General features: G+C 37.1%; 3 protein-coding genes across 3 annotated transcripts; all 3 read right to left on the bottom strand.

Annotated features, from left to right (window-relative positions):
• Positions 1–1,478: 1,478 nt before the first annotated feature.
• Positions 1,479–29,575, bottom strand: LOC129242743 (probable cytochrome P450 305a1). Its single transcript, XM_054879548.1, has 2 exons — positions 29,249–29,575; positions 1,479–2,969 (listed from the first exon to the last, which is right to left on the bottom strand). The coding sequence occupies exons 1-2, from the start codon at positions 29,340–29,342 to the stop codon at positions 1,564–1,566; spliced, it is 1,500 nt and encodes a 499-aa protein (XP_054735523.1). The 5' UTR covers positions 29,343–29,575; the 3' UTR covers positions 1,479–1,563.
• A 9,095-nt stretch (positions 29,576–38,670) lies between these two features.
• On the bottom strand, positions 38,671–41,826 carry LOC129240896 (protein cycle). Its single transcript, XM_054876965.1, has 5 exons — positions 41,302–41,826; positions 41,091–41,224; positions 39,739–40,053; positions 39,207–39,633; positions 38,671–39,150 (listed from the first exon to the last, which is right to left on the bottom strand). Exons 1-5 carry the CDS (start codon positions 41,367–41,369, stop codon positions 38,889–38,891), a joined length of 1,206 nt encoding a protein of 401 aa, XP_054732940.1. The 5' UTR covers positions 41,370–41,826; the 3' UTR covers positions 38,671–38,888.
• Positions 41,827–46,718: 4,892 nt separating this feature from the next.
• On the bottom strand, positions 46,719–52,614 carry LOC129240897 (acidic fibroblast growth factor intracellular-binding protein). The gene is made up of 8 exons (XM_054876966.1): positions 52,429–52,614; positions 52,152–52,350; positions 51,980–52,099; positions 51,798–51,905; positions 51,503–51,736; positions 51,351–51,419; positions 49,822–50,007; positions 46,719–46,904 (listed from the first exon to the last, which is right to left on the bottom strand). Exons 1-8 carry the CDS (start codon positions 52,511–52,513, stop codon positions 46,826–46,828), a joined length of 1,080 nt encoding a protein of 359 aa, XP_054732941.1. The 5' UTR covers positions 52,514–52,614; the 3' UTR covers positions 46,719–46,825.
• Positions 52,615–60,948: the final 8,334 nt, after the last annotated feature.

Here is a 60,948-nt window from a genome sequence, read left to right as displayed (position 1 = left end):
CCCCAGACTTTATAAGAGCCCCATAACGCATAAGGTCCTTCGAGGGCTCGAGAGAAATATGCTGCGGAAGATGTGAAAACCCTCAGGATGGAGATAAAGAGGTTAGGTAAAATCCGTGGACATTCGCGATGAGACTCTTGAGTCTAATATATAATATTGTACATAGGCTGAAAAGTCTTTTTTAGTTAGTACTAACCTTAGAAAGACAGCTGCTAAAATGTCATGACATTATATTCATTAGTTCGTGAGTTATTGTGCTAATAGTGACGCTACTTTTGTTATTTTAAAAACAATGGATCAAAATGAATTTCGACACAGTTTCTTGATGGGAAAAATATCGTTCAAGCGAAGCAACGATTTGAAAAGTGTTATGGCGGCTTCGCTCCATTACAAACAAGAATTAAACGATGGTTTGCGTGATCGTTTTGAATGATCGAAAAGTGAAGTTGCGTGAGTTCGCTCACATCGTAAAGATATCAAAAGAACCTATTGGCTTTATATTGCATGAGCTGGAAATCGGCTGGAAAGATTATTATGGGATGAACGTGTTGTAATATTCAGCGACTATCTTGAAAAGGGAAATCACATCAATAGTCAATATTGGAGCGAAATTGTAAAGAAACGTCCGTATATGACAAAGAAAAAACTTTTGTTTCATCAAGACAACTCACCGTGTCACAAGTCAATCAAAACAATGACAAAACTACATAAATTGAACTTCGAATTGCACAATACGAATTGCAGGTAATTCACAATACGATTTTATTGATCAACCCGCAAATTCATTTTTGAATTAAGCATGAGTTGCTCATTTTCATCCAAACTCGAGTGTTCTTTTACACGAATTTCCACACTCGCAAGTCTTGGAGGGACCTACAGTTTTATGCAGACGCCGAACGGCAGAAATTTTTATGCGAAGCTTTTTCATGGCAAAAATACACTCGGAGGCTTGCCAATGCCTGCCGAAGGGCGACCGCTTTTAGAAAAAATGTTTCATTATTGTAGGTGGCTCATGCACGGAGATTCGAACCTACGCAGTTCCGAATGGTACTCACCCATCAATTCATTCGGGTCTTACACCATGAGAATAGCTAATATACAAACCAGTTCCAGTTTTGAATGCATTTCATGCGTATCTGCCAGTGGTGGCAAACCAAGTGTTGGAAAGACCAAGTCGAGAACGGTTTGGCTACATTTGGTATTTCTAATTCTAGCTTCTAGCTTCAGTGAGCAATTCGCACGAGGAAGATATATGGACTGGTGCGCTTTTTTGCGGTTAATACGTGAATCAAGAAGAACAAGCAGAAGATAAAAAATATGGAATATAAAAGTCTACCATCATCCAAATAGCATATAAAGCTAAGCAACTCTAGAGTACTACACCTTTATTTTCCTACCCAAATAAACTTATATATTACAACTACACAGTGACTTTTATTCCCAGAACCTACTGCGTTTACATTATGTTTTATATATCTTGATCAATTCACAAAAACATTAAGCAAAAAAAAAATAAATTTAATCTCTCCTTTCTCCATACTCTGGAAATGGCTCCGTCGTCGCTCAACTTCGCTTTACAAATCGCACTTTATATGGCTTTGGCGTCAATGTAATTCCCGGTTGTAGCACTACAGACGGCAACGCTTCTTTGCACAGCTCTAACCGGAAAAACTGCACAATTTTTGTGAGGAATGCAAATAGGCACGCACGCGCCAAAGCATCGCCTGGGCAACGACGACGCCCCTGTCCGAATGGCATGAAGTACTCATCGCGGAATATTTCCCTCTCTTTGTCGATGAAACGTTCTGGTCTGAAGTTCTCCGGATCACCCCAATGTTCCTTATCCATGTGCACCGCACGCGAGCCGATTAATATCGTTGTATTTTTCGGTATATTATAACCGGCAAGAGTTGTGTTCTCTAAAGCTCGTCTGGGTCCGGTGATCGGAGTTATGTGAAAATAACGTTGCACTTCCATGATGAATGCATTCGTATAGGGAAAATACTCGCGATAACAAAGATTTGCAGGAATTTCACTTTTTTCTAAATTACCTACGATCTCCTCGTGAACGCGTCCTTGCACATCTGGATTCAGAGCGAGCATCATTAATGCTAAATCTGTGGTATTGCTGGTGGTTTGTGAGCCAGCTATGAATAAATCCAAAATGGTCATTATCAGTTGAGTTTCACTGAAAGTTGTATTTTCTGCGTCAGCGTTGCGTTCATTAATTTCACGTAAGTAAGCATAGATCAGATCACTCTCTTCATTCTGCGGCGTCATACTTTTTCGATGTTCATTAATGGCTTCCAAGAAAAACGCATGCATCTCTTGATTCAGTTGACAAATGAGATTGTAACCTGTCCAATTCGGTGCGAAATAACGTAGCCAAGGCATTTGTGTCAATACGCCGCCACACACGTCGAAAATTTTGGAACGCCGATTCAGCATATCGAGCAATTTCTTTAGACGCTTATCGTCGCGCTCTATGCCCTTGCCAGCCGTCAAAGTCCATAGAACATTTAGTACGCTAGGCGCCAGAAATGACCCTGGCCACACAGGCTCCGCTTGCAGATCTTCGATGTAACGCAGCAACACGGTAGCCTCCTTCTCGATGTACTGCTCCATTTCCGTGCGTCCAAAGCCGACATGACGCATCTGTCGCATAGCAAAAATGCGATGTTCCTGCCAAAGTTGGCCGTCGGTGCAGGTGATGCCCTTACGAGTGCCCATTGTACGCAGGCGCAGAAAGAAGTTATCTGGCCGCCCATCGTAAACTTCCTTAATGTGTACCTCGTGAACCAGGGGATAGGAGTGTGCAACAACGACGTACTCGCTGCCTAGCTTGAGGCCCAGCAGATTGCTGTTGTATTTTTTGCACCACTTTTCAAACACCAAATGTTGGCCACCACAGGCGCGTGCTTCTTTGCGCAACTGGAAGGTGTTGCCCATCCATGGCATAAAGTTGGGACCTGAAATGAGAGATAGGAATTGTTTTATTGTTTTTTTTTTGTTTTTAGTGGAGATGGGGGTAGTATAAAATGAATAAAAATATAAAAATAGTATAGTTCAGGCTTTATTGACATAATCGAGGTTAACCATTAAAATATTCAGTGGCTGAGCTGCAGGTTCCTTATTGAATCCAATATATTTCTATACCTTTCTATTTCGCAGGCAGAGCAATAAGTGTTATCATTGATTATCTGAGGAATCTATTTGTGCTCATTACCTCGTAAAGCTCTCTAGTTATATGTGGAAAACTCTTTTCTAGAGCACTTCTAGAGCACTATTTCAGTTGTTTTTCGAACAAAAAGCATTTACTTCACGACAAGTTTTCCGGAAGGAAAAACTATATGTGCGTATACCAAATATTTTATGTAAAGGAGTCAGTGGGTAAGTAGGCAGGTGAAATTGTTGAAGTGCAATTCTGGCACTCTCCAAGTAGCACTAAAGCGCCATTTTGATACAATTATGAGCCCTCCAATAGGCAGATATCTATAGCCAGCCAGAGCTGTTGATGTAATGGAGAAGGTTGATGGGATTTAGGTTGGCGTACTGTCCCAGACTGTGGTAGAAAGGAGCACACAGTGACCTTAATCGTCTACCTGCCAAACTCGGACATTTACAGAGAAAATGCTCAATAGTCTCCTTCTCTGAAAGGTCTCCACAATTTCGGCAATGAGGATGAAATTGTAACCCCAGCATTTCCGCGAGTGTGCCGATCGTCTAATCACCGTACTATTAAGGAAGCCACTACAGTATCGGTTGCAACAGCAAAGCGACGATTCCAATGATTCCGTTCTGGTAAGTCAATCGTTGAAAATATCGATAAAGTCATGAGCATCTTGGAGTCGGACCAGTATGTGAGCGCCTACTTCATTACCCATGAACGAATATAAGCCAGAAACCATCACAACATCACCATAGAAACTAATTCGTAGCGGGAGTCTATCCTGGGGAAAAATTCATGGCAAAATTATGGCCACGCCTTAGTTTTTTCAGTTTTGTACTGCATCTTTCTAAAAAATGTAGCGAAATTGCTTTTGAATCAAGTGTTGAAGTACTTCCTTGCCAAATTTTGTGGACGCTATAAAACTTGTCTCAAGAGAGGATTGTAAAACTGAGCTGGTCGAGTTTTTTTCCCCCAAAAGGGCTTTCTTATTCGCGAAATTATGAAATTGTTTTCAAAATGGAAAAAAGTTATCGAACAAACCTTGGCATATTTGATGAAAATCGCATAACCCCGTTTAATTTTTTCACTAATTTCATCGTCGAAATAAACCGACAAAGTAATTAGAAGTCTTCACTGGACCAATAGAAACCAGCAGTGGATTGTGATTATAAAGGCTATGTCCATCTGCAAGCACACACATCGGCTTGCTAACTGTCAATTTCAGATGAGCCCTTAATTTTTAGTATAAAAAACGGCGCACCACAAATCGGAGAAGAAGCTCGGTACTTGTATGTAAGTATGTATCAAGGGAGCGCAGCCCTCATAGAATGGGATGACTTTTGAGATATGGTGAGAGGAAGAATAGTGCTAGTAGGTTTTTATCTGGTCATATGATGTATGAGCCCACAAGTAAAAACAGCTAAAACTGATTAAAATGTTTCTTATTGTTTTCGATATATTTAGAACTAATATGTATTATAACTTAAAACGATCTTTACACAAAGGCACATTACTCTCCACGCAAATGTTTTTTATTCTTATTCGAATGAAAGAAGTGATCTCTTGAAAAAATTATAGCAGGCGCGAAAACCCTCGGTCGGTAAAAGCAATGGTCCCAAAAGCTTTTCAAAGCAAATTTTCAAATAATTAGTCGACAGAGCACTTTGAGCCCCGTTTGCATTTATCTACAAAACTGGAAAGTTGTTATTATTTTTTGTTGACGTTGATTTTGATGGATTCATCCAAGTCGATTTTTCAACCGAGTCAGGTTAAGCCTTTCTATACTTGGTCTTATTAACGCGAAGGAAGCTTCCCTCCTTCTTGGTCACTGATTGGATGGTGATATCACTTTTAATAGTAGAAGTGTCGGTGCGTCCCGCTTGGAATACCCCGAGCTGGAGTTCGTAGAATGCCCAAGCGCCTCCGAGATTGCGGCAGCTATAAAATTGCTGAAAAACAACAAAGCACAGAGGTAACCTTAATGAGTGCAAAAATTGGAGTGGTATAACCTTGCTTAGCATTGTAAACAAAATTATTGCCCAGATCATTTGTAGATTGCTAAGAGAGAGGCAAGGGGAAGCTGGCTTCAGAGCAAATCGTTCTTGCATTGGCCACATAAGTGCTCCCCCGAGCAGTCAATTGAACTCAGAGCGCTGTTATAGATTATATTTATCGATTTTCGTAAAGCATTTGATACGATTCACTGCAATTTGCAGCGATCTTGAAGGTAAGGGAGTCTCACAGAAATTTATCAATCTCCTGGGGGTACTATAGGAACATGTTTTCTTTGTCTGCCCTCGTTTCGAGCTGGAAAGAGTAGAATTGAGTGATAGGGTGGGGAAGCCAATAATGGTTAGCAACCTAGTAAATATCATGCTTGACTCAGAAGAACATTGGTCCGCTGTCAGCAACATGGCAAGGATAGTAATTACCAAGCTGCGTCGCAATGAACAACAGCGCAGATTGTTACGTAGAGGCAATAGGCCGCACCCCCTCCCGTGAAGTAGTACCTAGTAATACTTAACGGTTTTAGGAATCACCAAATTGCGTCACGCTGAACAGCAGCGCAGATTTTCATGAAGAGGCAATAGGCCGCTCCCCCTCCCGTGAAGTATTACCTAACGGTCGTCCCGCGGGAGGGAAACGGAGCTGGGGTGGGGTTTTTAGTGGGTGAGTCGAAAGACAAGTCTCACACTTCTCGGCTTTCAATGCTTTTTGCCACCTCCAAAAAAAAAAAAACAAAAAAAACTATAGGCTGACGCAGACTGCCGGATAATGCATGAACGGCGCCTGGGTGACAGGTTGAGGGTACTAACATGCGTATGTCAAGGCTGTGCTCTCTCGCCTCCATTATTTAACATAATAAAAAGCACTACGTCTGAAACTTGATATCTACCTGTTCAGTCATACTTACACGGATGTGGAATCTAAACTGCAAGCAGTGCAAGAAGTAGCAGCGAAATACGGCTTGAAGCTTAACATTTCAAAAATAAAGCGCGCTTACTACACGAAACCCGCGCAGTTTTTAATTGATGGAGACGAAGTTGAAGAATGTGCAATATACAAGGTGGCGCAAAATTAAGCATCCCATATTGAACTGAATAACTTTTTTTCTAAATAAAATAAAATGATTTTGAATAATAGAAATCTTTATGTTGACCTTTACGCACTGCATTGATTGTCTGTTTGTATACTGCAGCTGTATAGTTCACAAGTGTGAAATATGACTGACATACGACGCAAAATTACAAAATGTATAAATCTTCCATTAATAATAAATAAATAATTGGCGCGTACACTTCTGTTAGGTGTTTGGCCGAGCTCCTCCTCCTATTTGTGGTGTGCGTCTTGATGTTGTTCCACAAATGGAGGGACCTACAGTTTCAAGCCGATTCCGAACGGCAGATATTTTTATGAGGAGCTTTTTCATGGCAGAAATACACTCGGAGGTTTGCCATTGCCTGCCGAGGGGCGACCGCTATTAGAAAAATGTTTTTATTAATTTTGCTTTCACCGAGATTCGAACTAACGACCTCTCTGTGAATTCCGAATGGTAATCACGCACCAACCCATTCGGCTACGGCGGCCGCCGTTAATTAATGTGATTAATTTTGCGCCACCTTGTATATGCAATTTGGGAGGCATTAAGTCGGCATCAGCGGTTTAAGTGAAAACATCAAAAATGGAATCGGAAGTCTGCCGATCAACAATGAACACGTGCTGCTGAGAACAAAATTCATATTAACCTGTGCTAAGTATTAGCTATCTATGAACCGCCGAATTTGTTTTCGGAAATGCCAGATGTGAACTACATAAAACCACCCATATTGGGATTCTTAAATGTTTGTATTTAAAAATGACAAAAATCCTGCAAGCAGTGACTTACATACATAGAGAAAAATAAAATGACAACGTGATTACCACTAAATATTTAGTGACAGTGAAAATCTTTAGTCATAATTACCATTTTTAAGTACCATAACGCTGCTTCTTGAAGAATGAAAGGAAGACTATAAGAGCTGAAGCAGTATAAGGAAACGTTTTTAGAATAAATCTTAATTTTGAGTAGAACTACAGCGGTGCAATTTTTTTGTTTTTTGTTTTTTTTTACACTGTTATAGGGGGGAATACTCAAATGTCGCGGGCTACGCACATTCGACTATCGATTATTATTAGTTTTTTATGTTCCTACATTCGTCTCGAAGATATGGTGACGATTTTGTCAGTGAGAGGCATAAATGAGACAAGTGTTTCGCGTGTTCGGCGATTTTCTGCTATCGAAAAAAAATGGACCAGAGAAGTTGCATCGAATTTTGTGTAAAAAATGGAATTAAGTGCTCAAAAACACTTGAAGAGAGAAGGTCGAGAGATGTGAATCACGACGCTCGCTCTAGGCGCCCCAGCACATCAACAACCGATGAAGTGTTGAGAAAGTGAAGAAAATTGTTATGGCGAATTGTCAAATTACAATTATTTTTTACCAACAAACTAGTTGATAACTAATATTGAACATAAAATATAAATTAAAATGTATTTAGTTAAAAATCATTTTTCCTGAATATTTAGTGATAGTGAAAAAACTTGCATTATTACCAAACCTTTAGTTAGTCATTAATTTTTTAGTTAATTTTTTTTCACGACCACTAAAAGTTTATATATATTTATATTTTTAACCCTATATTGGCATTATATTTATATTTCGGGATTTGGCAACCCTGGTGTTGCAATCTGGCAACTGACAGCTGTATCGCAAAGTTTGACATTTTTTGGCTTTTACGTACTCAGAACGTTTTGAAATACCAGCGCTATTTGTGTTGTTTACAGTAACTTAAAAGATTCATCTCGGTCCAAAAATGGAATTAAATCGTGAACATTTTCGTGCGATTATTTTTTACAACTTTCGACGTGGATTAACTGAGCAACATTGCATGGATGAACTTAATTCATTTTTTGGCGATGAAGCTCCATCAAGGACCAGTGTTTATCGTGGTCGTAGTTCACTCCAAGACGAATTTCGTGAAGGTCGTCTAAAATCAGTTGTTGTTCCGAAAACCATTGATGCTGTGCGCGAACTGATATTGCAAGATCGTCATGTGACCTATCGTAAGATTGAGACAATCTTAGGCATTAGTGGGACCAGCATACATTCAATATTGCATAAGCATTTGACTGTCAAAAAAATTTGTTCGCGTTGGATCCCACACAATTTGTCAATCGCTCAAAAGAAGGCTCGTGTCGATTGGTCGAAGGAAATGCTCAAAAAATACGATCGCGGGATTTCGAAATACGTCTGTGACATCGTGACAGGTGATGAATCATGAATTTACGCGTATGAGCCCGAAAGTAAACAACAGTCGACTGTGTGGGTGTTTCAAGATGAGCCAAATCCAACAAAAGTTGTTCGCGCACGAAGCACTTCCAAGCAAATGGTCGCCTATTTTTTCGGAAAAACTGGACATGTCGCAACCGTACCACTAGAACAACGCAGAACAGCAAATTCTGAGTGGTACACAACCATTTGCTTGCCAGTTGTCTTCCAAGAAATTAGGAAAACCAATCGCCAAAGACGGATCACTCTTCACCAGGACAATGCGAGCTCTCACACATCGGCTCAAACAACTGCATTTTTGAGCACCCAAAACATCGAATTAATGGGCCATCCGCCGTATAGTCCTGACTTGGCACCGAATGACTTCTTTTTATTCCCGTACGTAAAAAACAAACTGAGAGGTCTACGTTTTTCGACACCTGAAGAAGCGGTTGTGGCATTCAGAACGCATGTTTTGGAGGTACCTCATTCAGAGTGGCAAAAGTGCTTCAACAATTGGTTCAAACGCATGCAAGAGTGTATAGATCTTCATGGAGAAAATTTTATAAGAAGAATAAAGTGATTTTCGATGATTAAAATTTGTTTTTGTTCTCTAATCCTGAAATATAAAAGGAATCCCTCGTATATATATGTATATATAATTGGCGCGTACACTCTTTTTGGATGTTTGGCCGAGCTCCTCCTCCTATTTGTGGCGTGCGTCTTGATGTTGTTCCACAAATGGAGGGACCTGCAGTTTTAAGCCGACTCCGAACGGCGGATATTTTTATGAGGGGCTTTTTCATGGCAGAAATACACTCGTAGGTTTGCCATTGCCTGTCATGGGGCGACCCCTATTAGAAACATGTTTTTCTTAATTTTGGTGCTTCACCGAGATTCGAATCTACGTTCTCTCTGTGACTTCCGAATGGTAGTCACGCACCAACCCATTCGGCTATGGCGGCCACTAAATATTTATTTATAGTTAATTTTTGCTCCACTGAATAGACAGTGGTGGTGCAATTTAGTGGTAGTGCAAAAATGCCCTACCCTGAACTAGAAGAGGGTAATGAAGTGAAAGAAGATTTGATCAGTATAGGCATACCAACAATCTAAGCAATTAAAAAACTGGTGATGCAACAAACAGTATCACCGATACACCAACAAGCGCAAAGTCAAGTATAAATTAAGTTGGCTCTGCTAACGATGCCATTGTTTATATTAAATAAATAAAATCAATTGTGAAATTAAAACAAACACAAATGTAAAACACGAAACAATAGTGAAAACTCTCCCATATAAACAAATTTGATATACAATCGAGACTAATTATAGAACTAATAAAAGATGATTTAATGGTAAACTTCATTCACAATAAAATAATATAGGCAAAACCAATTTACATAAGAAACATCGCCGATTATAAAAGAGTTCGAGGATACTTAGGAAAACCGAAAGTCAAATTCCAATCATATATGTACGCCTAAATGTTTGAAAACAAAACCCATATTAATGGAAGGGCTAAACGGAAACACCGACACCAAAGGAATTTTGAGTGAACTTTGCAGCTATCAAAACCATAACCTTGATATCCTCAAGGTTACTCAATTCACTGCTAAAAAGAGGTTGTCTGTAAAGTCGGTTTACTGACGATAGTTTAACGTGACAACGTCATAAGAAAATACTGATGGAATGGTTGCATTTTTCAATAAAAAGTTTTAATTTTATTTGTTTGATAGATATTTTGTATGGATATAGAGGAGGAGGTAAATGGAATTGCAATGGAATAGGTCAAATTACATTTACACAAACGTGAAAAATGACGAAACATTTATCAAATTCATGAAAGATATCTTCAATTTCGGTTGTGCATCAGACGTTAATAAGTCAACAACACTAAGAGGCACCATCATCGATTTGCCTTTTTCAAGACACTTTACACTCGAAACACCCCCTTTCATTTCCTACTTTTCCTATCATCGTCCTATTCTCAACAGAGAAATGGTTCATTACCATGCACACAGGAAGAAGGCATATGCAAATACAAATATGTGAATTTCTATACAAATGCGCATATAAATACATATACATACATATATAGGACAGAGCCACATGTCGAACGTTGCCGAACGCGGGGGCCGATTGTGCTCTTTGTCGTTCGTTCCGCGCTCTCGCTTGCAGTTCAAGCACATTAGCTTACATTTGCTTGCGTACGGAATAGATTCGTATATTTGATATGTCCATATGACTTGTATGCATCTTTACATATAGATTTGTTCTTTTTGAAAATTGCGCGAAACTGTATATGTATATGCATGTTTATATACATATATTAGTATACAACATATCTTATAAGGTATATGGTAAATATTACCATACATTTTTTCCTTCATATATAATAAAAAAATTAATAATAATAACATTAAAACAACAGGTATTATTAACAAACTTGGTTTTATTTTAAATTCTTCAAGTAAATCAAATTAATAATAATCAATAAGAAGGCATATGCAAATACAAATACGTGAATTTATATATGTACATATGCGCATATACATACATATATAAGCTGACTTAAGTAGGAGAGAGCAAGATGTCGAACGTTGCCGTTCGTTTGCTTTGTTTGCTTTGTCGTTCGTTCCGCGCTTTCGCTTGCAGTTCATTCAAGGTAACGACAATGAGCAAGGTAACGACAAATGAGCAAGGTAACGACAATGAGCAAGGTAACGACAAGTGAGTAAGGTAACGACAAATGAGCAAGGTAACGACACATTTTTTCGTGCGTGCAGCCGGCTAAATCGAATTATAAGACGTTATCACGTCAAAATTCCACACAGCAACAAAATAAAAGTAGCAATTTTTATGATTCAAATGAAGAAAATTGCAAGACCGATGAACTAGCCAGAAAGGGTATTAAACTTCCACTGCTTGAAAACAGAGGTAATTTTGAAATTCCTATGGCAACTTGCAAATTAAGAATAAAAAATAATATTCATGGAGACAAGAAAATACTGCCACAAAAATCCAACCTAACTTCTGGCTCAAATGCAAGTACAAGTGCAAAAAGCAATGTTAAGTCTGCTGTATGGATGCGAAACATAGAATGTCCCAACAGCTGACAATAATGCACTGCCATTCTACATAAATCGTTGCTTGCGAAGAATCTCGAAAATATTTTGGCCGAACCTTCTATCAAACGCAGATCAACTTGGAACCTTAGGATACATAACACCTGTGCTGAAAAGTCGGGAGCCTAACATATAGATGGTATTAGTTTTATTGCATTCAGCTTTTTCTCAGTTAGTACTAACCTTAAAAATACTGCTGTCATCATATTATATTCATTAGTTCGTGAGTTATTGTGCTAAGTGTGACTCTACTTTTATTATTTTCAAAACAAAGGATCAGAAAGAATTTCGTGTTTTAATTTTACACTGCTTTTTGATGGGAAAAATACCAAATACCGTTCAAGCGAAGCAATAGCTTGAAAAATATTATGGGGACTCCACTCCATCAGAAACAACAATAAAATTATGGTTTGGTGACATCAAACGTGGTCGTAGAGACGCCGATGCACACTGGGCCAGAAGACCCGAGTGAGTGGCCAAAAATAAAAATTTTCGACTTAATTTAAACAGGAAACTTGTAACATCATCTTATTTTGAGTAATTTTTTACACCAAATTATGAAGTTTCATTAGTTTTTATCAATTAGTTTTTTTTATGTAACAGTTCAAAGTCAAAGTTTTAGTTCGATTTTTAACACTTTCAAACAATGTTTATCAATAAGTTGTTGTGAAAAATACTACTCAAGATGTTATTATCGCCCATAACTTTTCTTTATGGATATCAAAAAATAATTTATAATTGAAACCATGTGTATTTATGTTGAATAAGTTTTTTTTTTAACATTTAATCAACAAAATATGTTTTTTATTCATACATGACTTACTTTGAAAACAAAGTTCCCCGAAGTTCCCCTATCAAATGAGTTAAATTTTATGCCAAATTGTTCGTAAAGAAGTATTAAATAAGGTATATATGCGCCATTTTGCGCCTTTTCATAAACATGTCTGAAATATCGATATTAGTGTGAGAGAAATCTCAAATAATTCTGACCCATTAATGTTTGAGCCAAAACTACCGAGGGAAAATCGAGTTTAACTCAGTGTTTGCATTTACTACTTCAGAGCAGCCGTAGTACCCCAAATAATGCTCTGCTCTAACTATGTAGTTAAACATTGTCAGCTACAGAGTAGAGCTGATAGCGCACAAGTCAAACTAGGACTCCAAGCTATGACTCTAATTGCGCAACAGTCAGAGTCATAGTAGAAAAATAATTGCGTCGTAGTTTTACACAGGAGCTCATAGTCACTAAAATAAAATGCGCAGTAGACCAAAAACAGAGATTGAACTTTGTCCAGAAAGATCCAGAACTGTCCAGTACCTCAGAGAGTGAGAGACTCTCAGCAGATCGTTCGGTCAATGTGCGCCCCCACCCCCGTTTTTATTTTGTACACGAAAACTGCGGAGCGACTATTTGCAGTACTACGAAGTCATTTCGCGATGTCATATTTTGAGCGAGAGCGAACAAAGTTCAATCTAAAAAATATTAGTAAAAAAACAAGCGTATTCCTTCCAGACAAAAATGCACTTCAATATGGTATTAGCCCATTACATGCGTGGATTCGATTTTATGAATGTTGTTTGCATATAGCTTACAGAATTAATATTAAGAAATGGAGGGTAAGTACGCCTCAGGATAAAAAACTTGTTGCAGATCGGAAAGCTGAAATTCAAAAAATTCTACGTGAAAAGTTGGGACTATTAGTTGAGATACCAAAAGCAGGTGGTTCTGGTACAACTAACGACGGAAATTCCGCACGTAAGGCATTTCAAAATGCAGAAATTTTTGCTGAATGCTTAAAGATTGATTGCCAGTTCGTAAATAATTTGAAAATTATTTTAGTTTGCCTTTCTTGTCAGCTACCAATCAACACAGAATTCTGCTAAACCACTGCAAGCTTGTATGTTACCTTGTATCCTTGGTATCCAATGCCAGCAACTCTTCATAAAATCTTGATTCATGCTGGAGAAATAATAAGACATTGTACTGTATATGGAGAAGAGGCATCTGAATCGAGAAACAAAGATTACAGAAACTTCAGACTCAGGCACAGTAGACAATGTGATAGAAAAACAAACTTAGAGGATCTTTTTAATCGATTACTAGATACTTCTGATCCATTACTGTCTAGTATGAACAGGTTGTCTAGAGCTAATAACAGAAGACGTTTACCACTTTTAGCAGAAGTTAAACAGTTACTTTTGTTAGATACTCAAAATATGGAAAATGATCATAGCAGTGCTAGTGCAAATGAAGACGAATATGAATCGGAAGATGAAACAGAGGCCGAACGCGATCATGAAATGATTGCGTCTAATGACGTTCACAAACCTCTAGATTGAACTTGAGAAGAAGAAACTTCTGATTCTGAATAAATTGAGCTTAAATGCAGATTCAAAAATTAAGTCAAATTAAAAAAAATTAAAAATTACAAAAATTACAAAAAAAAAAATAAAAATTACAAAAATTACAAAAAAAAAATTGGGATACTAAATCGTACTAGAATCCTCCTCGCGGTGTATCCTGGGTGTATGAGTACAGCTAATTCTAGACGTATTTTCTTTGTTCTAAACCCCTAGATTCTGTGTTTGAAACAAAAATACTGATTTTTTAAATTTTATGTTCGCCATTTTGGATCCGCCATTTTGAATTTCTCAAAAGTTGACATTATATTCGTAATGTGCATTGTTCTAAACCCCTAGATTCTGAGTTTGAAGCAAAAATACGGATTTTTTAAAATTCATGTCCGCCATTTTGGATCCGCCATTTTGAATTTTTTAATTTTGACTTCAGATTCGCATTCATAGAGTTAAAAAACTATAATAAACGTGGTTTTAATCGGTTTTATGGCCTTTTCCTAAGAAGAAAGAGTTTTGGCCACTCACTCGGGTCTTCTGGCCCAGTGTGCGATGATGCAAAACGCAGGGGATGTCCAAATGAACGTCCAGCTGACATTGTACATAAAGACATCAAAAGAACGAGTTGGCTTTATATTGCATAAGCATTTGACTTTGAGGAAGCTGTGTTCAAAGTAGGTGCCGCGTTTGCTCACTGTTGCCCAATAACAAGAACGTGTTGGTTTCTAATTAATGACAAAACTACATGAATTGAACTTCGAATTGCTCTCACGTCCACCGTATTCGCCAGATTTGGCTCCCAGCGACTAGTGGCTGTTCGCAACCCTAAAAAAACGGCTCGCCGGTAAGAAATTTCGCCGAATGAAGAGGTTATCGCTGAAACTGGGGCAAAAGATAAATCTTTCTACAAAAGTTGTATTGAATTGTTAGACGGGCTGGAATAATTACGTTGTTCTTGATGGAAATTACGTTGATGAATAAAGCTATTTTTGAAAGAAGAAGAGAAAAAAAATCGTGTTAGTCGCAGGATTTTTCAGCTCATATGTTATATATGTATGTATCAAGATTTATAGAGCAAAAGATTACCCATGATATTGAATTTTGATATTATTTTCGGCGTAACGGCATTTTAGATTATCTCTCCCAGAAAACTCTTTGAAAAGTATCAAAATAACGAAATTTTGAGAACAAAACTTCTAAGTTTGGTTAATGTAAGAGAATGGAAAGGAAACAAACAGTAAAAAATCTCCAAAATGACGTCAGCTCAACAACTGATTCTATCGAAATCACCAACCACCAGCAGAGCCTAGTAGCGATACGACAAAATGCGCAAGCTTCTGCATGGCCTCAACCGTGAGTAAAGTGAGTGAGTAAGGAGAAGATGGTAAACAAGTAAAATTGTATGTACATTAGGGCGGGTCGATTTAAGAATCGCTCATTGCTCTGTGAAAATCGTATTCTAGGGATCAAAATAAGAATCTTTGCCGAAGGAACCATACCTCTAAAACGAATTCTGATGTCCCCCAATTTGGGTCGAACGAAAAATCCCACTTTGAACCATTTAGAGTGCTCCAATCGAGTCCAAATGTATGACCGACGCCCACTAACTTTGGACGGCCGATCCACCCAGGCCAGTGGCACACTCCCTGAAACTCACCTGGGGGGTTCCTCATACAATCATTTGAAAATATCACCATTTTTGGCCTTTACATGAGAAAAGAAACTAAAAAGTTCCACCCAAATTGGAGGATATCAGAATTCGTTTTAGAGGTATAGTTCCTTCGGCAAAGTTTCTTATTTTAATCCCTAGAATATGATTTTCACAGAGCAATGGGCGATTTTTTTGCCTCCCCACAAATCGACCCGGCCTAATGTACATATATGTATTTTATGCGTATTATAAGAAGGCATGACAAAATTATTTAGTTCAAATAAAGTTGCGTTATCTGTAGCGCCGAGCGTGAATGACATGATTGTTTTGTCGTAACATTCTGATAGACGTTCATTACGTATCGTTACGAGCGTTATGCCAGTATCTTAATCAGTATGTTCCGTATCTTTGATTTATGGACAACTTTCAGTTTTATTTCATAGTTTCGAATTCGAGTTATTTATACATTAAATTGCCACGAGTATCGAATTGCATGGGAACGGGAAAAATATGAATAGAGTGAGGCATACACCTTTGATAGGTGTAGACTAAGCTTAATCCTCAAGTTTTTTAGAGACCCCCACAGTTTAAATTGCCTTTGATTGATGATTTTTGAAACAAATCGTACGAATTTTCATGGAGGAAATGTACTTGGAAATTTGCCATGGCCTGACATGGTCCTAAAACAAATTTTTTATATTATTTTCAAGCGGAGCCTTCTACCGATATTCCATGATAACCAAACAGCCTAGGCTATGATAACATGCGACAAAGATTATACGGAACTTCTTCTATTATTTAACATACGAGCAGCCCTCCTACGATTTCTTTTTGTTCCCGAACATCAAAAAGGAAATGCGAGGCCAACGTTTTTTAACGCTTGAATAAACTATTGAATGCTTTAAACAGCTTGTATTGGAGGTACCTACCTCTTCGAAAATTGATTCAAGCGAATACAGAAGTGACCGAGTATTAACTTCTAGGAAGAATAGTTTGAGAAACAATAAAATCATTTTTATTATGTCTTCATTCTTGGGCGAAAAATGTAAAAGGTTACCCCCGTATCAGATAAACACTGATCATCTGATTTTTGATCACTCGAATGGTGATCGCTCAAGTCAAACTGAAATATAACGAGCTTAAAGCAATAAGAAGTTTTTTGGGACATAGGGACACAATATCATAATTTTTATTTTTCCTTAGCAAAGGCATCGATTAAAATCAGTGGACTAGTAACATCGAAATGCCTAAGTATATCCTGCCAATAGTCAACCCACTCCCGATCCAGTGGTATTTTTCGTATCTTCGTATTCTGAAGATCTATATACCTTTCGGTATTGTCGACGACGAATAACGCAGGCAATGGATTGGATGAACTGTGAGTGTTTTATAGCGTCATAAGCATAGTGCAGCGAATAAAGTTCGGTAGAATGTAAAGATTTGTAGACACTTGTGTCTAGTGGGTGAAGACTATCGCAGGCAGTGAAATAAAGAGCTGTGAAAGCTTTTTAGTGGCATGAACATAGTATATTGAAAAAGATGGTTCTTCTGGTTGGGTCAAGTCGTACCTAACATGCGTAGAAAGTGTTCGATAAGGTAGCAAAGTAAGACGAGGGATATTCCAGCATTAGGAAGACTAGTTGGAGAAGGACTTGGCCGCAGTTGGTGGTTCATGCCGGCCAGCAAGAGGCGCAGGTTTGTGAACCCAAATCACGAAAAAAGTAATATCGAAGCTCGAAGTGATCTTAGTTGTCTTATGTTAAATATCGTGTCACGTCGCAAGTAATTTATTGACTCTAAAACAAACTGTCTTAGAAAATAACCACGAAAGGAGAATTGACGCATTGCTGCATACGACAGCACGAAGAGGAGTTACCTATATGCTGCGATGTTTGAATTTGGTATCCCCGCAAAATTAATTCGACTATGCAAAACGACGATGATACTGTCTTCATCGGCCTGAACAACCGCTCTGTTAGTTCTGCTTCTTCCAAACTGGATAAAGAAGCAAAGCGACTGGGTCTGGTGGTAAACGAGGACAAAACAAAATGTCATTAAACAAACAGTCGGCTCACTCGCATATGGGTGTTCACGTCGCTGTGAACAGTTATGATTTCTAGGTTGAAATAGACTTCGTTTATCTAGGAACCAGTAAGTATGCAATTGAGTAGTAAAGTCCTCTGTCGACGAACAAAACTAATAATTCATAAGGCTGTCATCGTGCCCGTGCTAACGTATGACGCAGAAGCTTGGACGACGACATCATCCGATGAGTCGTCCCTTGGATTCTTAGAGAAAAAGATTCTGCGGAAGATTCTCGGATCTTTGCGCGTTTGCGGCGGTGAATATCCTAGGTGATGGAACAATGAGTTCTATGAGCTGTACGGCGAGATAGACATAGTGCCGCGAATAAAGATCTAGCGGCTACGTTGGCTGGGTCATATCGTCTGAATGGACACAAACGCTACGGCTCTAAGAGTATTCGATGCGCTACCATCTGGTGGTAGCAGAGGAAGAGGAAGGCGTTGGAAAAACCAGTTGGAGAAGGACTTGGCTTCACTTGGTGTGTTCAACTGGCACCGGTTAGCACGAGAACGAAACGACCCTCGCGCTTTGTTAAACTCGGACAAAATCGCTTAAGAGGTTATCGCACCAATCAAGAAGAAGAAGAAGACAAACTGTGCAACCGATATTGCTGTGAAGAAACTAGAGATCGTGTAAAGAACTGGTTTTTTTTGAAGAAATCTTACCAGAAGTTACCCAGATAACCAGTATGTTGGGCTGAAAAATGCTGTTAAGAACTTTATCTATGAGCATTGCAGGCAAAAGTGCAATATCCACAGTTGTATTTAACCTTTAAAAGTCTCGAGTTCAACATTGTGCATTTGTAACGGCTCGAAATGAAACCGCTGTCACTTTTACTATCATTACCAACAATTCAGACTTTCCGACTGCTGTTTGTAGTTTCAGGCAGTGATAGACGCCCGTAAAAAAGCAATGAATTAGCTGATGCACAGTGAATTTCAGAGGATTGAATGAGTTATAAAAAATAACCAGAGCGCTCTCGATTTTGCTTCAAAAAGAATTCACAACCTCCATACAGACATATCGGAATACCAATATTCAATTGACGAGGCTGCACGTGACATCTGTATGTACTATAATATGTATGCATAGATTTACAAGTATAGGTAAATACGAATGTAGAAACCTAATTAACACCTGGTCTTCATATCAACACGTCCGCCACAACATATAGTAGCACGTCCTCTGACGAACCTCTACTCTCAGTCGACTGCCTAACTGATGATGATTGACAGGCTTTGGTGTGGTATGGCGTGGTGCAGCGTGTTTGGAATCGAAATTATGTATAGTGGCGATAGAAAAGTTTCTTCTAATACATCACGCTGACTACAAATTGAATTCTAGCATTGATCAGTTATCACATCAACAACAACAATACGCACAATTTGTAAACAGAGTATCCACTGACCGAATATTTATTCTTGTTTTTATTTGAATCGGTGTCGGTTGTCGGTTGTCAGTTGCCTTAAAGTGAGTCACAGACGCTTGTATATGTATGTATGGATATATGTGTGTGAATGTATGTTCGTATGTGCATGAGTTATTTGCATGCGTATGCGTCCAGGTTGGCATGGCTGAATGTAAATCTGGACGCAAAGTTGAAAAAGGAAGCATGCAGCAAAGCATATGGCGTATTTGTATAGCGTATAGCGAATTTGTAAATTTGTTTCGAATTTCATATAAATAAAGAGGAAATAGTTATTTATAAATGGGAAGGGATAATATCTGGCACGAGGCCATTAAACTCTTTCGAATGGGTTGCGATATAACGCATTTTAAGGATTTCGAGACCCAAAACTTTGCACGCGTACGGCAGCTTTTAATTGTTTTTCTTAAAACTTTTTTTTTTGTGTTTTTTTCTGCTTTTCTGCTCTTGCGTTCTCAATGCAGCTGTTTAATAAAATAAGGTTTACTGACACAAAAACCCGTTTACAATTATTATGGCTTTCATTCTTTTTCGAACTTTTGTATAGTATTTAATTGACTTTAATATTTTCACGTGATTCTGCGCATACATACACCCTCTATTCCAAAAAAAACCAAACATTTCATAAATGCAAAAAAAAACAGTTTTAAACAAAGCGCTGCAATTGACTTTTATGCTAAACCTGGTAAATCTTCTGCTTAAATCCATCAAATGCTGCAAAAAGCATAAGGTGATGATTATTTTTACCGTGCGCAAGCTTGCGTGTGGAATTCCAGCATTCACTACCGTAAAACTCTCTTTCAAAAAATCTCTAAATGAATTTTAACGATACTTCCGATTCTATCTTTTGCTTTTTTTAGCTGTGATGGGAACTATCGATACTGATAACTAGGTTTTGGCAACTGAGAATGACAAACTTTGTTAACATGTCTATTCAATAAGGTTTGGCAAGTCATCATTAATCGCAAGACATATATTAATTAACGCCAGAACAATGCTTCCAAAATGTGGAAATTTTCTTTAAAACAAAAAATCTCTTCGCTAAGTTCATAGAGCACAGCCGATGTCATCGGTCCTTATTTTTGAAATGAGGAAGAAGCTGTCGTTACGGTGAGTGGTGAGCCCTATCGAGGCATGCTGACTGAATTTCCAAACAAGATGGCGCAAATTGCCATACAGTGAGCTTAGCAATTGATTTATTGCAATATACGAGGGGTGCCTTTCACGTTTCGGGATTTGGCAACCCTGGTGTTGCAATCTGGCAACTGACAACTGTATCGCAAAGTTTGTCATTTTTTGGCTTTTACGTACTCAGAACGTTTTGAAATACCAGCGCTATTTGTGTTGTTTACAGTAACTTAAAAGATTCATCCTGGTCCAAAAATGGAATTAAATCGTGAACATTTTTGTGCGATTATTTTTTACAACTCTCGACGTGGATTAACTCAGCAACATTGCATGGATGAACTTAATTCATTTTTTGGCGATGAAGCTCCATCAAGGACCGGTGTTAACCGTGGTCGTAGTTCACTCCAAGACGAATTTCGTGAAGGTCCAAAATCAGTTGTTGTTCCGAAAACCATTGATGCTGTGCGCGAACTGATATTGCAAGATCGTCATGTGACCTATCGTGAGATTGAGACAATCTTAGGCATTAGTCGGACCAGCATACGTTCAATATTGCATAAACATTTGACTGTTAAAAAAATTTGTTCGCGTTGGATCCCACACAATTTGTCAATCGCTCAAAAAAAGGCTCGTGTCGATTGGTCGAAGGAAATGCTCAAAAACTACGATCGCGGGGCTTCGAAGCACGTCTATGACATCGTGGCAGGTGATGAATCATGGATTTACGCGTATGAACCCGAAAGTAAACAGCAGTCGACTGTATGCGTGTTTCAAGATGAGCCAAATCCAACAAAAGTTTTTCGCGCACGAAGCACTTCCAAGCAAATGGTCACCTGTTTTTTCGGAAAAACTGGACATGTCGCAACCGCACCACTAGAACAACGCAGAACAGTAAATTCTGAGTGGTACATAACCATTTGTTTGCCAGTTGTCTTCCAAGAAATTAGGAAAACCAATCGCCAAAGACGGATCACTCTTCACCAGGACAATGCGAGCTCTCACACATCGGCTCAAACAACTGCATTTTTGAGCACCCAAAACATCGAATTAATGGGTCATCCGCCGTATAGTCGTGACTTGGCACCGAATGACTTCTTTTTATTCCCGTACGTAAAAAAACAAACTAGGAGGTCAACGTTTTTCGACACCTGAAGAAGCGGTTGCGGCATTCAGAATGCATGTTTTAGAGGTACCTCATTCAGAGTGGCAAAAGTGCTTCAACAATTGGTTCAAACGCATGCAAAAGTGTATAGATCTTCATGGAGAATATTTTGAAAAACAATAAAGTGATTTTCGATGATTAAAATTTGTTTTTGTTCTCTAATCTCGACATATAAAAGGCACCCCTCGTACAAGGCACCACCATACCTCCAGATTTATTGGACGAATCGGATGGACCATGTAACTTGTAGCCACGGCGGACATATGACGGATATCATATTCAAAAAATAAATTTCCCGATTATTTAAAAAAAATTATGGCAACAATAATTCTGCTTTGCATTATCAGTTTAAGTTTACAAGCTTTTAAAATCTCTAGTCTTTAAAAATCTTTATTTTTGGTTCATTTTAGCGATTTTAGCAGATTTTAGCGATGAACAAATGACCCCGATAATATACGAATCCTGTTTTTAACAGGTCATTCAGCAAAAATTCCGATGCCAGCATTTTTTCCATCAAGCGAATTTTGTGTTTGCAAACCTCTAAGTCTTTGTAAGCTGATGGAAAGAGATAGGCAAATTTTTTTGTAATAACTGTCACCACAGGCAATGGCAACCCTCCGAGTGTATTTTGTAATAAAAAACCATTTGCCGTTCGGAGCCGGCTTAAAACTTTAGTTCCCTCCATTTGTGAACAACATTAAGACGCACATCACAAATAGAAGGAGGAGCTCAGCCCAATACCTAATAAAGGGTGGTTAAGTTTCAAGGGCCGGTGTTGATTTTGAATAAAATACAATTCTTTTAGGAAATTATTGTAATTTCTCTTTACTATGATAATATTGGTATGGCTCTATTACGTATGGAACAAAATATCGGCCAAATGGCCATCGCGGCCTTGGCGGCACACCTCCAAAGACCACCAAATGCAAATAGTTCCTTATCTAAAGGGTGGTTAAGTTTCAAGGGCCGGTGTTGATTTTAAATAAAATACAATTTTTTTAGGAACTTATTGTAATTTCTCTTTATTGTGATAATATTGGTATAGCTCAATTACGCTGATTATCTCATCCTGTAGCTCTTGAATTGTTGCTGGCTTATCGACGTACACCTTTTCTTTCAAATAATCCCAAAGAAAGAAGTCCAACGGAGTCGTTGACGTTTAGGTGTGGTTCACATTCAACATCGGCCCTTGAAATTTAACCACCCTTTAGAATAGAACGCGCCAATTATTTATTTATTTTTTATGGCGAAAGATGGTGGAAGTTACATGGGGCCTATCTCCTGCTATAATGTATTGGTGCTACTCAGCTATAGTAAAGACAATATTGCTATACGGCGCTCTGGTGTGGTGGACTGCGCTAAGAAGCCCGATATATAAAAAGCCTATGGAAAGTATTCAACGTCTTGGTGCACTCTGCACAACAGGTGCATTGAGAACTACTTCAACGGCAGCGCTTGAAAGAATACTCAACTTGTCACCGATTGATTTTGCGGCGGAATGCCTAGCAGCTAAATCCGCCACAAGACTCAGCGCGACAGGCGAATTTACCTGTAAAACATTTCGACGTAGCTCAATAGGCATTAGTTATAGGGTCCAACCGGACTATATGACTCCGAAATGCAATTGGGTGAAGAAATTCTGAACAACAATAGAAGAAGAGGGATGCAAAAAAAGAAAGAAACCTAACCCAAATACTCTTAACATATTTACTGATGGCTTGAAAATGTTAGACGTTAGAAGCAATAAATTCGTATGAAATTTCATCTAAAAATGTTCTAAGAAGCAGGGAAGCTATAGAGAGATTAGCCACAGACAGACGGTTGCATATCTATGTATTGGGTACCCGGACATAAGGGCATTGTAGGAAACGAAATTGTAGATGAGATTGCCAAGAGCGCTGTTTACAGACAAATTGAACCAGAAAACGACATACTGAAACCTATAAATACGGTATACAAAGACATCTATGCGGACATGAAAATACGGTGGAATAATCTAGCCACTTGCAAAACCGCGAAAATCATGTGAAAATGCCAGAGTGCAGATAAATACGTCCGATTCGTACTAGCTCTGGCTAGAAAAGAAAGCAGAACTATCGTAGGTATGCTGATAGGCCACAATTTGCTAGCGGCGCACGCGTAAAAGATGGGAATTACAAACAACGATAGCTGCAGATTTTGCAATGAACTAGAAGAGAGGGAAACGCTAGAACACCTTCTATGTTCCTGCCCTGCATTAGCTAGAACCAGCTTTGCAATATGAAAAGTTAGAATACCTCTCGGGGACAGAGCTCCAAAGTTTTACTTCGATTCGCAAAAGACACAGACGTGTTACAAGATGTCTACTACAAAGAAACGTCTAGCTTCATCTGAAAACACTAAGGATCAATAGGTCTATGTGATGGCTTTCAGCCAGCTAGGTCGGCTAATGAATTGATATATTCTGATTATTTCTTGTCATCATTACAATGAGCAGATTTAGCACTGGGACCTGAAAGAACTAGCTCACCTTCATCATCGATTCAGAGTATTTCTCTAAGCCCAACTTCCGAAATATATTTTAGTATTCATTTTTTACTGAGTTTTATTTTCTCATCCGGTAAAATATATTTATCCATGCCGCTTATGCATCAGTGCTGGGCACGAGGTCAGCCCTTGTTTGGCGGTTTCATCTTTCTTCCTATAGAACCGGCAAGTTATATTGCAGTATATTCTCAAGTTAGTAAGACAATAATTCAATCTCGAATGCCCTATCAGAATTTCTGTGATGATTCTAAATTATTAGTATTTCATTCAGCTACAGCGAAACATTTCAGGGAACCACCGTTCCTTTGAAGTTCAGAACTGATCCGTGGATTCCCGCAACAAATTTCATTTACTTCTCAAACGATTCCTTAAAGCTTTCATCTTGCCATCGAACTCATTTTTACAACACTCCTGATGATTTTTTTTTTTTCAAAATGGATCGAGATTGCAGCACAGCTTTTAATTTTTCATTATAAATGTAAAGAACATCTAACATTACCCTTCAACAACATCAGCAATGCTTGCGTCGAATTTTATATTATATTATTCGAATTTTCCATGGAGATTTTTGACGCATGAAGATCGAATCGCATTTAAGAAAAATATTTAACATACGGAGATTTTTCGAGTGTTAGCAGTACAGAATACTAGAATCCTTTATATATAAATTCGTGACTTCAATAATAGTAATTAGAAATCTTCTGATAAAATCACTGAATTGAAATTAGGAATCCTTAGACAACTAGGCATCGCATCACGATCGAGTTTTTAAGTCTTTGTAAGCCGATGGAAAATAATAGACAGCGTTTTTTCTAATAGCTACCGCCCTAGGCAATGGCAACCCTCCGAGTGTATTCCTGCCATGAAAAAGCTCCTCATAAAAAACCATCAAAAGGCACGCCATAAATAGGAGGAGGAGCTCGGTCAAACACCCAAAAAGGGTGTAAGTGCCAATTTTATTTTTATTTATTTTAAGCTGATGGAAATCCAAAAAAGTCATTCCATCGGTTTAGAATTGTAAATAGACTTATGTTGATAGCTCGCTTGATAACTTGGACAAGGAGACGTGCACTCCTATAAGTATGTACAAATATAGATTAAATAGTAAAAAATATTTTACACAAAATTTACGCTGGTTTTTTCTGTTTGTGAAAAATTCGGTTCTTTGGAACAGAGGGTGCATATAGCGCACATTTCCATATACCTCAGACATAAGACTCATTTACTTAATTTTGAATTAAAAAATCCACTTTTGGACCATCATTTCACAAAAAACTTTTCTATTTTGTCGAAACATTTTTATGGTTATCAAAGTAAGAACGTTTTATCCAGGATCACTTTATTAATCAATAAACACCATTTAGTGATTTCATCTTTAGCTTTTCGGTGTTGTATAAACTTTCCCATCAGTTTTGTAGCGACAAAAGTAGCAAGCATTTTTCGGGCTGCCCAGAACTTTCGCGATACTTACAGGTTCCGGCACTCGAAGTGTAACGAACTTCAGATCGCTCGCGCAACTGATGCACGGGCATATGTTCCATGTTCCGCAAGAAGCAATAAAATGAAAAATATGGTCGGAATCTTACTGCGTCCAATTGTAGCCTACTTCAAAAATTTGCTCACCACACTTTTCTCTAGCAGATTTTGCCTCTGGTGGGATTCGGAAAAAGGTGAAATGTTCGCAAAATTTGCAGTTGGAATGAAATAAATAACAATTCTTCCAAATTTGTCGATTATTCAACCCTTATTTGCCATTCGCACTATAATCGGTACTACGTTACCGGAAAGACCCGCACTTATATCCCAAGGACCGTCACATCAGCACCATTTCTCAACATTTGTGGGTCATTTTAATTCTCTCACAACTACAAAAACAACCTACTTCGCCATCTATTTTCGATAAAAAAATTTATCCAGAAAATACAGTTATTGGATCAAGTTAAGTAATTTTTTGTTTTAATATTCGACTATGCAATTTCTGTTAATAACTCCTATTTGTATCATATATTTATTTATACACTTACACATGTAATGATATAGATTACATTGTCCATGAAGAATGATTTTTAAAACAATTTATTTACATTCAAATATTAATTTTAAATCCCAAAGCCCATGAAACAGGCAATAAAATCGAAAAGAAGACTAAGGAAAGAGTGGCAAACAACAAGACATCCCACAGATAAAACACAACTTAACAAGATACAAACGAGTATCATTGACGATGTAGTACTTTTCAAGATCACGCGATGTGCAACAACTAAAAGATCCAAGGGGTTACCACACCTTTAATCGCCAAAAACTTAGCAACAATCCACTTGAACCTATAAACAGTTCTTATAACCCCTGCCATCAAGGCAGTTATTAAATGGAGTACCTCCTCATCTTAGGTATCAGTGATTCAACAGACATATGCAAATTGAAGTTAGTTGCTATATCCACCTTCAAACATAAGCCTAATGCAATAAGTTCCCAGTCTGTATCCTCACTCAGAACTCTTCAGTCCATAATTGAGGGGGCAGTCACATCCAGATCGACTCTAAGGTATAGTCCAATGCCAGGTTAAACAAATCATTCGAGGGAGCTAGGAATAACCGTTTAATACAAACGCTTCGGAGAGGTCTTTTCAAATTTCGAGATTTCTAGGCTATAGAATCGTGAGAGCTATAGAAAATATAAAATTTACATCGAAGGATCGTAAATGGACTTAATGGTCGTACTCCGTTCGCTTAGCCCTCTCTACTGGTCTCTTGTAAAACTACACTAACATATTCTTTCGCAGAGAGTAGAAAAGCATTTATAGATTGCGCTATAGTGATGGGTTATGGCGCACAGACATAAGATTCCTAAAGAGATAGGAGAAGATTCCATGACCGCCATATATACTATGCCATATGTAAATAAACAGATCAACAAATCAAATAACTTTAGCTCAGCTGCAAAAAATTAACAGAGATTCTTCCCTGAACTTTCTCGCTTACACAACGAGAAAATCGCCACTCTCTTCTTTACCAAATCGATGCTATTTTATTTATCTTATTTATTTATCTTGACTTCTACAAAGGTATAGGTCGAGTTAGGCGTGCGATCCGATGATACACTAATATCGACGGTTAATAATTGGAAAATTTACATTCTTATGTTTTTTATGTTCGATAGCTAGCAGCCTTTTTCCTGGCATAAAGTAGGTCTTATGTATAAGGGATATAGATCAGTGTACATGGTGACTGGCTGGCCGGTTCTTAACTACTGTTCGCCCCTAACTGGTAGGGCTAACCTAATGAATGAGGCTCTACATTCATCACAACAACGCTTCTGTGACAGCCATGGTATGCCTGTTAGTGCCGTCCGATTACCCTTTACATAACACTTTAGCAATGCAGAAATATGTGTAACCAGCGCTATTACCACAACTCAAACAGCGACAATAGAAAGAATTCTCAACTGCCATCCGATCAACTAGTAGTAAAAAACTCAACCAAAAGATCTGTTGTAAGACTGAAAATGTCAGAACAATTCACACTGAGGCTTTTTGGTCACAGCAACATTCTGGATTCAAACGGAAGGTCAGACTACGTGATTGCACGAGTTAAATTTGGCAAAAAATCTAGCGTCATTACAGAGAAAAATAAATGGGTGAAAGGTCTAGAATCCACATACCATTCATGCAATTTCTTTACAGATGAGTCCAAAATGCCGGAAGGAGTAGGAGCGGCTGCCTTTTGTCCGCAATTTGGTTTCCAAAAGCCTCTCAGACTTTCTAATTATATATATATAATTGGCGCGTATACCCTTTTTGGGTGTTTGACCGAGCTCCTCCTCCTATTTGTAGTGTGCGTCTTGATGTTGTTCCACATTACTGTAATATATTTCAAGCAGAATTCTATGCCGCAACAAAAGCAGCTGAATTAGCACTTAGGAAAGACCGCAAAATATTGGTTGGAGTACTGACGGGACCCTGTCTCGCCCCACATCAAGCAGCCAAAATGGGATTAGTCCAGAGAGACGCATGTAACAGGTGCAACGATGTGAATGCTAAGGGTACTTTGGAGCACCTACTTTGCCATTGTCCTGCTCTCTGTATGACTCGACAAATGTGCCTAGGATCAACGCGAAGATGTGCTTTAAGAATTATATAAAATGATATCTTCGACTCCAGACACCTAACACTGCTCACACAATTGACCCTCGGACATATGGATCATCTAGTGGGCAACTATTAAAATCTGAACAGCCTCGAAAAGTAATTTGTAGGTCAACGGCTGGCCTTACGGGCAATAAATGAAATTCACGGAGAGAAAACTAACACCTTCGGATCAAAGACCAACCATTTATCATCATCATCATCGTTTGTGCGCCATAGCTTTGTATGAGATTTGGCCTGCTGAACAAAATGTCTGATTTAATCCGATCTTTGGTAGATTCCTTCCAGTTGTTTACTTTGAGTTTCTTCATGTCATCCTTCAACCCGTCAATCCATCTTGATCTTGGTGTAGCTTTTGCTTTCGTCTCAAATGTGCTAGCGTCAATTATTTTTCGTTGAGCTCTCGTTGGGTCCATTCTCATGATATGACCTAGCCATTTGATTCTTAGGGTTTTGATGAAGCGCCCGTGTTCGAAACCCACAGCGCGCATAAAACACCAAATGACAGAAATGCTTTTTCCTGTTAAACTTCCGAGTGAATTTCTGCCATGAAAAAAACTTCTCATAAGAAAACCATCTGCAATCCAGTTATGGCAGAAAACTTCTTCCATGAAGGGGACAACATCATGACGCCCACCACAAATCGGTGAGGTCGCTCGATCAAACACTCAACAAAGGATGTACGCGCCAATAATATTTATATAAATGCTAAACTCTAACTTTTATATATAGACATTAACACATGAACCAAACCTAAGCCAAAGGTGTGGCATAAGGAAGCCATTTACGTGACCAATTGAGCGAACTCATCTAGCACAATTATTTCTTTGCCCTGAACCCATGCTTCATGGAAATACTTAATACAACACTGGTGCGCATCTAGGTGCGACTTGGTAAGGTCAATACCCACAACAACAAGGGATTAAAAGAATAGTTTCAACCAATCAAAATATTTACCCTAAGCTTAACAAATCTTGCTCTTACAAATAGAGCGAGTATTTTTGTGGAAATTCTAGCCTGTTAAACCAGGTTTGAATATAACATTTTACTGAGCTGAACTGAATTAAAAAGTTTTCATAACTAAATTCCCACTGAATACTGAGCTCATAGTGCAAATGCGAGTTTGAAGAATAAAAGTCACTAAACCACTAGTCACCGTTTCTTACCTGGAGGAAAATTTGGAGGTCGTTTCATTGATTGGATCAGATGGTACAGCACATAGCCCAACACAGTGCTGATCAGGAAGAGCACTGCACTCATCGTTCAAATTTGAAATATCCTCACGAAAAATACTTTTTCTATCCGGTAGTTGAATTCTGTAGAAGTTTTTTCTCGACCACTTTTAACTTATCACCAACAATCAATGATTTAATTTATTATTTTAAACTTCAAAAACTATTATTTATTGTGGTTTCATATCTACGCGTACATGTGCGTTTCGAATTGCTCCGCCAGCAGCAGCTACCCGTGTTTTGTCGTGGATGACGTCTTGTCGCACCGATAACTCAGCTAAAACTGAATGCTACCGGCCTGCTGTTGTGGACTATCAAGTTGTAGCGCTCAACGAACAGTTCGATAATTTCGTTGTATAAAATTTTATGCGGGTTTGGTTTTTTTTTACTTGCCTTTTGTTTGCTCCAATACCGGCGATTTGTGTATGCCGGTCGCACACTTCGGCACACTCCGCATACGCTGTTTAAGTTTTGGCGTAATTGTTGTTGTGTTTATCTATTATGGCATTGTGTTTAGAATACCATACGTCATGTGCATTAAGTATTTGAAGAATAGATATGAAGTGGCTTCTGGTTTTGGGTAGGTATCAGATTGGATAAGAAAGGTCTTGGGCATAGCCAAAGGTAGGCTTTGTGGGCAAGTGAGGTCAAGAAAAGACAATAATAACAATAACAATAGCAATTGGGACAACAATTGCGTTAATATAAATATATAAACTGCTCAACAACCATTACGAGGGTATTTGACAAGAAAGCAAACTAAGTAAGTGAACACAAAAACCTAATCGTCTTGTCTAAGTCCGTTTAGTTCAGATTCATGCGCATGCGAATAACAAAATGTGAACGATTTGCTGTAAGCGAATTGTAAAAAGACTCGCCTAAGTCATTTTAAGGGGGGAGCCTGGTTTATGAGGTCTAAAAATTGCATCTCTTTGCGATTTTTTTTTTGACGTGATAATGTCTTATAATTCGATTTAACAGGCTGCACGCACGAAAAAATGTGTCGTTACCTTGCTCATTTGTCGTTACCTTGCTCATTGCCGTTACCTTGCTCATTTGTCGGTACCTTGAATGAACTGCAAGCGAAAGCGCGGAACGAACGACAAAGCAAACAAAGCAAACGAACGGCAACGTTCAACATCTTGCTCTCTCCTACTTAAGTGAGCGTATATGTGTACTTGAAGAATTTAAAATAAAACCAAGTTTGTTAATAATACCTGTTGTTTTAATGTTATTATTATTTTTTGACGTGATAACGTCTCATAATTCTATGTAGCCGGCTGCACGCACCAAAAAATGCGTCGTTATCTTGCTCATGCGTCGTTACCTTGCTTGAACAGCATGTTATGTTATGTTATGATATGATATGATGTGTTATGTTATGTTATGTTATGTTATGTTATATTATGTTATGTTATGTTATGTTATGTTATGTTATGTTATGTTATGTTATGTTATGTTATGTTATGTTATGTTATGTTATGTTATGTTATGTTATGTTATGTTATGTTATGTTATGTTATGTTATGTTATGTTATGTTATGTTATGTTATGTTATGTTATGTTATGTTATGTTATGTTATGTTATGTTATGTTATGTTATGTTATGTTATGTTATGTTATGTTATGTTATGTTATGTTATGTTATGTTATGTTATGTTATGTTATGTTATGTTATGTTATGTTATGTTATGTTATGTTATGTTATGTTATGTTATGTTATGTTATGTTATGTTAATGTTAACTCATTCTCTATATCCATACAAAACATCTATCAAACAAATAAAATTAAAATTTTCTTTTGAAAAATGCAACCATTCAATCAGTATTTTCTTATGACGTTATCACGTTAAACTATCGTCAGTAAACCGACTTTACAGACAACCTCTTTTTAAGGAAAAAATTAATTTAGCACTGCAAAGTTTTTTCTATCTTTTAATGAACATTTAGAAAGTATAAAACAATAAAACAGTACAACAATTACTGGTTAAAATAAGTTCAAAATGTTTAAAAAAAATGTTTAACATAGAAATTAGTAGAGCGCTGCAACGCTGGAGTTTCCAACTGGCGTACAAGATAAAGCTCGTAATTATTATCTAAAGCAAAAAATTCAAATGGATTTCTAATTATCATGATTTTTTATTCTAGATGAACTAAGAAAACTGAGAGAAATTCCAAAATTTCAACTTTTTGGAGGTTTTAAAGAAAAAAATGCCTTTCTATAAAAAAAAAAATTCACTTCAGCTTGGTATAAAAATCTTGAAAATTTTTTTTTTATCTATTTTGTTAGTTCAAATAGAAGAGAATTTAATACTGAAGGGAACAAGCTATGATTCAATTCAAAAGGTTCATTAGTTTTTTTCATTCATGTACGCCAATTCAAAGAAATCATAAAAATGAAAAGTCGAGAAAAGAAGATAAAGTTTGTACTATAACTGTCCGGTCACAGCGTAACTACCTAACGCTCGCCTACCTTTGGCTTTGTATCTACGGAAATATTGAGAATTAGGCTCTGTAACTTTGTGTGAATATTCTGAAATATATTATATTAGGAATCGCTTAAAACGAAAAAAAAATTGATTTTTTTGACCTTATAAACCAGGTTCCCCCTTTAATGATTGCTAAGTCCAGTCCAACGTGCATGCAGTTGATGTCTCAAATCCTGCATATAAACTATCCGAGAAGTCTTCAAAACTATTGTTGTATTTTGCATAAATATCGGAATATTGGATGATCTTAATTCTTCAACCTTTAATGTGTCCACTAGTCGTATCTTCTACAACCCCAAAGACTTAAACAGTATTATAATATTTTGGCAGCAAATAAAGGTCATCTTAAAAAAGCGGAAGAGTATGCAAAGAAGAGCTCTGAGTTTGACCTTCAGCGTCTGGTAGAGGACTTAAGCATTCCTCGAAAAGAACTGTACACTGCGATTGACTTGAGCGTATTCACGGAAACCAATAGAAGGTGGCTTCTGACTACTAACTGAAAAATCTCCAAAGCGCTCTGGGTCAAAACTTATTCTTAAGGGGTTAGGTGGGTTTCAGAGGTTGAAAAAAAGAAGATTTTGACTATTTTTTTTAGTATATAAAATCATATATTTTATTTAAGCAATTCACTGTATCTAAGATACATATATAAACAGTATTTTGTGAAATTTTTATTTAAAAATTTCGAAAACTCAGCCGTTGGTACCTCATCTTCCTTGACGTCTCAAAAAAAAAATGCTCTTGCCGTGGACAGCATAGCTCATTATTGGTTCATCTAAAATCAGAAAACCAAACGGATTTCGTTAGTACATGGATAAATCTCGTTGTTGTACGAAGGAAAAAAAAATCAAAATTTGAATTTATGACAGGTTTTGAACCAAAAAACACATTTTTTAGTGAAATTTTCGACATACATTGGCTAAAAAAAAATTGTTGTAATTAACAAAAAAAAAATCCTTCGTTCAATAACTAGATAATGTTATTTCAAAGATTTGTACAAAATTTGAACTAAATCGCTTCATAACTTTTCGAGATATCGTGTCCACCGACTTAAAAAATGGAGTTTTGAGATAAACACGTATACGAGCGAAGCGCTCAACTGACGTGGCCTAATGGGCGGAACTTCTGAAGGGTCTATCTCTTAGAATTTTACTCGGATTGACTTAAAATTTTAGGAGAGTATTTTAAACATACTGTACTATTTAATGAGGCAAAAAAACAAAATTCGATTTTTTGAAATTTTCAAACCCACCCTTTAAAAGGACAGAATGTCTGCTTGAATTCCACAGATCAACTATCCGTGTCCTCATAGGTGTCATAACGGGTCACTACACTATTGGCATCCTAGTTTGGATGGGCGTACCTCACAATGACTTCTGCAGGAGTTATGGAAATGAAGAAGTGTTGGTACAACGGCTCAATCGCACAGGATGTCGTTACCTTTACAGCTTCTTCTAAAGTCTTTATGAGAGGCTCCGAATCTGGCGATCATACGAGTAATAACCATTGAGCCTCATTGGTATTCTCGTAAGAAGCTATATATTTAGAGCCTCAACAAATTGTGTTTTTCCTTCATTGTGTGTTAACCAAAGCGTTCCGCAGACATTCCGATTATTCCACTTTCTGTTCGTAATTAAGTGAAGACTTCTCCTCAGCTTGTGAAACCGGGATACCCAACTGATCATAGATACGATTGTCCAAGTCCTATGCCAGATATTTCTTCGCACACCCATTTGCACCTCCGAGAGAGACGTGTTTTGAAGAAGCGAGGCCTACCATTGCCAAAAAGCTTGAACAACATTGTAGTAGTGTGGAAGGCTTCTCTTAATGAAATCTACTGAATCAGATCTTTTTCCAATGCCTATTTTTAAACCATTTACCACCTGGACAACGGAGGTCAAACTGCCTCTCAAGGTAAAAGTCGATGACACCCCAATTCCGACGGTAAACAATCGCAAAATTTTGGGGGTAACCTTCGACAGTTTGCTCTCCTTCTCTGCGCACACAACCGCAATTGCCACTAAAGTCCAATATGGCAAAAAGGTCCTCAAATCGCTTGCCGGCAGCACATGGGGCAAAGAGAAAGTATTGTTGCTATCAACATTTAAGGCAATTGGCCGGCCGGTTCTAAACTATGCTGCGCCTGTCTGGTCGCCTGAAACTATTGACACGCAGTGGATAAAGCTCCAGGCATGCCAAAACACTGCCATTCGGACAGCGACGGGCTGCCTCCTCATGCCCCCAATACAACACCTTCACAACGAGGCCAATATGCTCCCTGTCAAGGAGCATAACAAACTACTTAGCAAGCAGTTCATGTTAGGGTGCTACCATAGGTTTCACCCTTGCAGACACCTGCTTGAGCCAGAGCCACCTCCCCGCACGTTAGGAGACACCTACTACACTACGCCGACGAGATCCGGGACAAAACAAACAGAGACCTACTGGACCGGACAGTGTTTAGACAGACATTAAACGACATTCACCGGGAGACTGTTACCACCTTCATAAGCTCCCGTCCAGTGAATGCCGTAATCGGGGTCCAACCACCAACCATTGCAGATGAAGAGCTCCAGCTTCCCCGTGAGACCTCCTACTTATCCAGAATCGACCCCGACATGCCAAACTAATGTCCGGCATGTGAAGGCACCCCGCACGACACTAACCACCTTTTCACATGCCCTTTAAAACCCACTCATCTAACACCTCTCTCCCTCTGGACCCAACCTGTCGAAACACCATGTTTCCTGGGCCTACCTTTAGATGAGCCTGACGAAGACAACTGATGATATACTCTACACTGACGGGGCTTCACTTGCTGCTACAACAACAACAACAACAACAATAACAACAACAGAAGTAAAGGTTCTATGATCAATACCGACGGTTTCAACATGACAACTTGCAGAAAAAGCTGACAAATATAAGAAGAGTCGAAAATCATAGCTCAGAGCAGCAGAAATTTCTATAGGATTCAAGTTTGGCTTTCCGTACTTTTTTCTTATATTCTCTCTGTGAAGTCGATGATTAGCCCAGTCCTCTTCTATTCAGGATATTTAGTAACAATTCCAAACCGGTCATGTGCTGTGCTGTCTTCCGCGATGTATCCAAGGCTTACGATGAGGTAAGTCACGGTGGCCTTCTCAACAAAACAAAAGAGCCATTACCAACGGAATATTATATTTTAAAATCCTATTTATCTGATCGCTTCTTTCGAATTAAATACGACGATACGTATCCTGAACTGAAAGAAATTATAAGTGGTGTACCGCAGGGTAGCCTTTTGGAGCTCACCCTTCACCTAATTTTTCCATGCGATTTGCCTACCGATAGGAACTGCGTCACAGCAACGTTTGGAGACGACACAGCTATCTTGTCAGTTGGAAACACACAGATTGAGTCAATGGACAGCTACTTGACACATAAAATTAAATGAAACCATATACCTTCATTTTGACTTCACGTACAATAAAATCAGATATCTTCCGCTAAATATAAATGGAGTGCAAGTTCCGTATCATAACACGGCTAAATAACTGGGTATAACTCCTAACACCAAACTCAGATGGAGTGCTCACGTAAAGAAGGAAAGAGAAGTACTTGATATTAAATTCAGAAACAAGTATTGGGTTATGGGTAATGGATCCGTTTTATCCATTTACAATAAAATACTTCTCTTCAAATCCAAGGTTCCAGGATAAAGTCTTGCGGTGCGCTGGTAGCGCATAGTATGTACCCATCAGCGACTTCGAACGCGATCTCGACATAGAATCAGTTGCCGTCGTAATTAGAAAAATGCTATCGCATTCGCTCGCTAGAGGAAGTAATCTATATATATAAAAATGAAATGATGTTCCCTTGTACGCATTTTTTTGGGCCGATACGAGGCCAATTTTATTCGTTCTTTTTTCATATTATAGGGATCCACTAGGGGAAGGTTTTTAGCAAAAAAAAATTTCTTTTAAATATTTTCTTCATATAAAAAAAAGAAAAAATCAAAATAATGTACAAAACAAAACTTGCTCGATTCTTAGATTAAAGTAAGTTTCGAATCGACATTCATTTTATGTGTACAACTTTTTTTGAATTTTTCGTTATTGTATACAGAAATTTCAAATGATTCGAATGAAAAATTTTTTTTTTTTTATTTCTTCCATAAAATATTATACCTGTCGTTAGACAATAAGTAATTTGATTTACAAAAAGATGGAATGAGAGTGATATTGAAGGGCCATTGCCCCCAAGCTCATTTAGAAGAGATATATACATATTATTTAAAAACAAGTGGTTAACAAACAATGACATATACGATTAGTTGACAATTGATTACAAGGATTTTGCAAGATCTGTTGGTGTTTGACGGTTAAGCCGACTTTGGGTAGATTTTTCTTTATTTGGTAGTCTTGTCATCATAGGATTTGTATGCGTTAATAGTCTATTTATGTGTCTTCTGCTAGCGCTTTGTATTGTTTCATCAATAGTATCGATGTCAAGGTCGCGATGAATATCTGCGTTAGGTATGTACCAAGGTGCATTAGTTAAGGTCCTAAGTATTTATGAAAATAATGTTTCAATTCAATTGAGCAATGCTTTCTTTGACCAATTCTATATGGAAATGAATGCGTTTGCAAACGATGTTTTCGGCTATGAACAAATGTTGGAATCGAATGAAAAAGGAAAGAAACGCGAAATGATAAAAAAAATTCTTGGAAAATTTAAAATGAATGGTGCTTCATTGGAAAAATTCAAAGGTAATAAGAACATACACAAGATAAAGTTAGAATTCGAATTTTTAGATTTATTTTGTTTATTTCTCATTTTTTCAGAAGTACACCACACAACAACTCATTCCAACTCTGATTTTGAAATCCTGTTCGAATTGGTGATCGATAATTTTGTCACTATAATGGTCAATGGAAATTTGCGTGTATCAGACCCTGCATATTATTTACCATATCAACTTTTTATGGAACATATGGACCGAATGAACACAAAAAAATAATTTAGTTTTGTTTTGGTTTTTTGCAACATTTTGGTTTCCATTAATACAATAAAAACAATACTGATTTTTCGTGAACACAAAATTCTAAATTTATTACGTTGTTTGTTTAGAATTTTTTTAGAAAAAAAGTAAATTTTTTGGTTTTGAGGAAATTTTTTTATTGTTGCTATTTGTGAAAGCGTTGATATTTGTAAGTATTTGACTATAATCCTAAAAGTTAATGGAATACCACTATGACACATAGAAAACATTTTTTCAAAGGGGTGTTTTTCGAAAATTATAAAAAAAATTGTTTTCAAAAATTTTGAAGAAATAAAGTAAAATAAAAAAATTTCGAAAGCATGAAATTTTTTCAAAACCAAATTTTCCTCAAAAAGATAAAAGAAATTTCTTCGAAGAGGTGTTTTTCTAAAATTACAAAAAAAAAAAAATTTCAAAAATTTTAAACAAATAAAATAAAAGAAAACTTTTTCAAGGGTATGAAATTTTTTCAAAACAAAATTTTCTGAAAACCAAACAAAATTTAAAAAAAACTGGTGTTTTCAAAACATTTCATATTCCACTATTAATAGAGAGAATACATTTTTTCGAGGGGGTGTTTTTCAAAGCGGAAAAAAATCTTTTTTAACAAATCAATTTAAACTTTTCAAAAGTATGAAATTTTTTCAAGAACAAAATTTTCTCAAAAACGTTAAATTAAAAAAAAAATAGTTTTTTCAAAATATTTAATTTTCAGCAATTAACTGAGAAGAAATTTGTTAGAGCGAAGTGTTTTTCAAAACTTCAAAAAACACTTTTTAACCAAAAAAATAAACCTTTTTCCAAAAACAACAGGAATGATAACATTGCCTAACAATTTCTGCACTTTTGCACAGTTTAAAGAGGCATTGATACAGAGTGTATTTCCAAACATAGTTCAACATTACAAAAACCATGATTGACTCAGCGAAAGAGCAATTTTAGCTGGGAAAAATAAGGACGTCAATGATATAAATTCAGCTATTTTAGATCAAATACCTGGTGACATAGTTGCGTATAAGTCAATGGAGACTATTACTGATCAAGATGAGGTCGTAAATTATCCACCTGAATTCTTAAACTCACTCGATTTGCCAGGCTTACCACCTCATAATTTACGATTAAAAATTGGAGCACCGATTATTATGCTGCGCAATAGTAATGTGCCCCGAATTTGCAACGGTACCAGACTCGCTGTGAAGAAGCTAGTGGGTAACGTTATCGAAGCAACAATTTTGAAAGGGAAGTACAAAGGAGCAGACATTTTGATACCCTGAATTCCACTGATTCCGGCGGATTTACCATTCGATTTCAAACGTTTGCAGTTCCCTATTCGCCTTGCCTTCGCTATGAGAATTAATAAGGCGCAAGGACAGCCTCTACAAATGTGCGGTATTAATTTAGAATACCCAATTTTTTCTCATGGACAATTGTATGTAGGTTGCTCACGAGTTGGCAAACCATCGTCATTATTCACGCGAAAGATGAAAAAACCAAAAACGTTGTCTACCAAAAAGTGTTACAATAAAGTTCGAATGAAATTGTATCAAAGAATTTGCTTTGTTTCGTATTAATTTTATTCTCTTTCAGCAAATCATTGAATTTATCGTCTAGCGAAGCGGGCGAGGGTACGCTAGTGATATGATAAATTATTGTATTTATCAAGCCATTTTGCTCAGCTTTAGGAGCTCACCTTCGCCTAGTGGTAAAATGAACGATTTTGGGCTTTTTAACACTTTTAACATTCTTTCATTCATACTCCAAAGGTCTTTAACGGTTTAATTATCATATACGCTTTACGTATCCAGAAAATAAGACGATTGAAGTTACGCCTTTCGAATACACGAAAGAATGTGTGGTAGATGAAGTTTTATTTTTGAACATCTTATATGCAAATATGTAAACAGTTTATGAGACAAACTTAATTCTAAAATGAAAATTCATATATGTAGGTATATATTAAGGATATCAATACATTTAGTACATTTAAAATAGTTTAAGAGCTGTTTCTTCTAAATTACATACAGATGCACCCGATAGTGTACCAAAGCTGCTGAGTGAGTGTTCAAAGGAATACTGTATTTTTCGCAATTATATACTCAATATCAGTTGTCCATGGGTTTTTAAAGGCTTTCCATTCGCTTTGCAACTGTATAAAACTATTGTCTTTGCAGCGAAAGCGATAAACTTGCGTAGTCACCTTCTCCGGCGCTTGTATGACCATTTTATGTGACTCCGCCAATGCAGGAATATCTTCATGATGGAAGTAGTCGTAAAAGCTGGTGCCTAGCATTTCTTGCGGCAAAAAACCTATGACCAGTGTAGCTCTAAAGGAAATTTTTTAGTATGAAAATTGAATTTAATTAAAAATCAATTTGCGCACCTCTGGTCAATGAATAGGAATTTTCCGTCTACCGAATGTCTTGAGATAAATAGCACATGCTTTATATTGGGATGGTTGTCCAATGACGGTGGCACATTCGACTCCAATACGTTCGGTGGTATTCGCCCGATGGCCACTAAACTGGAATGATTTGTCAGATTATCTTCACTCTCGCTATCTTGGTCTTCATTTTTGATCGGTGTCCACGACTTCAAATAACCAGTGCATTGTATAACGCGATATTTGTGATCAACACTCAACTTAGATTTTCGCTTGTTTGAACTGCGTGAACTGGAGGATGTGTCGGATTCCTCTTTTATTTGGTTATTATTCGATTTGAGTTTCATGCGGCAGAAGAACGAACGTCGTGCGCCCGGACAGAGGCGGCAGAGACTTTGTGGAATGTCCGATTTGACGGGTAACATAGCTGGAATACGAAAGGTAACGATTAAGCTGAGTATTTTGTATAGATCCTATCCCTGAGGATTTAGAAAATCTTTTATTTCGCAAAATCTTCCCATTTTATACTTACTCTTAGCATCAATCAAACGTTCTCTCGGACAGGGGTCCAATGAGGAAAGCTGCTCCTTCACTTTGGCCACATCCTTTGGATGCAATATGTCAAACCAACTCTGGCCGAGTAGATCCATTTGCGAACAGTTCAACACTTGCGACACTGACTCTGAAACATATAGAATGCGTCCTCGATCACAGTCCACGACGAAAAGAAATCCTTCAGATGCCTGTAGTATAAGCATTTTGAGTTCCTGATCCGAGAGAAAAGATGGCTTATAATCACCGCCACTATAAGGATGCACGCTGCCGCGAATGCCACGCAAGTGTTGCACTGTAAAACAGAAAAAATGTGTGAATGGAAGCCTAGGCCAAGCAAAGACACTTTCAGTTGAACGAAATATGAAGTGAACCTTCTTCAATGCAACTAAAGGGTGTTTTTTTTAGAGGTTAGGTTTTCAAGATGAAGTAAAACGTATATAATTTAATGTTATGGCCAAGAATTTAGCTTTATTATAAAGATAAGGGTTTGCCATTATGTTTTAAAAATGATTTCGGGCAAGTGGCCGCCGCGGCTGGCTCGAATAAATTCCAGCCGAGAGGCCCAATTTTCGACCACTTTTTGCAGCAATTGGGGCCGTATGTCAGCAATAACGCGCCGAATATTCTCTTCCAAGACGTCAATCGTCTCGGGCTTATCTGCGTAGACAAGCGACTTCACATAGCCCCACAAGAAATAGTCCAGCGGTGTTATATCGCACGATCTTGGAGGCCACGCCACAGGTCCACGGCGCGAGATAATGCGCTCACCAAAAGTTTCCTTCAATAAATCGATTGTTGCGTTGGCTGTATGGCATGTAGCGCCGTCTTGTTGGAACCAAAGGTCGTCCACATCAACATCGTCCAATTCAGGCACGAAAAAGTCATTAATCATGGCTCTATAGCGCTCTCCATTGACTGTAACATTATAGCCGGCTTCATTTTTAAAGAAATATGGACCAATGATTCCCTCTGCCCATAGAGCACACCAAACAGTGACTTTTTGAGGATGTAACGGCGTCTCAGCAATGGCTTGTGGATTATGCTCACTCCAAATGCGACAATTTTGCTTATTGACATACCCATTCAACCAAAAGTGAGCCTCATCTCTGAACGAAATTTTCTTCGATGCGTCGCGCGAACCGAACCATTATTTTCGTAATAAATTTGCACGATTTGCAAACGTGGTTCAGGTGTAAGTCTATTCATTATGAAATGGCAAACCAAACTGAGCATAAATCAAGTGACAGCTGTCAAGAAGACCATCTACGAAAAAAGTAGTGCCAACTTGAAAACCTAACCTCTAACAAAAACACCCTTTACATAACTGACCTGTATATTTAAGTACTGTCAGTTTGTCCAATTTCCGATGCATTGCATAGCACATAGGAATCATGGATGAAAGCTCGTTTATGTAGGTGTTCATTTTATCACGACGACGCTTCTCGATCTCACTGTGGTTTTGCCTGCACAAATAAACATAAGATAAAAGAAAGAAATACAAGCTTTTTATTTATAACTATTTTTTTTTATTGAAACTTACTTGCGATTCTCATCGGATGTGCGCGTCGACTTGGCATCATCGAATGTCTCATCGTCCACCTCTTCCATGGCCGCGCCGCTAGTAGTAATTTCAAATGTAAATCAGACCAAAAGCTGCAAATCTGCTTGCCGTGTACAGGTTTTGCTATATTTTCGCAAGAATTTTTTGAGTTTCTATTGTGTTTTCAATTGAAGTTCTTCCGGTTTTTTCATTCATAAAGATGCACCTAAAATCACTACCATATGTTTCAGTGATACCACACGTCGCACCCACTTGTGGCGCACCGTCGTTGCTTCGTAGGCGGAACAAATGTCTATTCTTTCGCTTTTGGTATAATTTTCACAATAAATTAACCTTTTTATTATTTGAGAATCACAAAAATTGCTGCATTTTGCCTTTTTAACTGTTGTTAGAAATGAATTTGCAAAAATTAGCTCAACACAGCACAGTGCACAGCTTCAGTCATTATGAGGAATGGAAAATTGCATTTGACAGTTGGAAATTTTTGCAAAACCAAGGGGGCGTTTGGCATAGAGCGGGGGTCGTTGCTGGCGATTGTATCTATGCATCTGCATGGAATAACAAACAAGCCTTCCACCCCTTTGCTTTGTTTACTACCAAGCAAACCGACAAACCAGTCAGCAAATTGAACGAAAGCTTTGCACAGGCCGGAGTAAGCGATTGACGTGCAAAGGGTTTAGTTCACCGCTAAGTAAGCGAGTGAATGGGAAAAGCTTTTAGAAGCACACAATTTTAACTCTGAAAGACGCAAAGTTTCTGCTTGGTTATTTCACAAAAATTTAAATTAAATTAAAAAATATAAAAAAACAAGAGATTTCATATGAAAAAGAATATTTACATAAAATTAAATAACAAAAATTAAAACACAATACAAAAAAATATTGCAAAATATAATAAAACAAAAAAATAAATTAATTAAATAAAAATAAGAAAAGTATATTAAGTAAAAAAGTAAATGAAATAATGTGGTTTTTTGCCCTAGAAAACAAAAAAAGAAATTTTAGTATTGGTTGCACAAATAGGAAACTTTAGTTACTCAATAAATGACCGCAGCTATAAATTCTTGTTAAAAATATCGGACTAAGGACGTCCCATGACAAATTTAGGAACCCGAAAACAGCTCATTAGAGTTTTACCAACGTCATATTTTTTTGTACGTGAAAATGTTGTCATACGAACCAAATAAAAAGTATTGCTTGTTAAATCAAATTAAAAAAAAGAGGTTGTCTGTAAAGTCGGTTTACTGACGATAGTTTAACGTTATAACGTCATAAGAAAATACTGATTGAATGGTTGCATTTTTCAAAAGAAAATTTTAATTTTATTTGTTTGATAGATATTTTGTATGGATATAGAGAATGAGTTAACATTAACATAACATAATATACTTTAACATAACATAACATGACATAACATAACATAACATAACATAACATAACATAATACAACATAACATAACATAACATAACATAACATAACATAACATAACATAACATAACATAACATAACATAACATAACATAACATAACATAACATAACATAACATAACATAACATAACATAACATAACATAACATAACATAACATAACATAACATAACATAACATAACATAACATAACATAACATAACATAACATAACATAACATAACATAACATAACATAACATAACATAACATAACATAACATAACATAACATAACATAACATAACATAACATAACATGCTGTTCAAGCAAGGTAACGACGCATGAGCAAGATAACGACGCATTTTTTGGTGCATGCAGCCGGCTACATAGAATTATAAGACGTTGTCACGTCAAAAAATAATAATAACATTAAAACAACAGGTATTATTAACAAACTTGGTTTTATTTTAAGTTCTTCAAGTAAATCAAATTAATAATAATCAATAAGAAGGCATATGCAAATACAAATACGTGAATTTATATATGTACATATGCGCATATACATACACATATACGCTCACTTAAGTAGGAGAGAGCAAGATGTCGAACGTTGCCGTTCGTTTGCTTTGTTTGCTTTGTCGTTCGTTCCGCGCTTTCGCTTGCAGTTCATTCAAGGTAACGGCAATGAGCAAGGTAACACTAATGAGCAAGGTAACGACACATTTTTTCGTGCGTGCAGCCTGTTAAATCGAATTATAAGACGTTATCACGTCAAAAATTAGAAAAAAATTATACTTTTTGCTGTACAACCCTCCCTGTGTTTTCTGGGTTATTATTATTACAAATGTAAGGAGAAACGTAAAAGTAAAAACTAAATAAAACGGCAAAGAAAAAGAGGTTTCTAGATGTAGTTCTAATAAAACTTTTGTTAGATATTATTAATTATGCATTCATATTACAGAAAAAGGCGTGTGTTCGTAGACACTTTGGCCTGTTATTGTTTACTATAAAAATGTAATATCGAATTTCGCATGCGTATTGCTGCCATTATTTTTTGCAACCTCAGTAGACGTCGTTTACGGATTTCCTACAGCTGCCTATTATAAGTACAGCAGCAAATTGCGCAATTAAATTAACCAGTAGAGTAGAATGGGGTAAGATAGGTATGGGGGCACAATAGTTTTCGTCGCACTGTTTTTGCAGAGGTCACTCGTCTTATGTGAATTGAATACGTGGTGGGGAACAACGTACCCGACTGTCATTTCGGCCGTCACCATTGATTAGTTATCCTAGTTCTGGCGTCGTTTAGTTTTTTGTGAGCTTTTCTCCGACATAGCATTTTTTTTTATTCTACGGTGCAGTGCATTTAATGTATGTAAATATTTGTCAGGTGAGTTTTATTTTACGTAGAAAATAATGCTGAACACGAATAATGTGTTAGCTTTTTTGATATTTTTGTTTAAAATAAAAATATCGACACTAACTCAAAACATGTGCTTGGGGGCACTATAGGTCAGCCGTCTGGGGGCATTATAGGTCACTACTTTTAATTGAATAAAATAAATTTTAATTGTTTCTGCAGCAAAATGGTGCGTAATGATGTGAGAAAAACGCCGAAACGAAGTGAAGAGGATGTAAAAAATGCAATCGCGGCAGTCCGAGATGGCGCTAGAGTTCGATCAGCCTCTAAACAATTTAAAATTCCGTTCGAAGCACTTCAAAAATTATGCGATTCGATCTGGTACTAGTACTAGTACTCTAGTACTGAAAAAACTTTGCTCATCATGGATAACCACGAATCTCACATGACAATTGCTGGATTAGACTTTTGTAAGAATAATAATATTGAAGTATTAACTCTACCTCCGCACACCAGCCATCGTTTGCAGCCTCTCGATAGAGGAGTATTTGGGCCGCTCAAAACTTATTTTGACCATTCCTGCAAGGCGTGGATGTTAAATCCTTCCGGCATTCCTATTACCATCGACCGAATAGCGGTACTGGTAGCTGAACCCTTGTTGAAAGGTGCTTCCAGCATGAATATCATCGCTGGATTCAGATCGACTGGCATTTGGCCATTTAATCGCGACATTTTTTCGGAAGATGATTTCACGCCAGCATTCGTAACTGATCGTTCGTACGAGGACGAACCAGATCAAGAGGTTGGTCCATCGATTGCTCATCAAGAGACTGGCTCATCGAATGCCCATGAAGAGCCTGTTTTATCGAATGCCGATCAAGAGCCAGATCGATCGAATCTCGACCTATTAATTCCAATTGAGTACATTCGGCCGTTTCCTAAAGCTCCACTGCGCAAACCATCAAATCGAGACCGGAAGCGACGTAAAGCTGCACTTCTCCCAGACGCAGTGATGCTAGAGCCATTACGCGCTGAGCAAGCAGCTGCAGCTCAGAAGAAATCGGACGCGGAAGCAAAAAAACAATTTGCCGCCGAAAGAAAAAAAGAAAGAGAGGCTGCAAAGAGGCAGAAGCTCATACAAAAACGCCAAAAATTGACCAAAGAAGAGAAGAAAAATGAATTAAAGAAAAATTCCTAACTTTTATAACATGTGCAGTGTTCATACTCTATAAATAAAAGTTAAAACGTTAATTTCCAAGCCATGTACATTGTTCTTTTCCCCTCACATATAGTGACCTATCGTGCCCCCCGATTTTGAAAATATCGAAAAAAAGTACCTTTGTCTTATTGAATGCAGTTTCCAAAATATTTAGCCAAACATAAGTCAGTATAAAAAAAATGTTAGCTGATAAATAACCTTTCAAAATCTTGCTTATTTTTCAAAATCAATGCAAAACCACCGTAGCAAGAGCTCTCCAAAAAAAAATGACCTATCTTACCCCATTCTACTCTACTTCTATTTGCTCTTTCTCCACATCGTCAACAATATATATATATATGTATATAATTGGTGAGTACCACCCTTATTGGGTGTTTGGCCGAGCTCCTCCTCCTATTTGTGGTGTGCGTCTTGATGTTGTTCCACAAATGGAGGGACCTACAGTTTCAAGCCGACTCCGAACAGCAGATATTTTTATGAGGAGCTTTTTCGCGGCAGAAATACACTCGGAGGTTTGCCATTGACTGCCGCGGGGCGACCGCTATTAGAAAAAGATTTTTCTTAATTTTGGTGTTTTACCGAGATTCGAACCGACGTTTTCTCTGTGAATTCCGAATGGTAATCACCAACCCATTCGGCTACGGCGGCCGCATCGTCAACAATAATTAAACAATAAACTACTCCACCGAACCAATTTATATTAAAAAAACTTTTTAAAACAGTTTTGACAGCTGATTGTCAACTTTGTAGCTAATCTGGCATATGTGAACGGGCAGATAAATTTTTCCGGATCTATTGCTAGTCACTGCATATGCGAACGCAAATATTTTTCAAATAAATTTAATGCTTACGATCGGTTTTGACGTGGGAGAAAAAGAGCATCCTGGATGAATGAATCAGTTTAAAGTTAAGTGTATGAAGAGATCCACGTCAGATGCAAAAAACAAGGCTGCGCAAAATTAATCACCCTACCGGAAAATTAATAATTTTTTACAAAAGGCGTTATATGTCAAATATATATTTGACACTTTTGAACTAGACAGTATACAAGCAGACAAGCAATGGAGCGCGTAAAAGTCAAAATAAAGATTTTCATCACTCACAATCATTTTTTTATTGAGTAAAAAATTGTTCCAAAACATTAATCAACTTTGCGCTACTGCTTACGTTGGATACGATTAAGTGACACATATCCCAGCGTTCGAAAGCCTTGAACATGATTCGATACGTATTTGATAAATTTTGAAACAAATTCACATTTCTACAAAACTAATGGAACTTTGTATATGTATTACATTTCTTTCTACAAAAGTTAAAAAAAAAAATGAAATGCAAAATTTATAAAAATTATGCGGTGCTTTAGTTTTGTTTTAAATACCGTACATTGCACTTTTGTATCTCAATTTACGTATATATGTATGTACTTTGAGTTTTTTATTACATACGAACTTTTTACTAAATTTTACAGATATAGAAAACGAACTTTTTAAATAACACGAAATCCATGCTTAGTGGTTTAATTAAATATGATACATCCTGTCCAAACAAATGCTTATGACTTGCATATAACGATCCCAAAGGCAGCGTGTCTCTTGGTCACTGCGAAAAAAGTGTCGAATTTAATGTTTGAGAAAGAATAAGTGAAAAATCTGATTAACAATAATTTATATATTATAAAATATAATTAAATTAAATTATTAAGAGATCATGCACCAATAGTGATTAATTTCTTATTGCCATTACGAAAATTTTCTTATTGGCATTACATTTTATACACTGATGCTCTGAAATCAGCTGAAAGGAGCCATCTTGCTGAGTCGCGTAATCATTGATCCGATATTAAAAACATATTCATAACTGTGGCTAACAACCAACTACATTGGTTACATTAAAACCAACGGAAAATAAGGAATATCAGACGAAACATGGAGTCTTATTCAACAAAGGAAAGCTGCCAAAGCTATAATCAATACACCGAGAAGTAGAAGCTGGTTTCACAGAGAAAGGCTAACTTCCTAAATCGCATGGTTAAAAGAAGAGCGCGTTGAGATAAAACAAAAAACGAATCGAAACATTGCTAAAGAAGCTCAGGTCGCTAGTGAGACCCACCGAAGTAGGTACCTTTATATAACAGTGAAGCAGCTATCGGACCGCACGTCAACTTCTTGCAAGCAAAAGCAAGACGAGAGTGGATCGCTCGTCACCTTAATTAATGTAAAAGCAGTAATTTACAATGCAATTGCGATAGACACGCAGAAAACGATAACGTCCGGGCACAACGCTCCTCCATACAAGAAATAAAATATGTAATTGTAGCACTGAAAGCCAATAAGGCGCCTGGCAATATTAAAATCGCACCAGAACCAGTAAAGGCAGACATTATTACAAGCGCTAAGCTCGTTCAACCCATCATCGAACGCTCCTGGTTAGACGGGCACCTTAAAAATAAAAAATAAATAATTGGTGCGTACACTTCTGTTAGGTGTTTGACCGAGCTCCTCCTCCTATTTGTGGTGTGCGTCTTGATGTTGTTCCACAAATGGAGGGACCTACAGTTTCAAGCCGACTCCGAACGGCAGATATTTTTATGAGGAGCTTTTTCATGGCAGAAATACACTCGGAGGTTTGCCATTGCCTGCCGAGGGGCGACCGCTATTAGAAAAATGTTTTTTATTAAAGATTCGAACCAACGACCTCTCAGTGAATTCCGAATGGTGATCACGCACCAACCCATTCGGCTACGGCGGCCGCCAGACGGGCACCTTACAGGCGAAATTAAGGAAAATTCCAAAAAGCCGAGCCAATACTAAACTTAACACCTATAGAGAAGGTCCAAAGTTTCTGCTATCTAGGATGCATTATTTCGACCTCTGGCGGTTGCGCCGAAGAGAGGAAAAACAGAATAAATATGACGCGGCAATTTAAAGACGTCTGGAGCTTCTCATTCCTGTCGCGTGACACTAAATTAAGAATATTCATGCTGCACCACGGCTAATATAATGCATGCCTTTCCAATCGTTACCTAAAGATAAGGTGGTCAATGACGTGCATCAAAACAAGCATTATGAAAAGGAAATGAAATTGGCTCGGCCAAACGCTTTGAAAACCTGCACAAGATATTACGCGACAAGCCATTGAATGGAACCCACAGTTATCAGGCAGAAGGAGACGTCCAGCTCACACGTGGAAACAGCAACTAGAGAAGGAAATAATATTAAGTGAATTGAATTGGAACGAAATAAAATGAATGTCATTGAATAGCATAGATTTAAGAGTTTTGTTGTGGTCCTATGCTTCACTGTGGGCGGAAGGGATAAATATATACTACATTTTATAAGCTTGCATCTGTCAAATGTGGTTGTAACAGCATGAAGCATTCATTACCTATGTTTAAGGGGTTAGGTGGGTTTGAAAATTTCAAAAAATCGAATTTTGTTTTTTTGTCTCATTAAATAGTACAGTATGTTTAAAATACTCTCCTAAAATTTTAAGTCAATCCGAGTAAAATTCTAAGAGATAGACCCTTCAGAAGTTCCGCCCATTAGGCCACGTCAGTTGAGCGCTTCGCTCGTATACGTGTTTATCTCAAAACTCCATTTTTTAAGTCGGTGGACACGATATCTCGAAAAGTTATGAAGCGATTTAGTTCAAATTTTGTACAAATCTTTGAAATAACATTATCTAGTTATTGAACGAAGGATTTTTTTTAATTTCAACATTTGTTAATTACAACAATTTTTTTTAGCCAATGTATGTCGAAAATTTCACTAAAAAATGTGTTTTTTGGTTCAAAGCCTGTCATAAATTCAAATTTTGATTCTTTTTCCTTCGTACAACAACGAGATTTATCCATGTACTAACGAAATCCGTTTGGTTTTCTGATTTTAGATGAACCAATAATGAGCTATGCTGTCCACGGCAAGAGCATTTTTTTTTGAGACGTCAAGGAAGATGAGGTACCAACGGCTGAGTTTTTGAAATTTTTAAATAAAAATTTCACAAAATACTGTTTATATATGTATCTTAGATACAGTGAATTGCTTAAATAAAATATATGATTTTATATACTAAAAAAAATAGTCAAAATCTTCTTTTTTTCAACCTCTGAAACCCACCTAACCCCTTAAGAAATGCCGTCACTCCGGCACCACAGTTTGTGCTCGCTTGAAATCAAAGTTTGTGCAAGGCGGTACAAATTGTTCAGTTGAATTGAGTGTGTGAAACATTAAATATATAAAATATTATATAACAAGGTTTTTCCCCTAATAACAATGTAGAGATTTAAATCTTTAAAGAACAAAAATTCCGGAGGCGTAGAACTAGGAAGCACCCAACTTGTCCGAAAAAAGTTAAAACACAAGCAAGAAAGCAAGGTAACAATTCTGAAAGCATATCGCATTAGAAACAAAATCGCATTTCAAATGAGACACCTACTCTTATTAGCAACTAATACGCTGCACCATAATTTAGTTGTTTTCCCCTTATGTTTAAGACATTGCAATGGTTTCTAACTCACCGCGAAATTTCCAAATCTAATACACTTTGCGTTATGGCCGACAAAAATTTATTAACTTGCTCTCGGCTCCAACCATTTTGCCGCCATGGTTCTATCAATTTCTCACAGAGGTCCAAAAATAGGTCCCGCAACTCACGATTACGATGCAAATTGCAGGCTATAGTGATAAATGCACGCCAGTAAGAGCTGCAATGGATTTATTGTGCAAAAGGTCAGCAGCGTATTTTTAACGAAAATAAATTCTATTGGGAGGTGGAATTAGTTTTAAAGGTTTTTTTCGAAGATTTGGGGCTTTATTGTGAAAAAACGGTACAAAATATTTTATTCGAAGTATTGGCCATCGCTAGCTACAACTTTCGCCCATCTTTCAGGCAATTTCCGGATGCCGTTTCTCCAAAATTCTGGCCGCTGCTTGGCTATCCATGACTCAACCCATATTTTGGTAGCCTCGTACGAGGAGAACCGCTGGTCCGCCAAATCGAGACTCATATGCCGGAACAAATGATAATCGGAGGGAGCTATGTCTGGACTATACGGCGGGTGGGGTAACACTTCCCAGCCAAGCGTTCCAAGGTATTTTTTGACAGGTTGAGCAACATGCGGCCGAGCGTTGTCATGTTGCAAAATAACCTTGTCGTGCCTTTTTACCGTTTCCGGCCGTTTTTCTTTCAATGCCCGGCTTAAACGCATCAATTGCAGTCGGTAACGATCCCCCGTGATTATTTCGCCCGGTTGAAGCAGCTCAAAATATACGACGCCGACCTGATACCACCAAATGCAGAGCATGATTTTCTTGCCGTGAATATTCTGCTTGGCCGTTGACGTTGATGCGTGGCCGGGCAAACCCCATGATTTTTTGCGTTTTGGGTTATCGTAGTGGATCCATTTTTCGTCGCCAGTCACCACCCGATGCAAAAAAACCCTTCCGATTTTGTCGCTCGATCAGCAATTCGCACATAAAAAATCGCCGTTCGACGTCGCGCAGCTTCAACTCGTACGGGACCCAATGTCCTTGCTTTTGGATCATTCCCATCGCTTTTAGATATTTATATATTTTGATTTATCAACGCCCAATGATTCAGCAAGCTCTTCTAGGGTTTGGCACGAGTCCTCGTTTACCAATTCCCCCAATTCCGCGTCCTCGAACTTTTTGGGCTGGCCAAGACGCTCCTTGTCTTCGGTGTGAAAATCACCACTTTTGAATCGTCGAAACCAGTACTCACATGTTGAAATCGACGGAGTATGGTCTGGGTAGGCCTCCTGCAGCAATTCACGGGCCTGGGCTGTATTTTTTTTCAAATTGAAGCAGAAAAGCAAATTGCGTTTCGACGGAACGAAAGTTGACATACTCGGAGCACGAAAACACTGCGTTGTTTATACTTCAGCGAAATGACAGATACTGATAAACAAAGCCTAGGGATGAGGCTTTGTCATGAATATATATTCAGTATTACCAACGCGATAAAGTGATAAATAGCGCCATCTGTGTGTCACCTTTAAAACTAATTCAACCTCCCAATAGCACCTACCGAAAGTTTGTGTCCAGTTCGAAGTAAGCGCGTTCCAATAACACTGGCTTTAGACGCAGGCAAACAAGACTGTAAAAAAACAAGAATTTCAAATATTAATAAATCGTTCCATTCTAAGTAGTCAGTTGATTTAATTATTGAGTGGCACTTACTGTTTGATTTCTTTTTCCTTATCCAGCAAACAACGCAACTCACGCAAATCAAGCAGAAACTCTTTGTCCATTTCTGTATCGTAATACTCAGGTCCGGAGTGTTGATAGGTGTAGGTCCAGTATATCATAATGGCTTGTGAGCAAGCAAACAAATCGGAAAAAGTTAAATACTGTAGCTTCTTTTTAGAAGTCTCAAAACGCAGGCAAGCAAGGAAGACTATTGAAGCATATTTTCTACAAAATTATAAATAAAACTGAAATTGTACACAATTATTCGTTGACTCATTCTACGAACTTGGCCAATTCATCAGAAACTGAAAATAATTGCTTAATATTACTGGTAATATTGCCAGGCAATTCTTCCACCGCCTTAAAAATGCGTTTAACATTATCAAATTGACGCCTGCGAAAAAAATAAAATAAAAACGAAAAATATAAGAATTTTATGCTTCGAAAAAACATACAATTGGCGCAAACCTGCATGACTTTAGTTTGACGCAAGTCTTTTCCGACACTTCATCGAGGTCTTTCCTATAGCGCGATGACAATTTCTTTCCCAAAATTTCACGCGCAACTGCGTCATCTATGGAGTAATACCTGCAAAGACAGTTAATCAGTTGCGAATATTTTTGCTTAAATTTTACTTTACTTTTCAATAATTAAATCACGCGTTTGTGGCTCCAACTGAAAGCAAGATTGCTCCAACAATTTTGTCGGTGCATGCAGCAATCGCTCTATGAGAGAATAGGTGCGATAATGATCGAGCACATCGGAAGCGATGAGATCAATTGGTGCACCAAACATGCTACCAAATCCCTTCTGCTTTAAGTAACAAACGGCCTCGCTCGCTACAATGTGAAGAGTTGAAAATATTTGATGATTAGCGCATACAACTTTTTATATTGATATGTATATATATAACTTACAGGAAAAGCCCTCTATCCATAATTGGTATATTTCTGGATCTACTAGTGTGTAGTTGGATATGAATACGTCTACGTCCGCTAGCATGCTTCAGGACAAACAACTTTAATTGAAAAGAGAAATTCTTTTGACTTGTTTTTAATCTTATCACTAAGAAATATATGATGCCTTTCCTTGCCTTTCGTCAGCTGTTGACAGTTGATTGTCATTTTTGTCTTGCTATGCATTTTCTACCTTTCTCAAGCAGTGTTGCGCAGCTGGCGTGAATTGGGATTTTCGGTGTATTTCGTATTGAGGAATTACCGAGTATGCCGCTAATTTTATTCATAATAAATTTATTTTCGATATTCCGGATATGGTAAAGAAAGTCTGTTGCACTCTTCTTGATTCATTCATTTATACTGTGTTTATGGACTCAAAGGCAAAGTATATAAATAAATGCTATTGCATCAGATGAAACGATCCTCAAACAGGCAGGTGTATGCTTCTGACTGTTATTTCAGTATTAATCTTAAGTTAGAGGGCGTCCATAAATTACGTGAGGTGTTTTTTTTTAATTTTCTGAATGGTGAGATGTCGTGAGATTTTATTCAACCCCCTCCCCCATCCCCCAATCTCACGTGAGATTTTTCAAAATGTGGGTTTCTTATGTAAACGGGTTGGATTGTTATTGTAAAAAGAAAAAAAAATTGCTTCGTGCTTTTATTTACGACTATTTAAGACTAGTAATCAATATTGCTGAAAGTTATAAGTGTAATAAAAATTTAACAATAGAAGACTGAAATCGTAACTACTGCGATTAAAAAAAGAATATCTACTCTAATTCAGTCCATGGAGAATCATGCGCGGTTTCCAGAGAGACGATTGGGACCAACAAGTCCATATGATTTTCAGTAAAATCATCTGCTCCTTCAACTTCGTTCTGATCTAGCCACTCTAAGCCGTTGACGCTTGCGCACAGTAACTCATTAGCTCGTCTTGTGACAATCCGTGAGGGTCGCACTTTGCGGTACATACGCGCTTGCTTAGCTGGTGCAATGTGAGCTACTCGCCTGTGCTCTGCAGCTCTTGTGATAGATGCGAAGTAAATACCGCATGTACTGCAGCATCTTTTCTCTAAATTATCACGTATACTTGGGCAATAGAGATCATAAGGCGTGCTGATGAAGGCACTCAGCGGTTGAATCGGTAGGCGTATTCGAAATGGAGCGAATGACTTTCCGTCATGTTCTTTAAAGTCCGAAATTGTCAAACGTCTATCAACCTGAGTGATGGGGTATGGAGGTGGCAGAAAACGGTCGTGAAGAATTATATGCAGATCACTCCGGCGTGCGCTGCAGCACTTAGGTCAAGCTCCATATGCAGCTTAGCAATCTGTTTCTTCATAGTATCTTGTGCTGGAGTGGGACGCACGTTAGATGGTGAAATGTTCGACATAGCTTCATCCACATCATCGCTTGATCACAAGAAGCTGATTTTGAATTATGTGAAAACAGTGAAGGAAATGACCGCGCTAATATTTTGTAGTTATGATTTTAGCATATTTTATCAAGAAGTTCACTGTTTGATTTTTTTTTTTTATGCTATTAATTGTAACAATAAACTTTATATAAAAAAAAAGTATTTTCTTAAAAAAATATATATTTAACCTACCTTTTGAAGGAATGCTAAAGTAGACCGAACTTTTCTCTCAGTGGATTCCCTGAGAAGCCGTTCAATCTCATGTTTAATGTGATGTATTAACTCTTCTTTCTTCGGGAATTTTTGCTTCGCAGTATTCCATAATTTTATCACATCGTCGTGGCAGGACTTCTTCGCCTTATAGACGTATCTTTTGACGTATGCGTTATAAAAATCTTGATAACTCATTTTAAATTAGTAAGAGCATGAACTGAGTCGAGTAAAACATTTACAAGAATAAACAAAGAAGGTTGGAACCTGTCCGTGTGTCGCTGCCACTCAGCTCGTACGCTCTTGTTCATTGAGTCGCGCGTTCGGCTGATAGTGGCGCGAAAACAAACGACGGGCTACACTGTACTGTAAATTCAGATTAAATTGAGCTATTTGGTGTAAAACAAATATGGTGGTTTGACAGTAGTAATGTACATATAACGTCGAAGTATGAATGAAATTATTTTCTTTCGAACGAATTAGTGAATGATCTTAATCATACTACGATTACGCTTAAGATTAAATCTTAAGCATGTACAATCTGGATAATGGACCAAAATAGTATAATTTTTTTTGTTTCAATCAGAAAAAAAATTGCGTGATATTTGCTGAGACCCCCCTCTCTCCAACGTAAGATTAGATGAGATTTGACTCGACCCCCTCCCCCCTTAAACATCTCACGTAATTTATGGACGCCCCCTTAGGGGAAACAATAGCAATAACCTTTAGTGCGATTTACTAACTAATAACGATTAGATAATTGTTATTTTTGTCCACAGTATTTGTCGTTTGCACTATCGATTGCACTATTCACAAACTTGTGTTAACTAACACTACAAACCTGCTACAACAACAACAACAACAACCTGTCCTCTGATAATTACTCAAACCGATAGAGAGTGGCATCATTGTGAAATTAAATATCGAAATGAGGGAGCAACGCAAAAAAAAAACCAAAAAAATAACGAAAAGACATGAATTTAATTTAGCCGAGCTGTTAAATTCAATTTTGAGTGTTTTATTATTTACTAGCTGTTACCCGTGGCTTCGCTCGCGTTGAAGCCCTTAAATAAATATCAAAGATCATTACATTTCAATAGGACTGAATCAATGTGATTTAGTATTTAAAAATTACTACATACAATCAGTTTCAAAAACTTAAAATATGCTTTATTTAATTAAAACAACAAATGTTGAAATATATTTCACTGTAACAAAAATAAATTATTTTAAATTCTTATAATTCAAAAAGATATAATGGAGAGTATTAATCTAGGATATTTTTGTAGACTATATTATACGTTTTTCCGTCTTTTGCAAATATGTGTAAACTCCGGGCATTAGACACTCGCGAACATGCTACATATAGTTGACCGTGAGAGAAGCATGGCTTTTCTAAATGCACTCCCGCTACCTGCAATGTCTGCCCTTGTGCTTTGTTTATGGTAACAGCAAAGCTAAGCTTGACGGGAAACTGAACCCTTTTGAATTGGAATGGAAGGTCAGTGGGAATAATTGGAATGCAAGGTATGATAACACTTTTTCCCTTACCCATACCTGTTAAAATAGTAGCACCAAGTATGTTTTGCCCCAATTTTGTTATCCGAAGTCTTGCTCTATTACATAGCAGAGGAGCATTTAGATTTCGCATAAGTATCACTGGTACATTCAATTTTAATTGAATTTTATGTGACGGTACACCCGACAGTTTAAGTGAGTTTAAAAATTCCATAGGATATGAAGTACTTAGTTCCGTATCCATAATTGTATCCATTGACAAATATTCTTTCATTTCTCCTTGCACCTCTTTTAAAATGTCAGTGTTGATCCTAGAAACTACTTCATTTTATGGCGTTAATATTGCTCTTGCGCACAACCACTGATCACAACTCAAATTTTGTTGCAATTCCGGAAAAACATTAAAAAATACTGACATTTTTTATCCATTGTGTCAATAACAATTAAAGGATGATTATGATATTCAATTGAAGGATCATATTGAAATCCAGTACCATTAAATACAGACCAATCCTCACTTATAAAGTGCTCTTCATTTCTGCATTATGAATTCTTCTCACCTGCGATTGCTCTGGGGTTTCTATTGCTCTTCTAGCTGCCTGTAGTTCAGCTTGTCTTTCTGAGCGAACTTGTGCTTGAAAAGGCGTTTCAGTTGCTCTCAAAATCCTTTGTCGCTGTGCTTGTTGTTGTTTTCTCAGCTCTGCGTGAATCGAAGACTCTTGATTTCGTGCAACTTTTGCCGCACGGAGCCGCGACGAAGTTTTGTATAGATCAGATTTCCGTTTCCGTGGCAATTTTAAAGAAGAACAGAGTAAGAATTAAAATCAGTGGTAAGATTTAAAATAATCAAGTGACATCTAACCACACAAATGACACCAAACCTCAAAAATGAAAATTTTATATGTATATATATTTTATATAAAAATATAAAAATGACAGAAGAATACCAAATATCAGATCAATCTGTCACCAAGAAAAGGGTAAAATTCCAATTACTAAATTTGAGCCAAACAAACAAATAAATAAACTGGGCAAGCTAAATAAAACTGTTTATAAAAAAACAATAAATATAGAAAAATTTCAAACAGCTGAAATTTTGAGATTTTTTGACAAACTATAATTTTTTTTTTTCATTAAAAAAAAATAATTTTTTTTTAATAAGAAGTATCCTATGTTACTTCTAACACCTCCTAAAACATGTGTACAAAGTTTCATAATAATCGGTTAAGTAGTTTTGGCGTGAAAGCGTAACAAACAAACTTACATTCACATTTATAATATTAGTAGGGATATTAATGCAAATCCCAGGTTTAGCAGGATTGAGGTTTGAAATTCGAATGTGACACTACTGGACGATTCAACCTTTAATCTCTAGCTTATTGGTATTATGGAAAGGAGGGAGGTAAGAAGTTCTTATTTATTTTATAATATTTACTAGACTCATTCCTTCCCTTTCCCCACATTCACGCTAAGCCAAAATTTTTCCACGAAGTTACTCAACTTAAAGCCATAAGTACTTAAAAAGAGGTTGTCTGTAAAGTCGGTTTACTGACGATAGTTTAACGTGATAACGTCATAAGAAAATACTGATTACATGGTTGCATTTTTCAAAAGAAAATTTTAATTTTATTTGTTTGATAGATATTTTGTATGGATGTAGAGAATGAGTTAACATTAACATAACATAACATAACATAACATAACATAACATAACATAACATAACATAACATAACAAAGCATAACATAACATAACATAACATAACATAACATAACATAACATAACATAACATAACATAACATAACATAACATAACATAACATAACATAACATAACATAACATAACATAACATAACATAACATAACATAACATAACATAACATAACATAACATAACATAACATAACATAACATAACATAACATAACATAACATAACATAACATAACATAACATAACATAACATTACATAACATAACATAACATAACATGCTGTTCAAACAAGGTAACGACGCATGAGCAAGATAACGACGCATTTTTTGGTGCGTGCAGCCGGCTAAATAGAATTATAAAACGTTATCACGTCAAAAAATAATAATAACATTAAAACAACAGGTATTATTAACAAACTTGGTTTTATTTTAAATTCTTCAAGTAAATCAAATTAATAATAATCAATAAGAAGGCATATGCAAATACAAATACGTGAATTTATATATGTACATATGCGCATATACATACACATATACGCTCACTTAAGTGGGAGAGAGCAAGATGTCGAACGTTGCCGTTCGTTTGCTTTGTTTGCTTTGTCGTTCGTTCCGCGCTTTCGCTTGCAGTTCATTCAAGGTAACGGCAATGAGCAAGGTAACGACAAATGAGCAAGGTAACGGCAATGAGAAAGGTAACACTAATGAGCAAGGTAACGACACATTTTTTCGTGCGTGCAGCCTGTTAAATCGAATTATAAGACGTTATCACGTCAAAATGTGTATTTATGGTCATTCTCTAAACCTTCAACATTGAATTGAGACCATTAGGAGTGCAGCTTTCCAACTCGCTCGTAGAACCTGTCCTCTTGTAAAGTGGTCTTGACTGAAATTTAAATTATTTGCAATACAAAATATGAGAAGTCGCTACATGACCAAAAGGCGAGAGCAAAAATATAAAAAAGCAAAGGAGCAGAAAAAATCTGTGTTTCTGAAATTATAAACTTTTCGTTATTTTATCTCATCGAACAATGATTTAATTTGTGTAATAGTTGCAGATTAGTCACACTTGACCATGAACGCCAGCAGCAGCTGATTTAATTTTTTTTATTTATTTGGCCCCTGAATTGTCAATTTTTGTTTATATATAATATTATGAAATTATAGGGAACAAAAGCAAAAACAAGATACTTTGCTCTTATTGTTTTTGCGCTTTTGCTGCTACCTCAAGAACGCACAGTGCGGCCGATTCCCAAAAAGCTGGCCAAAAGTCGAAAAAAAAAGTTTCTAGATAGAGTTTTTTTGTCTTTGGGTTGGCTACAGTAATGCCTTGAGTAGTGAAAACCATTCATAGCAACGTCCTGTACCCTAAGTATCCTCTGTATTTTCAGTCGCAACGTGGCCTTCGTTTGAGCATCGTATTACTGTCGATGAATAGTGAAAGTTGTACACATTTGAAAGATTTTGTAATGGAGTAAATTGAACAAAACCAAATGGAATCATCTTCGGAAGGTTAGTAAAATACGAGAAATCTTTAGTACATATCAATACCTCGACACAAAATTTTTAGCTGCAGCAATACGTAGATAAATTTTTTGCAATTTTTTTTATAAAATTTGAGTTTTCAAACTGTATAGTAATACAACGCCGTCATATGCTGCTTTGAAACCTATTAAAGGTTACTCAAAAATGTAATAGTTACTTAATAAAACAAGATTCAGCTGCTACCACTTGCTACCTTGGCTTTTATGCTATTTTTTGTGCTATTTTTTGGTGCAATATCTTGCCTTCATAAGTTATTACAGAACAGCTTCTAAGCAAGTGAAATGCTTATGTCAACAGCACTGCTCACAGAGCGCTTCCAGTGCTCCTTCTCGAGAAGTGAGTAGGCAAGGTGTTACAAAATAAACTGTCGAGCTAACGTTTGTACCTATATACAATTGTCGAAATTTACAGTAGGCGGTACAAACAGAAAAAAGTGACGCGTTCATTTCTGTAAATTTTATTTTTGTGATGAAAAGACGTGCTTCGGAAAGTTAGAAATAACTTAAGTAAAATTTAGATTAAAAAGAGTGAGTGTAAATTAAATTAATTAAATGGCCTTGTGCTGAATAGCCGGGAATTTAAATTCGAAATCAGAACTTTTATATGTGATACACCAGCACGTTCCTTCATGTGTGATACTATGGGTCATAACGCTTTAGCAGGCTGCGGTAAATGTTACCAGAGAGGGGAAAGAATTAAAAATGTTACAACTTTCAAAACTAAATCATCGCTATTAAGAACCGACAATGACTTTAATGAAAGAAAACAACCTGATTTTCACAAAGAGATGTTTAAAAATAATCAAAGCAGTCTACAAACAATTGGCATAAAAATGATCACACAATTTCAGTTGGAGCCCATGCACTTGTTGGACTTAGGCGTTATGAAAAAGATGTTGCACATTCTATTTAATGGGAAAATAGATGTTTCAATCACCACCGACAGAAAGAAAATGTTATCCACTCGGTTATTATCATTAAGTTCATATATAATAATTTAATTATATTACATTTATTTATCTTTTTTGTTTAAAATTCATATTTATAAAAAATTAATAAATAAATAAATCATCTATTAAAATACTTATAATTATTAAAATTAAAATAATTTTTTGAAATTATCGTTGCTGTTTGGAAGTAAGATAACATCACATGACAAAGACGGCTTCCTGCAGCCCTTACAAAGTAAGCGAGCAAGAAGGGCATACTGCCAGGCGTTTGTGAAGCGCTTGAAGACAGCTCCTTCTCAAAAGCATTCTCGTACAAGCGGTGGCATAATGACTTGCAATAACACCTTCTATAAGATGTTCCGTCGCAAGCGAAAATGCAATGCCTTGCGTTTTGGCTCATTTCATATAAAAAATAATTAAGGAAATCATGGAGATGGTAAGGCCCTCCCGATTCCAAAGAAGAGCTTCTGTAATCGCTTTTCACTCCTTCTTTTTTCTACTGGGTTTCTATACAAATTCGTGTGTGTGTGTGTGTGTTTTAACTCGGAAGAGCTCACCTCTTACGTTATTTCACCATGCTCTCAACCGCACACCCAAGACCGGGTGAGGGGGTGGCCAATAGGGGTGGAAGGAGGTCGATTTTCAAAATTTTAAGATCAAATTCGTAATCAGCGACCCCGAAAACATATAAATTAACATGCATCTTGATTATGTTCTAGAATATACGCAACCCTCGAGTAAGAAATTTTGAATCAATTACTTAATTTTTTGAGTTTTGGCCAGCTTTTCGGGAATCGGCCGCACTGTGGAACGTGACAATCAAAAGTATGAAAAATTGATCATCCTCTGTATAGCCCAGACTTGCAATCAAAGCCTTCTTTTATATATTTATAAAATTAACCCAAGTTTGTCAACTGATATTTAAACGAATGCGGCCGTAGGAAGCTTTTTAAAAGAAACAATTAGAGAATATTTTTTTTAACATTTTAAAGAAATTGTATAAATCCTCCTGTATAAGAAAACAAAATGCATTTTTTGTGGGATATATTTAATTGAAAGTTCTTTGGTGTGGTTAAATTAAATTATTAAATTAAATTATACTATTAGAAACTATTAATTTCACTGCATTGCGTTT

This window comes from Anastrepha obliqua, chromosome 3 (genome assembly GCF_027943255.1).
Source record: "Anastrepha obliqua isolate idAnaObli1 chromosome 3, idAnaObli1_1.0, whole genome shotgun sequence".
Taxonomy (NCBI): Eukaryota; Metazoa; Arthropoda; class Insecta; order Diptera; family Tephritidae; genus Anastrepha; species Anastrepha obliqua.
This window is presented reverse-complemented; position numbering and strand designations above follow the sequence as displayed.

Bases quoted from the DNA above. Each gene is read 5' to 3' on its own strand.
- LOC129242743 (XM_054879548.1), bottom strand. From the start codon at position 29,342: ATGAGTGCAGTGCTCTTCCTGATCAGCACTGTGTTGGGCTATGTGCTG. The intron at 2,970-29,248 runs GTAAGAAACGGT...CTCTCATTTCAG, and splicing joins ACCTCCAAATTTTCCTCCAG to GTCCCAACTTTATGCCATGG.
- LOC129240896 (XM_054876965.1), bottom strand. From the start codon at position 41,369: ATGGAAGAGGTGGACGATGAGACATTCGATGATGCCAAGTCGACGCGC. The intron at 39,634-39,738 runs GTAAGTATAAAA...TTCGTATTCCAG, and splicing joins ACGTTTGATTGATGCTAAGA to CTATGTTACCCGTCAAATCG. The intron at 39,151-39,206 runs GTGCGCAAATTG...AATTTCCTTTAG, and splicing joins TTCCTATTCATTGACCAGAG to AGCTACACTGGTCATAGGTT.
- LOC129240897 (XM_054876966.1), bottom strand. From the start codon at position 52,513: ATGCTAGCGGACGTAGACGTATTCATATCCAACTACACACTAGTAGAT. The intron at 52,100-52,151 runs GTAAAGTAAAAT...CTGTCTTTGCAG, and splicing joins CGTGATTTAATTATTGAAAA to GTATTACTCCATAGATGACG. The intron at 51,420-51,502 runs GTAAGTGCCACT...GTTTTTTTACAG, and splicing joins AAGGAAAAAGAAATCAAACA to TCTTGTTTGCCTGCGTCTAA.